This window comes from Nicotiana attenuata, chromosome 11, assembly GCF_001879085.1.
Source record: "Nicotiana attenuata strain UT chromosome 11, NIATTr2, whole genome shotgun sequence".
NCBI classification, from domain to species: Eukaryota; Viridiplantae; Streptophyta; class Magnoliopsida; order Solanales; family Solanaceae; genus Nicotiana; species Nicotiana attenuata.
In genome coordinates, this window is record NC_031999.1 from 15,722,677 (window position 1) to 15,794,765 (window position 72,089).

At 38.8% G+C, this 72,089-nt stretch overlaps 1 long non-coding RNA gene and 1 pseudogene across 1 annotated transcript; one reads left to right on the forward strand and one right to left on the reverse strand.

Moving 5' to 3' along the window:
• LOC109234726 lies at window positions 32,924–46,577 on the reverse strand (annotated as a pseudogene).
• On the forward strand, window positions 55,116–55,553 carry LOC109234980. The gene is made up of 2 exons (XR_002069282.1): window positions 55,116–55,285; window positions 55,488–55,553. It is a non-coding gene; the product is annotated as an uncharacterized LOC109234980 (long non-coding RNA).

The window sequence follows — 72,089 nt, forward strand, 5'->3', positions numbered from 1 at the left end:
CAGTTGAAGCCTCATGAGAAGAACTACCTAATCATGATTTGGAGTTGGCTGCCATTATTCATGCATTGAAGATTTGGAGGTACTACCTCTATGGCATGTCTTGTGAGGTATTTACAGATCATCGGAGTCTCCAGCACTTGTTCAAGAAGAAGGATCTAAATTTGAGGCAGCAGAGAGGATTGGAGCTGCTAAAGGTCTATGATATTACTATTCTGTATCATCTCGGGAAGGCCAATGTTGTGGATGATGCCTTGAGTAGTAAGGCGGTGAGTTTGGGTAGCCTTGCAATCATTCCTATTAGTGAGAGACCGCTTGCAGTTGATGTCCAGGCATTGGCCAACTACTTCGTGAGATTAGATTTTTGGAGCCTAGTCAGGTTCTAGCTTATGTGGTTTCTCGGTCTTCCTTATATGATCACATCAGAGAGCGCTAGTATCATGGCCCCTATTTACTTATCATTATGGACACGGTTTAGCATGATAATGCAAAGGATGTTACTATTGGGGACGATGGGTTGTTGAGGATGCAGGGTTGGATTTGTGTGCCTAATGTAGATGGGATACGTCAGTTGTTTCTTGAGGAGGCCCACAGTTTGCGGTATTCCATTCACCCGGGTGCTGCGAAGATGTACCGGGACTTGAGGCAGCACTATTAGTGGAGGAGAATGAAGAAGGATATAGTGGGGTTCGTAGCTCGGTGCCTAAACTGTTAGCAGGTGAAATATAAGCATCAAAGAACTAGCGAATCGCTTCAGAGGCTTGAGATTCTGGAGTGGAAATGGGAGCGTATCACCATGGATTTCGTAGTTGGACTCCAATGGACTTCGAAGAAGTTCGATGCTATTTGGGTGATTGTGGATCGACTGAACAAGCCTGTGCACTTCATTCCAGTTGGGACTACTTATTCTTCAGAGTGTTTGGCAGAGATTTACCTCTGCCAGATTGTTTGCCTTCACGGTGTGCCAGTGTCCATCATTTCAGATAAGGGCACGCAGTTGACATCACAGTTTTGGAGAGCCGTGCAACGAGAGTTGGCACCCAGGTTGAGTTGAGTACACCATTTCACCCTTAGACGGACGGACAATCCGAGTGCACTATTCATAAATTGGAGGATATGCTACACGCTTGAGACATAGATTTCGGGGGTTTATGGGATCAGTTTCTGCCACTCGCAGAGTTTGCCTACAACAACAGTTCCACTCGAGCATTCAGATGGCTTCGTATGAGGCTTTGTATGGGAGACGGTGTCGATCTCCGGTGGGTTGGTTTGAGCCAGGTGAGGCTAGGCTATTGGGTACTGACTTGGTTCAGGATGCTTTGGACTAGGTTAAATTGATTCAGGATCGGCTTCGCGCGGTGTAGTCTAGACAGAAGAGTTACGCCGATCAGAAGGTTCGTGATGTTGCATACATGGTTGGGGAGAAGGTGCTACTCAAGGTTTCACCCATGAAGTGTGTTATGAGGTTCGGGAAGAAGGGAAAGTTGAGCCCTCGATATATTGGGCCGTTTGAGGTGCTTCAGAGGATTGGAGAAGTGGCTTACAAGCTTGCTTTAGCGTCTAGTCTGTCGAGTGTTCATCTGGTATTTCATGTTTCTATGCTCCGGAAGCATGTCGCGATCCGTCTCATGTTTTGGATTTCAGAACGGTTCAATTGGATGGTGGTTTGACTTATGATGTGGAGCCGGTGGCTATTTTGGGTCGGCAGGTTCGAAGGTTGAGGTCAAAGGATATAGCTTCAGTGAAGGTAAAGTGGAGGGGTCAGCCAGTTGAGGAGGCTACTTGGGAGACCGAGCAGAAGATGCAGAGCACATATCTATTCCTAGTTGAAACTCCAGGTATGTTTCTAGACCTATTCAAGGACGAACGTTTGTTTAAGAGGGGAGGATGTAACGACCTGGCCCTGACGTTTTGAGAGTTGTTGCCTCGTTCCCCCCATTTACTACTCATTTCATGATTTACAATTGTTATGTGACTTGTCGAGGTAGTTGGTTCGGTTCCAGGGAGGTCTCGGAGTGAGTTGAGACACTTAGTCTCAAGGTTAGAAACTTAAGTTGAGAAGGTTGACCGAATGTTGACTTGTTTGTAAACGACTCCGCAATGGGGTTTTTATGGTTCCGTTAGCTCCGTTAGGTGATTTTGGACTGAGGAGTGTGTTTGGATTGTGATTTGGAGATCTGTAGTTGAATTAGCCTTGAAATGGCGAAAGTTAGAAATTTAAAAGTTTGATCGAGATTTAACTTTGTGGTTACTGAGCTCGGATTGCGGTTCCGGGAGTTGGAGTAAGTCTGTTGTGTTATTTGTGACTTATGTGCAAAATTTGAGGTCAATCGGATCTCACGACCCAAATCGATGGGCTGCAATGATACCCGGTGCATTACCCAACCGAGTACCAATGTAACATATCTTTCTTATCATATCATCATAGGTAAATGGGCCAGAAGGGCCGTCATGAGATAACCAGAATAAAACATAAGGGAATACTAGACATATGACGACCCAACATGATATAGAAACTTATACATTTGACATACGGGCCTATAAGGCCGCCATGATCATTTGTACACTCAAAACATAGGCTGACAAGGGCATACAACTATCCATATACATGACATCTATCTATAAGCCTCTAAGAGTACATAAACATAATAAAGGTCGGGACAGGGCCCCGCCATACCAATCAATACATGTCCAAATCATACTGACCAAATAGGCAACTCCGGATCAAGTGGAGTGCACCAACACCTTCTGCTGAGCTGATAGCCTACTAGGACGACTGTCAACCTGTCTATCGGGACCTGCAGGCATGAAACGCAGTGTCCCCAGGCAAAAGGGACATCGATACAAATAAAGTACCGAGTATGTAAGGCATGAAAGCAGTATATAAAAGACATAAAAGAAACATGGAGTAAAGAACTCAACCTGTAAGTCTGAATAGTTCTGTGAATCATGACATTTATAATGTCATTCATATGCGTATAAATGTAATATCATGCATAGGTATATGCGTACATAACACCATCAAGCCTCTAAGGGCATCCCATCATATTATCTCGGCCTCTGTGGGAGAAATCATCAACATATACCAGTTGATCAGTGATAGTGCGTATATAATGCCATAACCTTTCCCCATACCCTATATACATATAATATACGCATATATAATGCCATCCGGTCATGGTTCAATGTACATGTATAAATAAATGCAATGCATAATGAAGTAAGTCAACAAGACCTTTCGGAATGCCATAAGATCATTATGCCTTCGGATAAACTTTATCAACTTATGTATTTTCTGAGACACATGAACAGACGATATAATAATAGGACACATGGGGAATCAAGAACATAGGCACCCCTAGTACTTCCATGAATAGAGTCATTTATGAAAGTTGCGCGTTTGCTCATTACGTTTGTCTCATATGGATCATGCCAAAAGGAAAGAAGGGATAGCCTTAACATACCATAACTCCGTTTGGTCCTTAATACCCTCAAAGCAATTCTTCAAACAACTCAACTCAATCCACCATAGCATAAGGAGATTCAAAATCAGTGCTGAGTAAAGGCTAAGTCCGCAACTTAAACTTGTAGCTCGTTTGTGTAAATTTGGGCAGCATCTTCCCTGTAACAAGGGCCATCTCCAATACCATATACCAACAACAACAACCAGAGAAATCCAGCAACATATAAATATCAATAACAAGACACCATATAGCAAGAACAAGTCACAACTACTTCACGACGAGCGGCAAGCTCCGATTGGAATCCGTATACTCCATATGACCCGTTATAGACTTCTTAATTTAACTTAAAAGTATATTGAACATGATAATGAAGTCATTAATCAATGATTCCAGCCTTATATCATATATTGATAACAAAGAAAATAATCCACAACTCCAACTATCCTCAATTAGCAACTTTATTCACTAGTTCATGACTAGTCCATCCATTTAACTTAATCAGCATCAAGATAACCTTAAGCATATGCAAGAACACAATATACAAACCTCCTAAAGTAGCTTCAATTCAAAATGCAAGTTATATTTAGCTTACAACAGCTGTCAATGGCAATACAACACCATAGACGTGAGTTAAGCTAATCCAAGTATTATCTTATAGTTTATCATCCTAACAACTTAACCAACATACAAGAAAGCTGAAGAACAATTAATAGGCTATTATAATCACCTTAGCCAGTAGCAACAACTTGAAATTTCAGCCAAACACAGCCCACAACTATCCTCAATGACAACACAACCTCAAAGAGGTGTTGTTCTTCGCTAGAGCTAACTTTTGATGTTGAAATATGGTGTAATCACTTTGGAATCACTTCAAACCTTTATGCTATCTATATAGGAGGGCTAGGAGAAGTTTGGAGACGAAGTTGACTGGAAAATGAGTAGAAAATAGGCGTCCAAATCATTTTTAAAGGTCGAGCACCGCCTAAGTGGGTCCCATAGGATCTGCTCGTGCAGTCTCGCAAAAACACAAATTTATCTCTTCTACGATGTCATATCGACAAACAGTTTAATGCGTTGGAAACTAGACTCGTAGAACTTCAAAATGGTATGTAGATAATCCCTTAATTCCAAGTATATTGGGAGAAAGGCTCAGCTACATTTGACCTAATCTTTAGCACATTATGAATGTAACTTGTGATGACCTTTGCCAACTTTTGTTCCAAAACTTGTTTGACTTCAAAACGTAGCACGCGACTAAAATAACTCATCAAATAACCTCCATATCATGTTAAGAACCCTAGTCTCACCCCAAATTACATGTTATAAAATTCCAAACTTGTTGACTTTCAATGAAACTTATTTTCTTCAATTGGTTTAGCTTCGAAGCTTTCCAGCACTCTTGGTACTTGTTATTCATGATCTTAAATATTTGTAACTTCCAAGGTAACATGATTAACTTAATATATATACTTCCAAATATAATCTCATTTTTGAGCTTATATCAATTTACTTACGGCGTACTCTCACATACGAAAACGCGGTGTGTAACATCATTTCCCCCTTCCAACATTCGTCCTCGAATGTTGGCTGATCAGTGTCATGACTTATAGCTCTTATGAATACTTTAATACTGCTCTTTCCATCTAGGAAACTATTATGTTAATAAATCCAAATGCCATTGCATTTCCCCCCTTAGGCCTCTTTCTCATACCACAACTTGTGGTAGGAATTCTCCCTATCTCGTAGCTGTTGCTACCTTCTGTCATGCAACATGTATGACTCTAACCTTGTATGTGCGCCTATGGCGACTCTTATCTCCTATTTCCTTTTGCTTTTAGCCAATTCTATGCCTCACTTTGTGAACTTATACAGTACTATGACAAGCTGTCCCTCCGGGCATCTATAGCCGTACTAAAGTTCTTCACTCGGTACTTGTCGAACTTACGACTATTGATATATCTTGTTTCATAGCCTCAGTTATCTATGCTTATGGCTTTACTATAACTAGGTAGGTCATACTATACCATAACTCTTATTTTGGTTTATTATTACCGAGGTCTGCTAGCCAACTCCAGGTTACTCTCTCGCTACCTAGCCTATATGTATAAATCTAAGTCCTTTAATGCTTCCTTATTACTGTCCATCTAAGGAATAGCATCCTAATTCCTCTCATACTTTGGAACTTTTATCCATCTATTGTTGATTCACCTTAATGTTGACCTATCATTTACCACTGATAACTTGAAACCTCTTACGTAATACATTGTCACTAGGGCTCACGTATCATCAGGGAACATCTGGAGTGATTTGCCTGATCCACCTAGGGACGATACTATACTTCAATAATCGTATTCATAGCATCCCAACATGACCCATCTTATGGGGGTATTCTAATTCTATGCAATTCATGAAATCCCTTTTTTTAATCATTACCCAATCAAGGGCCTAAATGTCATCCTCTTACAAGCTATACCGAGCTTTCTATAACTTACAAAAACCAACAGCTCTCTTGTTTTTATGGGCTTAATCCTGAGACCTTACCTATTATCGTCAGTTTCTTACTCACATTTACCATACTTACCTTTAAATCTCGCATTGTATCTTCTATCGCTTTCATAACCTCCCTTCTATATTGGTGGAATTCACATCCACACCTTAAATCTCTACTACAATACTTGCACCCTGGTCCATACACAATCTAGTGTGAGCTTCATATTGACATCTTATGAGGCTGGTACTTTTCTAACTGGATTTATCGTAGAGCTTTTATGGAATATGGCCGTTGTACTATCTTTCTTGTAATTCTGCTATTAAAAGTGATTCTGCAATGGTTTGAGTCACGATTTCTATAATCATCTAGGTCTAACAATCGCACTCCTGATGTAACTTTTGAGCTTCCTCTTCCCCCTTATCCTTTATGTATGCTTAAGCTGTCTTCCAATCTTCGGCTTAGGGTATTAGCTATTACATTAGCCTTTCATGGACTCTATGTAGCATCCATGATATAATCTTCTAACAATTCAAGCCTTTGTCTGTGACGTGGACTTAATTTTTTACTTTTAACTTATACTGGAGTCTCCTATATCTGTATGAATGTCAACATATATGCGGCATAGATATCACTCCAAAATCTTAAGTGCATTCACAACGTAACTAACTCTGGGTCATTGATTGAATAATTCCTTTCATGCCTTCTCAGCTTTCTTTAAATGTAAGCAATTACTTTTCCTGGTCGTCCTGCCACTTGTTGCATGAATACTTGGCTTATCTTATTGTCCACGAATACTTGAATTTCCTGTAACTCATATGATCTCAAATATCACTTTTTGTTTTTTTCTTCCCGTTCATTAGCCACGATAGGTGCCACTTTCTTATGGAGTGCATACAATGTTGTAGTGAGACTGTTGTTACAAGATCATTTCTTCAATTCAGGTCGATATGCTTAGGTTGAAGCCTTCTTCCATATTTCCACAACTGGTCTTTCGTTATAGTACTTATGGGAGACCCTCTGACTTTTATAAAGTTGCGAGCTTATTACACATATACCCGACTGAATTTTTGATGTTCTTGCTCGCCTATAATTATCCTTACTTACTTACCTCTGTACTGTTGTGCTTGTAGGGTTGCTTCTAAACTGAAATTTAAACTGTCTCCCTAGTGGCACCCTCTTTTATTTCCGTAGCACTTATACGGTACCTTTAACTATCCCAACTCCCATCTGAGTATTTCTCAAGGATCATGATGTCATATCTGTGACACTAAATTCACTACGTTAGGTTTCACTACATTTATCTTGCATGATCTGTTGATTTATCTATATCTTCTTGTCTATCCATAACTAGACTCTTCGTTAATCAACTACTAACTACTCGTTGGTCTAATCTCATATCTATACTCTACGCAATATCTCTTGGATTATGTCCTTTGTCTTAACTTACCCCTCGCACTGGCTCCTTATGTATCAAGTGTTCATTTGCACTGTATCAATAACATCTAGTGCTGGAACCCTTACTGCCTCTCCCCGACGTTGTGGTGTTCGGGAGTCGTATCATATCTGTAGGATTTGAATAAATGCAATCTCATTCCTTTCGCCTTTCTACCACATTCTTCCTTTATTATTCCATAATTACCTGAACCACATAACTCCAACTTAATACCATATCACACCATCTTCCCCCTTTAGGGGAGTACTAACATTTAATACTATGAAGATTTACCTATAAATGCTTTACCTCTTCATCTTTGGCGTTTTTTCATATCTTCACAAACTCTTATTCGCCTTGCGGTAACCCTTCTGTACCAGGGATAACTAAATTTCTTACGCACGAAGGTGACACCTAGTGTAACTGGCACACTTAGTCCCTTAAGCTTAACTCTGCTCACAGTGCTTGCTTTAGGGAAGCGTCTTCCTGAATGAACTTTAAAGGTTATTCTTTTGTCGTCCATTCTATTATTGCAGGAACGCTATCTCTCCAATTCTCATGATGCCGACTATTATCAAATCTTCTGATCCCTAATTCATGTTTAGTTTATCTTTTTTCACTAGCCCATACTGATTTCTATTACTCTGGGTGTCTAACTTTTCCTTCTGGTAATAGTGTTGGAGCCTCTAACTCATTTCTCGAAATGGGGATATGACTTTATGGCTTATATACTTTTATTGTCTCAAGGTCTGTCACCTCTTGTCTTTTTCTTCACTTGACTATATACTCTGTCATCATGTCATATTATATTTACCGTTATCATCCATTTATCACATCTTACTCATAATGCTTAATTTACTCTCTTCTTATTCTCCTGCTAATATTTTCGTCTATTACCTTATTCTGAAAACTTCAACAAAACATTGTTTCACTTTTAACTCCCCTTGCTCTATCCACTAGCTCTTCGGGTCGCCTAACATTCTCTGTTTACTAGGGACGTGAACCATATTATGGTAAATATTCATTCCTTCTAGGATTCCAGTGCCTATCTTCTGAATTTCCGAACATTCTAGTATTTATACCTAACTGTACTATTTTAGAGTGCACCACCAGGTATCTCACAAGGAGAACTATTACCATGTTTTGCACTATCCTTTGGAAATGTTAGCTAATGATAACAATCCATCCACAATTTTGGGGTTACTCTAACCCCAGCTGGATCCCGATATCCCATCTTTCTCTTAAACTATATTTGTTACCTCCCATAGAGCATAACTGTGATGGGTGTGGCCAATTGTACAAAACCATGTTATCGTTGAAGGTAACTTAGAATGCTTATATTTATCTGCCTGAAGAGTAAATAAATACTGATAATCTTCACTAACTGGGTACCACGTACCCTTCTTCACCTTGTTTCTTTTACTTATTGAAACTTGTATCTCTCTTCTGATTCTCTTATTGGTTTTTACCACATGGGTGGATAGATATTCATGCCTTAGGGCTCCTTATCAAGAAGCTTACATGTTTTAGTGCACACTTGATCTGCTGAAGACCTCACATTTACTCATCATAAGTATGATGCAAAATCGAGTTCCTCTGTCACAACTCTTCCACAACCACCTTCAATCTCTTACTCACTATCTTTCTAGATATAGGTATCGTTGTATTACGAATAAAGTAGAATTTAGGAGTTTGAATTCTTACAATCGAGCTCTACCTCACGATGAGTAAGACGAAAGAGTAACCATCCTAACTGCCCTGTAGCCTCCTGCTTATAAGTGTGTGCACAACACATCCATAAAAAAGACTCTACTAGACACGGCTTGTAGACTCCCTAGGACAGAACTGCTCTGATACCACTTTTGTCACGACCCAAAACGATGAGCCGCGACGGGCACTCGGTGCCTTACCCAACCGAGTACCTACATAACATGCATTTCCTATCATACCATCATGGGTAAATGGGCTGGAAGGGCCGTCATGAGATAAACAGAATAAAACATAAGAGAATACTAGAGATAGGACGACCCAACACGATATAGAAACTTATACATGTAACATATGGGCCTATAAGGCCGACGTGATCATTTGTACACTCAAAACATAGGCTGACAAGGCCATACAACTATCCATATACATGAAATCTGTCTACAAGCCTTTATGAGTACATAAACGTCATAAAGGTCGGGATAGGGCCCCGCCGTACCAATCAATACATGTCTAAATCATACAACTAAATAGGTAATTCCAGAGCAAGTGGAGTGCACCAACACCTTCCGTTGAGTTGATCGCCTACTAGGACGACTGTCAACCTGTCTATCGGGACCTGCGGGCATGAAACGTAGCGTCCCCAAGCAAAAGGGACATCAGTACAAATAAAGTACCGATTGTGTAAGCCATGAAAGCAGTATATAAAAGACATGAAAGAAACATGGAGTAAAGAACTCAACCTGTAAGTCTGAATAGCTCTGTGAATCATGACACTTATAATGTCATGCATTTGCGTATAAATGTCATATCATGCATAGGTATATACATACATAATAACATCAAGCCTTCGAGGGCATCCCACCATATTATCTCGGCCTCCGTGGGCGAAATCATCAATATATACACGCTGATCAGGTGGTAGTGCGTATAAAACGTCACAACTTTTCCCCATACCCCATATACATATAATATACGCGTATTTAATGCCATCTGGTCATGGGTTAATATACATTTATAAATAAGTGCAATGTATAATGAAGTAAGTCAATAAGATCTCTCAGAATGTCATAAGATCATTATGCCTTCGAATAAACTTTATCAACTTATGGATTTTCTGAGACCCATGAACTGACGATACAATAACAGGACACATGGGGAATCAATAACATAGGCACCCCTAGTACTTCTATGAATAGAGTCATTTATGAAAGTTTCGCATTTGCTCGTTCGTTTGTATCATATGTATCATGCCAAAAGGAAAGAAGGGATAGCCTTAACATACCTTCACTTCTTTGACTCCTTAATACCTTCCATTCACTTCTTCAAACAACTCAACTCAATCTACCATAGCACAAGGAGATTCAAAATCAGTGTTGAGTAAAGGCTAAGTCCGCAACTTAAAATTTTAGCTCGTTTATGTTAATTTGGGCAGAATCTCCCCTGTAACAAGGGCCTCCTCCAATACCATATACCGAAAAAAAAAACAACCAGGGAAATCTAGCATTATATAAATAACAATAACAAGACACCATATAATAACAACAAGTCACAACTACTTCACAACGAGCGGCAAGCTCCGATTGGAATTCGTATATGTCATATCACCCCTTATAGACTTCTTACTTTAACTTAAATGTATAATTAACATGATAATGAAGTCACTAATCAATGATTCTAGCCTTATACAATATATTTATAGCAAAGAAAAAAATCCACAACTCCAACTATCCTCAATTAGCAACTTTATTCAGTAGTTCATGTCTAGTCCATCCATTTAACTTAATCAACATCAAGATAACCTTAAGTACATAAAAGAACACAATATAAATACCTCCTACAGTAGCTTAAATTCAAAATCCAAGTTATATTTAGCTTACAACAGCCCTCAATGGCAATACAACACCATAGAAGTGACTCAAGCTAATCCAAGTATGATCTTATAGTTTATCATCCTAACAACTTAACTAACATACAAGCAAGCTTAAGCACAATTAGTAGGCTGTTATACTCACCTTCGCTAGTAGCAATAACTTGAAATTTTAGTCAAACATAGCCCACAACTATCCTCAATGACAACACAACCTCAAAGAGGTGTTGTACTTCACTAGAACTAACTTTTGATGTTGAAATATGGTGTAATCACTTTGTAATAACTTAAAACCCTTATGCTATCTTTTTAGGAGTGGTAGGAGAAGTTTGGAGACGAAGTTGACTGGAAAATGAGCAGAAATAGGCGTCCAAATAGTTTTAAAGTAAAGTAGGTCGACCACCGCCTAAGTGGGTCCCGTAGTAGCTGCTTGCGTTGTCTCGCGAAAACGCGAATATCTATATACTCCAACGTCATATCGATAAAAATTTTAATGAGTTGGAAACTAGACTCGTAGAAATTCAATTTGGTATGTAGATCATCCCTTAATTCCAAGTATATTTGGAGAAAAGCTCAGCAACATTTGACCTAATGTTCAGCACATTATGAATGTAACTTGTGATGACCTTTGCCAACTTTTGTTCCACAACTTGCTTGACTTCAAAACGTAGCACATGACTAAAATAACTCATACAATAACCTCCTTATCATGTTAATATCCCTAGTCTCACCCCGAAGTACATGTTATAACATTCAAACTAGTTGACTTTCGGCGAAACTTATTTTCTTCAATTGGTTTAGCTTCTAAGATTTCCAACCCTCTTGGTACTTGTTATTCATGATCTTAAATATTTGTAACCTCCAAGGTAACATGATTAACTTACTTTATACGCTTCCAAATATAATCTAATTTCTGAGTACATATCAATTAAGACGTACTCTCACATACGAAAGCATGAGGTGTAACATCGGACGTGATTGATAGGTTTCGACATCGAATGTAGAAGTTAGAGATTCTAAAGTTCATTAGGCTTGAATCGATGCGCTATTTGTGGTTTTAGCATTTTTTGATGTTATTTGAAGGCTCGACTAAGTTCGTATCATATTTTAGGACTTGTTGGTATATTTGGTTGAGGTCAGTGGGCCCTTGGGTTAGTTTCGGATGGTTAACGGATAGAATTTGGAGTTTGAGAGATTGCTGAAGTACCAGGTCTGGTGCAATTGCACCTACAAAGGTTTTGATCGTAGTTGCGAAGCCTCTTGTGCGCACCATCCATCGCAAAAGCGACTAGAAGCAGAAATTTGAAAGGGAGCTGGCTTCACAGAAGCAGTCGTTTGCTCATAGAAGCGAGTCCGCAGGTGCAGAATTTTGGTTCGCAAGAGCAAAGACAATCACATGAGCATTTGTTTTGGTCGCACTCGTGAAGCCGCTGGTGCGGGTAAGTTGTCGCAAGTGCGAGAAAGCCTGGACAGAATATAAACGTTGGGTTCCAAGGGTTTTTATCATTTCTTGACTATGTAAACTCGGATTTGGGCGATATTAGGGAGGAATTTCGAAGGGAATCTTGAGGTAAGTCACTTATGATTAAATTTATTCAATAATTATGTTTTTCCATTGAATTTTCCATCTAGATTTTGTGGTTTAGATGTGTAATTTAGGGAGTTTAAGGCTAGGGACTTAGAGAGTTTAAATTGGGGATTTGGTGTTGGATTTTTGTAAATTCGGTATGGATGGACTCGTGGTTGAATGGGCTTCCGGATTTTGTGACTTTTATTGGATTCCGAGACGTGGGCCCGGGGGCCGACTTTTGGGTTGACTTTTTGATTTTGATTAAGAACTTAGTATTTTAATATGGGCTTGATTCTTTTTGTTACACCCCATGTTTTCGTACATGGAAGTATGCCACAAGTAAATTGATATAAATTCTGGAATGAGATTTATTTTGGGATTATAAGTACTACGCTATTTCAAATAAGTGATAAGTTAATTCGTGAAGGTAAGAGGGTAAACGAATCGAAGAAAATAAATTTCGTCGAACTTTGTCTTTTTGGGATGAAATACGGCCTGAGCTAAAATACCCGTTATTTATGGACTAGTGCCATACAAGGTACTATATGACCATGATAGTAAGGTGTATAAGGTGTGTTAAAAGTGAGTAGTATTTTAAGTAATCTGGAATAATTCTTAATTATGTGGGTAATTGGTTAAATATTGGATTAGTTGAGAATTAATAAGTGATTAAGGAATGGTGGATGGTTAACTGAGATCTTTGGGATAAAGACTAAGGAAAGCTAACGTGGCAGCAAAAGCTTGTCCAGAATATGACTCTTATCTATGATTGAAAATGTGGCACATTTTAGTAGTATATGGCTTAGTTATACCGTGTAAAGACCATTTTAGTAGTATATGGCTTAGTCATACCATTTAAAATCTTATGAAAAGAATATCAACCAAACTTTCCCTATAGTAGTAACGTGAATTCTAAGAGCTCCAACCAAGCTTTCCATACAATTGTAATGTTATACGTTTCAACTAAAAGCCTTCCATTTCAACATTAACTCTAAACTCTTAAGAAGAGTTTCAGCAAGCTTCCATACATAACGTTAAGCTAATTCTCTTGAGAAAGAGTTTGAACAACGATGATTTTGCAATAGCAACATTATTGTTTTGATGCATTTCATACGGATTTTTCCCTATTTCAATCTCGCCGTCAAGTGTTTTGTCGCAATTAACGTGTGTTAGAGGGATTGTCAAGAGAATCGACTCAAGTACGTTAAGGCTAATCTTTCTTTCTTTTGGCAACATCTATACGACACGAACGGAACGAGCAAATGCACAACTTCCATAAATTACTCTATTCGTAGAAATGCTAGAGATGTGTATATTCTTATTCTCCCATGTGTCATATTATTCTATTATCTGTTCATGGGTCTCAAAAATACATAAGTTGGTAAAGTTTATTTCATGATATAAATCAGAGGCATAATGGTCTTATGACGTACCGAGAGATTTTATTAATGTATTTCATATATATTTCATGCATTTATACATGCACATTGACCCATGACCGGATGGCGTTATATACGCGTATATATATATATATATATATATATATATATATATATATATATATATATGTGTGTGTGTGTGTGTGTGTGTGTGTGTGTGTGTGTGTGTGTGTGTGTGTGTACGGGGGATATGGGAAAGGTTATGGCGTTATATACGCACCACCACCCGATCAGCTGGTATACGTTGATGATTTTGCCCATAATGGCCGAGATGATATGATGGGATGCCCTCAGAGGCCTGATGATGTTATGAAATATGTACCTATGTACGACATTACATTCATATGGATATGCATCACACTATAATTATTTCATGATTTACAGAGTTATCCGGACTTACAGGTTGAGTCATTTACTCTATATTTCTTCCATGTCTTTTATGTACTTATTTATGTGCCTACATACTCAGTACATTATTCGTACTGATGTCTCTTTTGCCTTGGGACGCTGCGTTTCATGCCTGCAGGTTCTGATAGACAGGTCGAGAGTCCTCCAAGTAGGCTATCAGCTCAGCGGAAGATGTTGATGCGCTCCATTGCTCCGGGGTTGCTTATTTGATCAGTATGATTAGTACATGTATTGGTTGGTACGGCGGGGTCAGTCCCGACCTTTATGATAAGTATGTGTTGTTAGAGGCTTGTAGACAGATGTCATGTGTACAGATATTTGTATGGCCTTGTCGGCCTATTTTTAAAGTATATAATGGATCATGTTGGCCTTATAGGCCCGTATGTCATAGGTATAAGTTTCTATATCTGGTTGGGTCGCTCTATGTCGGGTATTTCCTCATGTTTACTATGGTTGTATCATGACATGCCTTCTGGCCCACCTATCTATGATGATGTAATAAGAAAGATACGTTATATTGGTACTCGGTTGAGTAGAGTACCGGGTGCCCGTCGCGGCTCATCGGTTGGGGTCGTGACAAAAGTGGTATCAGAGCAGTTCTGTCCTAGGAATGTCTACAAGCCGTGTGTAGTAGAGTCTTGTTTATGGGTGTGTCGTGCACCACACTTATAAGCAGGAGGCTACAGGGCATTAAGGATTGTCACTCTTTCTTCTTACTCTAGATCGTGTGGTAGAGCTCAGTTGTAAGAACTCAATTTCTAAACTCTATCTTATCCATAATACGACGATGCATACACCTAGAAAGACAGTTGGTAAGAGATTGAATGTGGCTATGGAAGAGTTGAGTCAGAGGAACTCGATTTTTCATAATGCTTATGATGAGTAAATGTAAGGTCTCCAGCAGATCATGTGTGTACTAAGACGTGTAAGCCTCTTGATAAGGAACCTTGAGGCAAGAATACCTATCCACCTTTATGGTGAAAGACAATGAGAGATTCAGAAGATAAATACAAGTTTCAACAAGGAGAAGAAGCAAGATGAAGAAGGATACGAGGCGCACAGTTAATGAAGGTTAACAGTATTCACAATTCAGGTTGAGGAATATTAGCTTTTTGAGTTACATTCAACAGTAACAGAGGCATGTACAATTGGCTACATCGATCTTAGTTATGCCCTATGGGAGCTAACAGATATGGTTCAAGAGAAGGACGGGATATCAGGATCCGACTGGGATTAGAGTGACCCAAAATGGTGGATGGATTGTTTGCATTAGTTGACCTTTCTGAAGGATATTACAAATGTGCTAATAGATCTCTTTGTGAGACACCCAGATGAAGCACTCTAAAATAGTACAACTAGATATGAGTACCACAAAGATGGGATTGGAAGCCTGAAAGGGATAACTATTACCTTAGTATGGCTCCCGTCCCTAGTAGAGAGAGAATATTAGGCAACTCGAAGGGCTAATGGATGGAGCAAGGGGAGCTAAGAGTAAAAGAATATCTTGTTCAAGTTTTCAAAATAAAGTGATAGACATAAATGTTAGCGGGAAATAAGAAGAGAACTAATGAAGCATTATGAGTAAGATGTGATACCTGGATGACAACGTAGGAGAAAAAAATGAAATGACAGTATTACATAGTCTATAGTCAAGGGAAACAAAAGATGAGAGGTGCCAGGCCTGGAGACAACAAAAGAGTATAAGGCATAAAGTTGTATCCTCATTTCGAGAAATAAGTTCGTGTCTCCAACGCAACTACCAAAAGGAAAAGTTAGACCCTAGAATACTAGAAATCAGTAAGGGTCTGGTGAACAAGATAAACTAAACAAGAATTAGGGACCGAGTGAGTTGATAATGGTCGACATCATGAGAATTTCAAATTGTGTTCCGGTAATAATAGAATGGACCACATAAGAAGATTCATGAGAAATTCAGAGAATGGTCATTCGGGAAGACGCTCCCTAAAGCAAGCAATGTGAGCAAAGTTCAGCCTAAGGGACTCCATGTGCCAATTACACTAAGAGTCACCCTCACAAGTAAGGAAATTTGCTATCTTTGGTACAGAAGAATTACCGCAAGGCTAGTAAGGTTCATCGATGATGTGAAAAGGCGCCAAAGATGAAGAGGTAAAACATCTATACATAGATTAATCTTAGCACTAAATCTTAGTACTCTCCTAAAGGGGGGAATATGGAGTGAAGTGGTATTAAGTCAGAGTTAAGCGGTTCTAGTAATTATAGAATAGTAAAAGAAGAATGCGATAAAAATGAGAAAGGGATGAGATTGTAGTGATTCAAAGCCTACATATATGCTACGATTCCAGAACATTATGCAAACACGATGTCAAAGAAAGGAAGTAAGGGTTCCTGCCCTGGATGTTATTGATAATAAGGAGCCAGTGCAAAAGGTAAGTTAAGACAAAGGAAATAAACCAAGAAAGATTACGCGGAACATTGATATGGGAATGGGCCAACGAGTAGTTGGTAGTTGATGCAGGAAGAGCCTAGTTATGGCTAAACAGGAGGTTACAGATCAGTCAGCAGATTGTACAAGATAAACATGGTAAAACCCAATATAGTGAATTTAGCCTCACAGATATGACATCGGAACCCTTGAGAAATATTCGGATAGGGGTTGGAGTAGTTAAAGTATTGTATGAGTATTACCTAAATAAAAGAGAGTGCCACTACGAAGATAGTCAAAATATCATGTTCAGAGGCAACCCTACAAGCACAAAGGCGTGGAGGTAAGTACCACGGATAATTGCAGGCGAGGAGGGACAAAAAAAATTTTGTCGAGTATATGATGTAATAAGCTCGAAGTTTTACAAGAGTCAGAGGGTCCTCCCTAAAGTATGACAAGGAAAGGCTAGCTGAGGAAATAAGGAAGAAGGCTTCAACCTAAGCAGAGCAACCTAAAGAGTAAATGCTCTTGTAACAAGAGTCTCACAAAAACATTGTATGAACTCCATAAGAAAGTGGCACCTATCATGGCTAATGAACGGGAAGTAAAGTCAAAAGTAATATTCGAGATCACATGAGTTGCACGAATATTCCAGCCTGCGTGGGAACTAAGATAATCTAAGTATGCATACAAAAATAGGGCAGAAAGACCAAGAAAAGTAATTGCTTACATTTGAAGAAAGCTAAGATGGAACAAAAAGATTCGATTCATGATCCAGAGTTAGTTACGTGATGAACGCACTTAAGAGTTTGGAGTTTTATACATGCAGCATATACAGCCGTAGAAGATTCTGGTATAGGTTAAAAGAAGGAATTGGGTCCAGGTCATAGACAAAGGATTGAATCATTAGAAGATTGTATCATGGTTTTTTCCCATAGAGTCCATAAAAGGCTAAAGTAATAACTAAATGCCACGAGCCACAGATCGGAAGATAGCTTAAGCCTACATAAAGGCTAGGAAACTAAAGAGTTACATCAACTAAGTAAATTAGGAGTCTGCTTATTGGACCCAAAAGTCATAGACATCATGATTGATAACATTACAGAATCACTCTTAATATCAGAAGAACAAGAGAGATAGTGCAACAACCATAGTCTATAATGGCTCTACGATAAGGCCAGAAAAGTAACAACCTCATAAGAAATCAGTATGAAGCTCCCACCGAATTGTATATACACCAAAAGTGCAAACATTATAATAGAGCTTCAAGTTATGGACGTGGATTATACCTATATGGGAGGGAGGTTATGAAAGAGATAGAAGATGTGAAGCGAGATTTTAAGGTAGTAAGGTAAAGGTGACCAACGTTCGAGATACTAAAATGCAGAAGGTTGTGAATAGTCCATACGTTGGATAGAAGGCTAAAAGCACGGGGATTGAGTATCTAGGAATGATAGCAGCATCGTCAATGGTATATCTTCCAGCCTATGGTCTCTAGGTATTGAGAGACCTAGTCAGGAGAGCAAAGAAGAGTTAGAGACGATGTAATATCTCGCTTGATGTTCCAGAATAACATAAGGCAATCTTTGGTGCAAGCAAGTTGAAGGAAGGTTGCAAGTAATATAAATAGATATGTGTAGGTCGCAAGCTAAAGTATGGTAAGCGACAAGGTTTTAAGAAGACAGGAGTAAGGATAAGAAAAGGTAAGTGAGAAGGTGACGAGAATGAATAAGTTCTCGGGATTAAGACCATGAAAACAAGAGAGCAGAATGAATAAGTTCTCGGGATAAAGACCATGAAAACAAGAGAGCTGATGGGTTCTCTAGAAATCTCAGTATAGCCTGAGTGAACTCAAAGGAGTCTAAGACTAGTAGCATTTAGAAGAGATGGAACGCTGCCCTGGTGGTGCAATGAAGGTATGATTGTGATAGATAAATGATGATGTTTGGGCTTTCGATTGAGTAATGACTTGAAGTAAATTTCATGAATTGTATGGGACTAAAATACCCACGTATGGTGAATCACACTGGGATGCTATAAATACGGTTATTGAAGTACAGTATCGCCCCTAAATAAATCAGGAAAAATCACTTCAAATGTTCCACGATGCAATGTAAGCCCTAGCGGCAATATATTACGTAAGAAATTTCTAGTTATCAATGGATGATTGTAGATCAACATTGAGGTGAATTAACAATGGATGGGTAAAAGTTGCAAAGTACGAGATGAGAGTGGCCCATCAGTCTTAAGATGAACAGTAATGAAGAAGCGTTAAAGGATTTAGCTTTATGCATATAGGATAAGCAATGAGAGTAACCTGGAGTTCGGTAGCAGACCTCAGTAGTGATAAATCAAAGTAAGAATTATGGCATAGTATGGCCTACTTAGATATAGTAAAGCTAATGATTCCCATAGGGACAACTTGACATAATTGTGTATATGTTCACAAAGTGAAGCCTAGAGATTGGCTAACAGTTGGAGGAAAGAGAAGAGAAGGGTCGCATAGCCGCACATACAAAGTTAGAGTCGTAAAGTCTGCATGATAGAAGGTAGAAACAGTCATGAGATTAGAAGGATTCCGACTACAAGTCGTGGTGTGAGAAAGAGGCTTAAGGGGGGGGGGGGGAATGCCCTGACCTTTGGGATTCATTCATTGAACAGTCACCTAGATGGCAAGAGGAGTACTAAAGTATTCGCAAGAGCTATGGGTTATGAGAATGATAAGTGCATCAATCGATATTCGAGGACAAATGTTCCAAAGGGGGGAATGATGTTACACCCCATGTTTTCATACGTGGAAGTACACTACAAGTAAATTGATATAAGTTCGGGTATGAGATTTATTTTCGGATTATAAGTACTACGCTATTTCAAACAAGTGATAAGTTAATTCGTGAAGGTGAGAGGGTAAGCGAATTGAAGAAAATGAATTTTGTCGAAGTTTGTCTTTTTGGGATAAAATACGGCCCGAGCTAAAATACCCGGTATTTATGGACTAGTGCCTTACAAGGTACTATATGACTATGATAGTAAGGTGTATAAGGTGTGTTAAAAGTGAGTAGTATTTTAAGTAATTTGAGATAATTCTTAATTATGTGGGTACTTGGTTAAATATTGAATTAGTTGAGAATTAATAAGTGATTAAGGAATGGTGGATGGTTAATTGAGATCTTTGGGATAAAGACTAAGGAAAGCTAACGTGGCAACAAAAGCTTGTCCAAAATATGACTCTTATCTATGATTGAAAATGTGGCACATTTTAGTAGTATATGGCTTAGTTATACCATGTAATGACCATTTTAGTAGTATATGATTTAGTCATACCATTTAAAATCTTATGAAAAGAATATCAACCAAACTTTCCCTACACTAGTAACGTGAATTCTAAGAGCTCCAACCAAGCTTTCCATACAATTGTAATGTTATACGTTTCAACTAAAAGCCTTCCATTTCAACATTAACTCTAAACTCTTAAGAAGAGTTTCAGCAAGCTTCCATACATAACGTTAAACAAATTCTCTTGAGAAAGAGTTTGAACAAAGATGATTTTGCAATAGCAACATTATTGCTTTGATGCATTTCATACGGATTGTTCCCTATTTCAATCTCGTCGTTACGTATTTTGTCGCAATTAACGTGTGTTAGAGGGATTGTCAAGAGAATTGACTTAGGTATGTTAAGGCTATTCCTTCTTTCTCTTGGCATGATCTATACTGTAAGGCCGGAAAAATTTCGCTAAGTAATTTAGGATTTCATGGTGACGTGTAGGCTAATTATAGTATTTTACGTGCTATTAACATGATGGACATCAATTGGATTTGGTAAATAAGTGCATAAGTCTTATAATAAGTAATGTGGGGTCTAGTGAGAAGGCTAAGTCTAAGCCAAGTTAGAAAATTTGCATAATAGGCTAAAATTCCAAATGAGTTCGCACAAGTTCACACTTTGAACGAGCATATCTATATATATGTAAGGTGTTATGTGATGAAAAACCTATCAAATAAAAGATCTTCGAGTCTAGTTTCTAATGCTTCAAACTGTTCGTCATTTGGACATTCCTACACAAAGTTATGATCAAATTACCAAGGGCTGGATTTGCGTTCAATTTCGCGTTCGCAAAACGACTCTGCGGACCGCATACGCATCGCATAGTGAAGCAGAGTCGGGCAAAAATTATGCTGTCGCATAATTGATTATGCTGTCGATTATGCTGCAAGTTTGCTGCCCACATATCGATTATGCTATAGCATAATTGCACCATATATTTGACTTCGGGGGTCATTTTTGGAAATTTTCATATCCGAACCCACTTTGATAAATAAGCTTTCGGGCTTCATTTGGGGCTATTTTATACTAAGTCTAGAGAAAGGTGAGAGCATTTTAGAGAGAGAAGGAGGAAACCTAACATTATAACCATTCAATCTTTCATCAATTTTCAAGAATCACGGAAACCAATCACAAGATCTTCAACTAAGAGGTAAGGTTCTATACACTAGACTTTAATTTCGAGTTTTGGGTATAAGATGGATTATTGAGGTATGATTCTTGGGTGTAATAATATTATGTATACATGCATGTACAAATTAGATTTGTGGGAAGATTGTTGAACACAAATAAGCAAAGATTGGGTTGGGGATGAGGGAAATCTTGTAAAAGAGCTTTGAAATCAAGATGCACAACTAGTAATTGATAAAATGCTCAAATGAGCTGAAACCATGAATATCTTCCTAATTTGTGTTCGATTTTGTTATGTCTCAAAGTAGATTGGGATTGCTAGAATTTCCGGAATGTTTTAGTAACTTAAGGAAAGCTTAAACAAGGTATGTTGGCTAAACTTTCTCTCTTAGGATCGAATTCCATAAATATTTTCATAAGTTCAAGTATGGTTGGTTCAAAGTTCATAAATCTTATATTCCGGGTTATTACCCATAAACTTGACTATTCTGAAATGAGCTTCATGAATAAATAAATATATATATATATATACATATATATATATTCTAAGTATGAGTTGCGTATTAAAATGTGACGGCGTTGAGTCATGTTTCAAATAAAGGCTAGTATGCCAAATTGTGTGGGAAAACTCAATATGGTTAATAGCCCTAATTGCTCTTATGTGCAACAAACATATTGATTGATTGTGTCTAGTTGTTGGTAATCTATAAAGAAGTTTGAAGTGAATTAAATAAATTTGGGAAATAGAGTGTGGCCAACGTACCGAGAACTTGAGTTGTAATTGTGCCTAATGATGCTTATGAAATGAGGGAAACATATGAATCAGATTACGAAATGAGCCTCGACTCCACTGTCTTAAAATGACTTCTAAAAGTAAAATTTGCTTAAAAGCTCTATTAAGGTACGTATGGCTAACTCTCTTCTTTTTAGAATTGAAGTCTTGGTGTCCGAATAAATGGTGTAAGTTTTGACTTGATCATGCTAGAATTGGTTTCCTTAATGTGTTGGGTTGAAAGATTTATGTTCTGTAATTTTTCTAAATATTTACCATTTAATCTTGCTATTTGAGAACGTGATTATGATTTCCAAGCTCTTTTCCTTATGTGTGTAATGCCTTATGTGGTAGAACTTATTGACATGAATGACACTATTATTCAAACAAATAAAAAGGGAAAGACTTGAATTATAAAATGTGTCCAGGTTCCAAGAACTACTTAATAAATGGGGCTGTTGTGCCATGTAATGAAAAATGGAAAGAAATATGAATTAAATAAATAATTGAAAGAGGTTATGTCCCAAGTGAGATGGCTTAGCCAGTCGGGCCGAGACCGGACTCCGTGTAAGAACACGGTAGCATTGTGGATGAAATTGTGAATATGGTTACTTCTCACTTGAGACGGCTTAGCCGATCGGGCCAATATCGGACGCCATGCTTTACACATGGTGGAATTTATGTTGGATTTATGATTATCATTGTGAATTTGGATATGTCTCACTTGGGATGGCTTAGCCGGTCGGGCCGAGACCGGACTCCGTGCAAAAATACGGTGGCATAGTGGGTTGTGGCACTTGGCACTAAAGATTATTAACCTAAAGAGATGGAAAGATTGAATTAGAAACTATGTGATCCTTACTTGGTGTTTTCTTTTATATTTCTATAAAGCACTTATTGATTATTATGACCGTCTTCTCTTTGTTTCTCTGTTCATTCTACTAAGATTGGTGTTTGCCTTTACATACTAGTACTATTCGATAGTACTAACGTCCCTTTTGCCGGGGGCGCTACATCTTTAAATGGATGTAGGTGGTTCCATAGCATACAGTGTTGGTCGTAGCTAGTGGCGCATCCTCTTTCCAGCTGACTTGGTGAGCCCCACTTCATTTGGGGGTCGTGTATCATTATTTATCATGTACTTTGTATTTTGCGGTATAGCCGGAGCCTTGTTGTCGGCATTTCCATAATACTCTTCAGTTGTATTTAGAGGCTCCGTAGACAGGTTGTGGTGGTGTCGGATTGGAGTTAAAATAGAAATATTGGTGTTTGGAAAACATATTTTTCATCATATCTATAAAATTATAATATTCTGGATATTATGGTTGAAACTGCTAATGAAAACAAAATGGAGGTTAATGAAATATTTATAAAGTATGATTGATAGAATTTATCTCCTATTTATTCATGAATTAGTTTGGGTAGCATAAAACCTAACAGTCTTGCTCAATCGGGTTTACTCGATTGAGTGCCGGTCGCGCTTCTTGGTTTTGGGGCGTGACATATACGACACGAAGAAACGAGCAAATACACAACTTCCATAAATTACTCTATTCGTAGAAATGCTAGAGATGTGTATCTTCTTATTCTCCCATGTATCATATTATTCTATCATCTGTTCATGGGTCTCAAAAATATGTAAGTTGGTAAAGTTTATTTCATGATATAAAGCAGAGGCATAATGGTCTTATGACGTACCGAGAGATTTTATTAACGTATTTCATATACATTTCATGCATTTATACATGCACATTGACTCATGAACGGATGACGTTATATACGCGTATATATATGTGTATATATTTATACGGGATATGGGAAAGGTTATGGTGTTATATGCGCACCACCACCTGATCAAATGGTATACGTTGATGATTTTGCCCACGATGGTCGAGATGATATGATGGGATGCCCTCAGAGGCCTGATGATGTTATGAAACATGTACCTATGCACGACATGACATTCATATGCATATGCATGACACTATAATTATTTCATGATTTACAGAGTTATCCGGACTTACAGGTTGAGTCATTTACTCTATATTTCTTCCATGTCTTTTATGTACTTATTTATGTGCCTTACATACTCAGTACATTATTCGTACTGACGTCCCTTTTGCCTGGGGACGCTGCGTTTCATGCCCGCAGGTCCTGATAAACAGGTCGAGAGTCCTCCAAGTAGGCTATCATCTCAGCGGAAGATGTTGATGCACTCCATTGCTCCGGGGTTGCTTATTTGGTCAGTATGATTAGTACATGTATTGGTTGGTACGGCGGGGTCAGTCCCGACCTTTATGATAAGTATGTGCTATTAGAGGCTTGTAGACAGATGTCATGTGTACAGATATTTGTATGGCCTTGTCGGCCTATGTTTAAATTATAAAATGGATCACGTTGGTCTTATAGGCCCGTATGTCACAGGTATAGGTTTCTATATCAGGTTGGGTCGCTCTATGTCGGGTATTCCCTCATGTTTACTCTGGTTGTATCATGACGCGCCTTCTGATCCACCTATCTACGGTGATGTAATAAGAAAGATATGTTACATTGGTACTCGGTTGAGTAAAGTATCGGGTGCCCGTCGCAGCTCACCGGTTGGGGTCGTGACACCTTTAGCTTGTGTTGATTGTATCGAATTGTTTGTGGCTAGATTCGAGGTATTTGGAGGTCGTTTCGTGAGGTAAAGGCTTGTCGGAGTAGGGATTTGCACAGCTTGAGGTAAGTAACATTTCTAAACTTGGTTCTAAGGGTTTGAAACCCCGAATTTTGTGTCATGTTATTGGTGTTGAGGTGACGCATGTGCTAGGTGATGGACATGTAGGCATGCACCATAAGAATTGTTACTTGGTCGATTCCATGGAACTGAATAATTGTTAAATCTTGTTGTTACCCATATTTTTACCATGTGTTAGAGCTATTGATCTGTCGGTCATATTAGAAACGCTGGTTAGGCTATGTGGTGGTACTATAGGGACCCACAGTGGTCGTTCTTTGTTGTTAAATAATTGCTTAATTTTTCAATTTGTAATTAGTCACAGTTATTACTTGCATATTGTTGTTATTACTTGACACATCATATCATCATTGTTTGGGCTGATTATCCTGATTCTAGTAAGCCCAAGAGACTGGAGAGATTATGGACTGAGTAAGGCTGGGGGTTTATTGTTCGTGGTATTTATGGGATCGGATTGTACACCGCAACATGTTTTATTGATTCATGCTAGGACTTGGCTTATTATAGCACTTGGGATGAATCGGCCCCTCCAGAGTCTGCACATCCACAACGGGCGCATTGCTAGCAGGTATTTACATTTGGGCTGGATCTGCTATTGTTTATTTGCATATGGGCTGGATCTGCCCTAGTTTACTTGCATTCGGGCTGGATCTGTCCTGGGCTGGACGTGTTCTTTTATGTGTTAAGTTTTGTCACAAAATCTAAAAGCATGTCTAAATTCTTGTACCTTCACTTGTAGACAATAAATTGTGAAATATCACCGTCATATTTTCTGTAACTTACCGTGCTATTAAAGATGTTGATAATGGACAATAATAAATGGACTCGTCACTACTTTCAGTCCAAAGGTTAGATTTATTACTTATTGAGTTGGTTGTACTCACGCTACACCTTGCACCTCGTGTGCAGATCCAGGTGCTTCCGGTCACGGCAGTTGCTGATTTGCGGTGTCCAGACCTTTTAGAGATTATCGAGGTAGTTTCATGGCGTCTGCAGACCTTGACTCTCCTCCCTTATCTTTCAGTTATTATTCAGTTTTACTTTTCTAGACAGTTTACCAAACTATGTCTTATTATTGATGCTCATGTACTGAGTGACAACCTCGATTTTGGGAAGAAATTAAGTATCAAGTTATAATTTCCTATTCCGTTTTAAAAGATTTTCTTTTATTAAATTGTTTTATTATATTTCAAAGATTTAGAGTGTTGGAAATGTCTGAGTAGTCGGCTTGCCTAGTACTACGATATGCGCCACCACGACCGATTGGTTTTGGATCGTGACAATCCCAAAGACAGAGTAACTGTTAACAAAGATTCAAACTATGACATCGAATAGCATTTAATGAAGAACCGCTACAAAGAATATCTGCATTTATAGCCAACCGTTATGCACCCACCAATGACGGTTTTATTAACATTCAAGAGGAGCTTGATTTGGAGATCTTGTCTTCCTAAATAAGCTATAAATAAGGGAACTAGCACCATTTGTAGAGACGAAAAATTCTGTACGAAAAAGCTATAATTTGCCCTCATTCAATAGAGCTTCTTTGTTTACTTGAATCTTAATTTTGTTCTTGCCACTGCTATCAGGAAACCTAAACATTTAGCTAGGCTCATATTTCCTTTAATTTTGTTTCATAATCTTATTTTTGTTCTTATTTACTTCATATTTTTGGGTTAAATCAATTCACTTATCTATAAACCATGTTACAAATTCAACTGTATTGTTTTACAGGTAAACGGTTTGGTGCCAACTATATGGCATAGATAATTGTGTAATTGATTTGATCCATTCTTTTGTTACTAACAAATTGTGATTCCTTTCTTACTAAAAGAAAAATCAGGTATGTCGGCTAATGATGTCAATAATGTGTATAATATTGGAGCACACAATAAACAGGAAGATGTGTTCCAGCGTGATGATTCAACCAACGAAATTCGCAATGAAGTAGATGAAGCGACCCCCGTATGCAAAGGGCAGTATCCCCTATATATGAGGGGCCAAACTCTTGATGATGCTAATAATAAACACGTTGAAATGATCAAAATCTTGTGAGAACAACAAAAAGCGATTATGGATCACCTCTAAAGGCAAGATAAGGTGATGATAGATTTGAAGTAGGTTATCTGGTGCTTCAAATAATGCTAATGGAAGGGCTCCGATTTCTCCCAGTGTACTCGCAAATTAAATAGTTCAAAGAACCAATAACGACACTCCAAAGGAGGAGACCGGTTTCGACGAGGCAGGAGGTATTGATAGTGGATCTGGGAACAACAACTTAATGACTCTTTCAAGTATGAGCTCATGAGATTCATGAGAGAAATGAATGAACGAATGAATGAGAATGCAAAGGAATTTCATGCTCGGATGGATCAGATTCCGAGAGCGCTGCCGGTGTTAAAGGGACCAAATTCCAAGAAGTATACGCAGATGTCGTTTAAACCAAGTGTCGCTCCAGAGTTGATCCCAAAAAGGTTTAAGATGCTAGATATACTAAATATGACGGGACTTTAGATCCACAGTAACACATCATGACTTACGAAACAACAGTAAAGGTAAATGACATGGCCCAGCAAGAGATCGAATCTGTTTTGTTGAAGCAGTTTGGCGAAACCTTGACGAAGGGTGCTTTAACTTGGTATTCTCTATAACCTAAGCATTCTATCGATTCTTTTTAAATGCTTGCAAATCCGTTTATGAAAGCTCATGTTGGAGAAAGAAATGTCCAGACAAGGAAGGCGGATATATTCAAAATATCCCAAGGAGAATCTGAACTATTGTGAGAGTTCATGATCCGATTCTAGAAAGAAAAGATGATGTTACAAGTGATTCTGAATGAGTGGGAAGCAGAGGAATTTACAAAGGGTCTCAACCCGATGAGCTCCGATACCTCCTGGAATTTGAAGGAAAGCTTGCTCGAATTTCAGGCAACTATATGGGCAGATATTCACAATCGCTACGAGTCAAAAATAAGAATAGAAGATGATCAACTTGGTTCTTCGGTGTCTTACAAAGGCGGAATCGTGATCGGACTCAAGATATGTTTAAAATGATTTAGATGCTTATCGTAGGTCCTCTAGAAGTCGTTTTCAACCTTACGAGAGGAGCGATGCGCGTGGAAATAAAGGTTTTCAGCCATCGGAAAGGTTCACTTTCGGTAGAAGGTTGGACCGTGGTCAAAATAACAAATCGTTGCAGGAGAAAGAGACGTAGGGATCTCGAGATTCGACATATCCTACATTATTCTACTACAATTTTAACATCTGTCTGGTAGAATTGGTGTCGACAATGAGGAATATTAAAGAAGCTAAGTTCCTAAAACGAATCCGATCGGATCCTAGCCAAAGGGATCCTAAGCTATGATGTGAATTCCATGGTACTCATGGCCATAGGACTGGGGACTGCCGACATCTTCGTGAAGAGGTGGAAACATTATTGAAGAATGGTCACCTCAAAGAGTTTTTAAGCTACCGCGCTAAGAACAACTATGGGTGAAATCGGGATAATACAAAACCACCAAAGCTAGCAGCAGGGTCCCCTTGGATGACAATCAACATGATCTTTGGAGGAGATAAAGTAAATGGGTTGACATTTTTGACAAGAAAGAAAACGAAGATATCGGTGACTCATGGAAGGAGGATCCTAGAGATCTTAGAACGATGCTTTGGTAATTTCTGTTAATGATTTAGATTTTAAAATTAAATGTGTGTCGGAGGATCCAGTTAGCTTAGCCAACATCATATAATGGAGAGTTTTGGAGCAAGCGAAGCTGATTAGAAACATAATTCTGGCAACAAATCTTTTGGTCGGGTTCAACATAACAAGTATCACAAACTGAGTAGAAATTTTGCTGCCCACACATGTCGAAGGAGTAACGAAGACCACCCTGTTCGAAGTGGTAGATGGCGATATGGGCTATAAGTAATCCTTGGAAGGCCATGAATACATGAAATGAAGACTGTGCCCTCAACCTGCCATCAACTGTTAAAATTTCCAACACTAGAAGAGATCAAGCAGATTAGAGGAGACCAACCGGTTGCAAGGGAGATGAATTTAGTAACCGTTTTCAATAGGAAGGACAAAGAAACGAGCAAATAGCAATTATAGGAACCAATGCCTTCTTCTATCTTAATTGAAGATGATAAAGACGAGGAGTCATCAAAATTATATCAGGTACAGAGGTCTTTTTAGGTACTGGAGGAGACAGATGCGACCAAGTCAATCACAGAAGAGCTCGAACAAGTTGCCTTATTTGAAGAATTTTAAGAAAGAAAATTTCATTTAGGAACAGGGTTGAGTCGCGAACTTAGGTTAAAAATTATGGATTTTCTTAAATCTAACGTTGACTGTTTTGCATGGTCGAATTCACGACTCTCTATCACCCACATGCTAGTGTTCAAGTGAAAGTCTCCAAACGGGAGATAAAGAGTATCTTTTCTAAAATGGTGAATGCAAATTGGACGGATTGGTCCAAGAAGCTTGATGATGCACTAAGGGCATATCAGACGACTTACAAAACACCTATCTGAATGTCTACATACCGGTTAGTGTTCGGAAAAGCTTGTCATCTTCTTGTGGAACTAAAGCACAAGGCAATGTGGGAATTGAAGAAATTGAATTTTGATTGGGATGTAGCCGCTAACTTGCGGGCTACACACTTGAATGAATTGGATGAGTTCCGGTATCATGCTTATGAGAGTTCATCCTTGTACAAAGAAAAGATGAAATATCTTCACGACAAATACATTGGAACAAAGAGTTCAAGGCCAGTGATCTAGTGTTGTTGTTTAACTCAAGGTTGAGGATGTTTTCCGGGAAGCTTAAGTCCAATTGGAGTGGTCCGTTTGAAATTGTTGGTGTGACACCCTTCGGTGCATTGGACTTGAAGAACAAGAACAATGTAATATTTAGAATCAATGGTTACCGGGTGATGCACTACCTAGGAAATATTGGAGAGAGCCACGTGGTGACGATATTCTCTTGAGGATGATTTGACATTGCGTCGTGCCGCGACGTTAAATAAGGCGCTTCTTGTGAGGCAACCCAAGTTCGTTTCCTTTTCTCTTTTTAGTTAGATGTTATTTGTTGTTTATTATTTGATTAAAACGTGCTGCAGGGATGAGTGTTAGATGAAAAATGGTAGGGTTGTGTCAACAAAATAAGAAATGCGAACTGCACTATTTCTTTGTGTGGCCACAGAAAAGGATGCCACTGCATGATACTTTGTGCGGCCGCAGATTTCAACTGCGGAGTGCACTTGCTTGAGCAAACTCAAGTGTCAAATGAAAGGTTGTCTGAACTTTTCACCTATCAGTGCGGGATAAATGTGCGGACCTCTGGAGAATTGTGTTTCCGCACTTTTAACTGTGCGGAACGCACAAAAGTGATAGACCTTTGAAGGCCAGGTAGTAGAGTGCGGCCCGCACTTGTAGTTGTGCGGGCGCACTCGTCTTTTACCCGTCCATTTTCTCTGAGTATAAATAGAACTTAAGGCCTCATTTTACACTTTTCACTCTCTTGAAAAATTACTGTTGCTCTGAGGATTTAGAACTTTCAAACACACACCACCATTTGCACCCACTACGATCTTTGCACATTTACACCATTTGGTATGCTTCATTTCATGTTAGGTTTCATTTCAATTTAATTTTTGAATTATTGCTCCTTTTTAGCTTCTTTTTAGGCCATTTGTTATTATATTCCATCACTGTATCCATGTGGGGTAGTTTTGTACTGGGTAAGTTGATAAAGCTTGCCAAATTGGGATGGGTTAACTGATTTCTATGTGTATGCCGTGTTGCCAAGTAGATTTGAACAAGTTTTTGCATAACTTAGGTACAATTGAGACCCGCCATCGCGACATGTTGGGTTTTGGGTTGTGACAAGTTGGTATCAGAGCCTAGGTTACATAGGTCTCACGAGTCTTGAGCAGATTTAGTAGACTCTTGCGGATCGGTACAAAGACATCAGAACTTATCTTCAAGAGGCTATCGAACCCTTAGGAAAACTTCACTTTATTGTATTCTTGTCGCGCGAATTTATTGATTCCGGGAACTAAACTTCTGTTATTCCATTCTTTTACAGATGGTGCAGACACGCGCTACCAGATAGGGCGGACGACCACCACTACCACCAGTTACGACCATGAGAGTCCGGGGCTATGATAGAGGCCGAGGTGCAACTCGTACATTAGCTAGAGCAGCACCTGTAGACCCATCAATTGCTCCAGCTCAGGAGAAGATCCCAGATATTGTTGAGCCGGTAGGACCAGCTCAGGCACCAACTTTGCCCATTGTGATTCCAGGCCTTCAAGAGGCTCTAGCTTAGATATTGACTGTATGCACTAGCCTTGCTTAGGCGGTTTCAATGCCGGCCACGCCAACCACTTTTCAGTGCGGGGGAGGTGCTCAGACTCCCGCCGCCTGTACTTCAGAGCAGCTGGTTCAGGGACTTCAGACACTAGGGGTACTACTAGCCCAGCCCGTTGCAGCGACCAGGCCCCGGTTGGTCCATCGATAAGTGAAGAGTAGAAGAAGAGTCTAGAGCAATTTGGGAGTCTCAATCCTCCAATATTCTATAGGGCTGAGTCGGAGCATGCTCAGGATTTCATAGATCGATGCCAGTGGATCCTTCGCACGGCGGGTATTCTGGAGACTAGTGGAGAGTCTCATTTACTACTTTTCAGCTGTCGGGGACAGCCCTCAGATGGTGGGAGGCTTATGAGTTAAGCAGGCCAATCGGTGCTGCACCACTTACCTGGCACTAGTTCTCCGTTAGCTTCTTGGACAAGTTTGTTCCCCAGACCCATAGGGAGGAGTTGCATAGGCAGTTTGAAGAGCTACGCCAAGAGAGTATGTTCGTGACCCAGTATGAGATGATATTATCAGAGTTGGCTCGTCGTGCGATCTGGTTGATTCCCATAGAGAGGAGATGATTAGGAGGTTCATTAATGGCCTAAACTATAGACTGCGCTTTGTCATGACTCAGGAGATTGCATCAGGTGCTAGGTTCAGCGAGGTGGTCAGTTGTCACGACCCTAAACTCAAACCTGTCGTGATGGTGCCTATTAATAGTACTAGGCTAGCCGAATTCCACAATACTACAATAATTCATTAAAAGCTATGCCAAAAGACATCATATTTAGCAGAATTTCATAAAAGAAAACAAAAGATAAACTCAAAAATAGGAATGCGGAAAGTAAAGCCCCAAACATCGGGGTGACACTGAGTCATGAGCCACTACTACAAACTATCAACAAGACTAACATAGTCTTGGAAAAATCCAAAATACAACTACGGGGAATATAGAGAACAAGAAAGCAGGATTGCAGTCACCGGGCAGCTATATTACAAAAAGAACAACAATTAACGACGAACGAAATCCATCGCTAAAGAGCCTTTTTCCGTCGCTAAGCAGGATTAGCGACGGATTACCATTTTTTGTTGATTTGCTCGTTGCGAAGCTCTTCGTGACGGAAAAATGGAATGCGTCGCAGTATTAGCTACGTTCTAGCGACGAACACTGTCTGCTGCTACAGTTAGCGACAGAATTTCTGTTACTATATTAGAAAATTTTGTCGCTAAATTGACAATGCATTTTATCGTTGGTATACTTTTGCGACAGAAAGTCGGTCGCGAATCTGTCGCCAATATTTTGAGAGTCATTTCAGCTTTGCATTTGGCGACCAAAATCGTCTGTTGCAATCTGTCGCTATGTTATTTTTATATATTTATACAAAAAATAGCCGTCGCAATCTGTCGCAATATTTTTCCCTTTTAGATCTTTTTTATTAACATTTTAAATTTTCTCTGCTCATGCACTTTGTATGTAAATTATTAGATATCCTTAATAATAACTAAAATTCATATAAATTAACATACTTCAACGTAAAAAATGATATCAAAATGCATATAGCTAATACGATTCAGTTAGAATGATCCCTAACACCAACAATAAAGTTCTAACCAAAAAGCTTCCGAATACGAGGCTTAGGGTTTAAGATCATCATCTGAAACCGATGGATGAACCCCATGAACAGTAGCAGTAGTAGGAGTATGAAATGTTGGTACCACATCTGATGGGTGGTCAGTAGAAGTCAGTATGGGTGACGAAATCATTTCACGCACCCGCCCAGTCAATACTAGAAGCATATGATCAGTTAGCAGAGGAACTATGTGCTATGTTAGTGCAGGAATCAAACGCATCACTAACTCATCCAGGTTTGATGCTGATTGATCACTCGAAGGTGATATTGATGATGAAGCATCTGATCTCGAAGAGCCACGAAGATTCGGTCCAGTAGCATTTTGCTTGAGATCCAAAACCATATACTCTTCTCTTCTTTTCCCCTCCAGGCGGCTTCATAATATGCTTTACATTGATCAATATCAGATTGAGTTTGTGTTTGTTCCTGTAATATTTTCTGATACCTTTCCTGTAAAAGAGGTGTAATAAGTAGTGAAATTAAAATAGTCAAGAATGTTGAGCATTTAATTAACCAACAGAGAGGATACTTTTCATACTAGACAAAATTATTGGAGGACAAGTCCCAACAAAATATTATATGATACTATAACACATATGGCTTATCTGGTCTTTACATAATAAAATGTAACTCGGCAATATATCTAACATAAACCAATATATTACATAAGAAAATTGGTTGCAATGACTGTTCAGTTATTCAGATGTGACGATACTGCTGCTATTGTTCATGGGGTTCCTTATAAAATGTTTTTCAGAACATATATAAAAAGAAGCTTCTAGTTGGCGATCTCTCAGACTTGGAATTGGTCATGAAATACAACTGTTTATACTTCATATTTTTAAGATTCTTTTGTGGTGTTGCACGGAAATAATGCATGAAGTTGTATGACTTGATTTTTTTTCCATGGCCTCTTCAGGAGTACAATGACCTTTCCAAAAGGGTTCAGCAGCTATCTATACACTAATTCAGAAAACACAATTCTATTTAATTCTACACTAATTCTGACAACACTAATTCAGAAAACACAAAGCATCATACAGAACAATCAGCATCAGCATTTTCTGAAAACACAATTGTCACGACCCGGATTTCCCACCCTCGGGAGTCGTGATGGCGTCTACTAGTGAAAGCTAGGAAAACCAACCATTTGTATTATTTACCTTTTTCCCATTTTAATCCTTTAACAATTAAGAACCAACATCATATAAATAGCGAAATTTAATAAGCGGAAGACTGAAATGTAATATTTTAATAATGATACCAATACCAATCCATAACATAAACTACCCAAAACTGGTATAACAATTTCACAGACTGCCTATGAATACTACAAATAAGGGTCCGAAAGATAAATACAACGTTGTCTCTGAAATACATAAAAGAAACAGAATGAAAGGATAGAAGGAGACGCCAAGGCCTGCGGACGCCTGCAGGACTACCTCGCGTCTCCAAATGGACTGAAGGCAGCAACCCAAAGCTAAGGTCCGCGTGCTCCAGTACCGGGATCTGCACAAAAGAGTGCAGAGTGTAGTATCAGCACAACCGACCCCATGTGCTGGTAAGTGCATAGCCTAACCTTGGCGAAGTAGTGACGAGGCTAGGACCAGACTACCAAATAAACTTGTGCAGTTAAATCATGTACAGCGAAAAATAAAGGCAAAACTTTACAATTAAAGATGGCAAAGGGGAAACATGCTTCGCGGAACAACAAATAACAACAGAAAGTAACAGTTAAATGTAAAGAACACCATAACTCAATTATCAATAGAAATCAGGAAATCAAAGAACAGTGTACGGCATCACCCTTCGTGCATTTACTCTCGTCCTCACCAAAAATCAATATAATCGGCACGTTATCACCCTTCGTGCTTTTACCTCACATAATCATGGCACGGAATGATCCTTCGTGCATTATCACTCATATAAAGGCACGGAATGGTACATCATGCGGCACGGCATCACCCTTCGTGCTTTGATACTCTCTCACAAATATCATGCACGACATCACCCTTCGTGCTTATCACTCTTCCTCACCCAAACAACAATCACAAAGCAATAAGGGCAAGGGAATCAATAGAATCACAATAAAATCCAGACAAGGGAACAATAGTACAACAATCATATCCCGGCAAGGGAAACAATATCAAAAGCGATAACATCCCGATAAGGGAGATAACATTAAAAACAACAACATTCCGGCAAGGGAGACAATATCATAAACCTCTTATGTTTTCCACATTTATTTCACAACTCAATTCACAACTTGAGCCAATGCTCTATAACGTTCAATTGCCAATAATACTTCCACAAATCATTTTACAACTTGAGCCAACACTCTTCAAGGTTCAATTACCAATATTACTTCCACAAATCATTTTACAACTTGAGCCAACGCTCTTCAAGGTTTAGTTACCAATATTATTTCCGTAAATCATTATACAACTTGAGCCAACGCTCTTCAAGGTTCAATTACCAATATTACTTCCACAAGCCTCGTTCAACAATAGAGATCATCACATAAGGCATGAACAATACAAAACGGAGTCACATTAATCATAGTATAATACTCACGGGCATACTTGACACCAACGTATAGATACTCGTCACCATGCCTATACATCGTACTCAACATCTAACACATAGCAAATAGGACACCACTCCTAATCCCTCAAGCTAAGGTTAGACCAAACACTTACCTCGATGCCAAGAACACAATTCAAGCCTCAACTACCGCTTTACCTCTTGATTCCACCACCAATTCGCTTGTATCTAGCCACAAGTTACTTAATTATATCAATAAATGCTAAATGAATCAATTCTAATGCATGAAAATAGGTTTTCTAAAGTTTTTCCCAAAAAGTCAAAAATCGACTCCGGGCCCACATGGTTAAAACCCGAGGTTCGAACCAAAACACGATTACCCATTCACCCACAAACTCAAATATATAATTTGTTTTTGAAATCGGACCTCGAATCGAGGTTCAAATCCCCAAAACTCAAAAATCCGAAGTTCTACCCAAAACACCCAATTACCCCCATGAAAACCCTTGATTTTGAGTTGAAATCATGTAAAAAGATGGATTAGATTGAAAGAAATGAGTTAGAATTGATTTACAAATGCTTTGGAAGAGTAGTTGTCTTTGAAAATTCGCCTAAAGGTGTTTAAGTTTTGAAAAGGTTGTAAAAATGGTTGAAAATGCATCTAAGTCTCAATTAACTGGTCTTTGATTTCGCAATTGCAAACCCTTCAGAAGTCTGCTTTCTTCTCATTTGCGAAAAAATTATTGCATTTACGACCACTCAACTTTCCTGAGGGCTTCACATTTGCGACTCTAGCCCTCCGAATTTGCGATCAAGACCTGCCCAGGCCATCTTCGCGTTTGCGATCAAATCTTCGCATTTGCGAGCCAGGCTTCGCAATTGCGAAGCCTGCAGACCTGCAACACACCAGCAATTTCCTAAGTCCAAATTTCACTCCGTGGCCTATCCAAAACTCACCCGAGTCCTCGGGGCTCCAAACCAAACATGCACGCAAGTCGAAGAACATCATACGGGCTTTCTCGTGCGATCAAATAATCAAAATAACATCAATAACTATGAATTTAGCATCAAAATCAAAGAAAAATCTCATGAACTCTTAAGTTCAAATTTTAACAACCGAAGGTCCGATTCACGCCATTTCAAGTTCGTTTCTTACCAAATTTTACAGGCTCAACTTAAATACCATAAAAGACCTGTACCCAGCCCCGGAACCAAAATACAGGCCCGGTATCATCGAATTCAATTACATTCAACTTTCCAAAAACTCTACGAATTTCAGTTAAACAATTTTCTTCAAAAATTCATTTCTCGAGCTTGGGACCTCGGAATTCGATTACGGACATATGCCCAAGTGCCATATTTTCTTACGGACCCTCCGGGACCGTCAACTCACGGGTCCGGGTGCGTTTACCTAAGATGTTGACCGAAGTCAACCTAAATTCATTTTAAAAGCAAAATTCATCATTTTTTATAGATTTTCACATAATGGCTTTCCGGATACACGCCCGGACTGTGCACGCAAATCGAGGTAAAACAAAAAGGAGGTTTAAAGGCCTCGGAACACAAAATTTATTTCCAAAACAAGTGATGACCTTCTAGGTCATCACATTCTCCACCTCTAAAACAACCGTTCATCCTCGAACGGACATAAGAAGGAAGTACCTAAGTCGGAGAAAAGATGGGGATATCGGCTCCGCATCTCGGATTCGGACTCCCAGGCCGATGCCTCAGCAGGCTGACCTCTCCACTGAAAACTAACAGAAGGGAAACTCTTCGATCACAACTTACGAACCTGCCGGTCTAGAATAGCTACCGGCTCCTTCTCATAGGACAAGTCCTTGTCCAACTGGACAGTGCTGAAATCTAACACGTGGGATGGATCGCCGTGATACTTCTGAAGCATGGACACATGAAATACTGGGTGCACGATTGATAAACTCGGTGGCAACGCAAGTCTGTAAGTCACCTCTCCTACTCGATCAAGAATCTGAAATGGGCCAATGAACCTAGGGCTAAGCTTACCCCTCTTCCCAAATCTCATCACGCCCTTCATAGGCGACACCCGAAGTAACACCCGCTCGCCGACCATGAATGCCACATCGTGAACCTTATGGTCGGCATAACTCTTTTGCCTGGACTAAGCTGTACGAAGCTTATCCTGAATAATCCTGACCTTGTCCAAGGCATCTTGTACTAGATCCGTACCCAACAACCGAGCCTCTCCCGGCTCAAACCATCCAACCAGTGAGTGACACCGCCTACCATATAAAGCCTCATAGGGAGCCATCTGAATGCTCGACTGGTAACTGTTGTTGTAGGCAAACTCTGCTAAAGGCAAAAACTGATCCCACGAGCCTCCAAAGTCAATAACACAAGCTCGGAGCATATCTTCCAAAATCTGAATAGTACGCTCAGACTGCCCGTCCAACTGAGGATGAAATGTTGTGCTCAACTCGACCCGTGTGCCCAACTCACGCTGAACTACCTGCCAGAAATGCGAGGCAAACTGCGTACTTCGATCAGAAATGATAGACACGGGCACACCATGAAGACGAAAAATCTCCCGGATATAGATCTCAGCTAACCTCTCAGAAGAATAAGAGACTGCCAATGGAATGAAATGCGCTGACTTGGTCAGCATATCAACAATAACCCACACTGCATCAAACTTCCTCTGAGTCCATGGGAGTCCAACAACAAAGTCCATAGTGATACGCTCCCACTTCCATTCGGGAAGCTCAATCCTCTAAAAGAAACCACCAGGTCTCTGGTGCTCGTACTTTACCTGCTGACAATTCAAACACCGAGCCACATACGCAACAATATCCTTCTTCATCCTCCTCCACCAATAATTCTGCCGCAAATCCTGATACATCTTGGCGGCCCGGATGAATAAAGTACCGGGAACTATGGGCCTCTAAAATCAACTCTCGAAGTCCATCCACATTAGGCATACAAACTCGACCCTGCAGCATCAATACTCCATCATCTCCAACTGTAACCTGTTTGGAATCTCCGTGCCGTACTGTGTCCCTAAGAACACACAATGGGGATCATCATACTGCCAATCTTGAATACGCTCCAATAATGAAGAACGAGCGACTGTGCAAGCTAACACACGGCTGGGCTCAGAGACATCCAAACTCACAAAGTGATTGGCCAAAGCCTGAACATCCAAAGCAAGCGGTCTCTCACCGACTGAAATATACGCAAGACTGCCCATACTGGCTGACTTTCTACTCAAAGCATCGGCCACCACATTGGCCTTCCCCGGATGATATAAGATGGTGATATCATAGTCTTTCAACAGCTCCAACCACATCCTCTGCCTCAAATTTAGTTCCTTCTGCTTGAACAAATACTGCAGACTCTTGTGATTCGTGAACACCTCACAGGACACGCCATACAGATAGTGCCTCCAAATCTTCAGCGCGTGAACAATGGCTGCTAACTCCAAATCATGAACTGGGTAATTTTTCTCATGAATCTTCAACTGTCGCGAAGCATAAGCAATGACCTTGGCATCCTGCATTAACACCGCACCAAGTCCAATACGAGATGCATCACAATAAACTGAATACGGCCCTGAACCTGTAGCAAAACCAACACTGGCGTCGTAGTCAAGACAGTCTTGAGCTTCTGAAAGCTCGCCTCACACTCGTCCGACCACCTGAACTGGGCACCCTTCTAGGTCAACTTGGTCATCGGGGCTGCAATAGATGAAAACCCCTCCACAAACCGATGGTAATAGCCTGCCAAACCCAAGATACTCCGAATCTTTGTAGCTGATGTGGGTCGAGGCCTGTTCTTGACTGCCTCTATCTTCTTCGAATCCACTTGAATACCCTCTCCTGAAACAACGTGACCCAAGAATGCAACTGAACTCAACTAGAACTCGCACTTCAAAAACTTAGCATACAACTGACTATCACTCAGAGTCTGAAGAACGACACGGAGATGCTGCTCGTGCTCCTCCCGGCTGCAGGAATAGATCAAAATATCGTCAATGAAGACAATCACGAAGGAATCCAAATAAGGCCTGAACACTCGGTTCATCAAATCCATGAAAGCTGCTGGGGCATTTGTCAACCCGAATGACATCACCAAGAACTCATAGTGCCCGTACCGAGTGCAGAAAGTTGTCTTAGGGACATCGGATGCGCTAATCCTCAACTGATTGTAGCCAGATCTCAAGTCAATCTTCGAAAATACTTTGGCACCCTGAAGCTGATCAAACAAATCATCAATCCTCGGCAGTGGATACTTATTCTTGATTGTAACCTTGTTCAACTGCCGGTAATCTATGCACATCCTCATCGATCCATCCTTCTTCTTAACAAACAACACCGGCGCACCCCAAGGCGAGACACTAGGCCAAATAAAGCCCTTGTCAAGCAAGTCTTGAAACTGCTCCTTCAATTCTTTCAACTTAGGCGGGGCCATACGATACGGCAGAATAGAAATGGGCTGAGTACCCGGAGCCAAATCAATGTAAAAATCAATATCCCTATCGGGTGGCATACCCGGCAGGTCTGAAGGGAAAACCTCAGGAAACTCACGAACAACAGGAACATAATCTATTAAAGGAACCTCGGCACTAGAATCACGAACATATGCCAAATAGGCCAACACCCCTTCTCGACCATACGGCGAGCCTTCATATATGAGATAACACGACGGGTAGAATAACCAGGAGTCCCTCTCCACTCTAAACAAGGCAACCCCGGCAAGGCTAAGGTCACAGTCTTGGCATGACAGTCCAAGATAGCGTGGTAAGGTGATAACGAGTCCATCCCCAATATGACATCAAAATCAACCATATCCAAAAGTAAGAAATCTACTCGGGTCTCAAAACCCCCAATCACAACTATACAGGAACGATGGACACGATCTACCACAATAAAATCACCCACCGGTGTAGACACACATACAGGAGCACTCAAGGAATCACTAGGCATGACCAGATACAGTGCAAAATATCATGACACATAGGAGTATGTAGATCCATGATCAAATAGAACTAAAGCATCTCTACTACAAACCAGAATAGTACCGGTGATAACTGCATCGGATGTCCCAGCCTCAGGCCTGGTTGGAAGAGCATAACATCGGGGCTGGGCCCCACCACTCTCAACTACACCTCTGGGATGGCCTGCTGCTGGCTGGCCTCCACCTCTAGCAGCCTGATCTCTACCTCTAATATCTCTACCTCCACCTCTAGCTGGCTGAGCAGGCTGTGGAACACTCGGTGCCTGAAACATGGCACGGGAACCCTGATGCCGAGAGCTGCTCGATGCTCGAGGGCAAAATCTAGCAATATGCCCCGTATTTCTACAAGTATAACAAGCCCTCGGTTGCTGAAATTGCTGACCCTGACGACCTGAATGACCACCCCGAAAACTCTGGAGCGGCGGTGCACTGACAGGAGCTGGTGGTGCACTATAGGACTGCTGATCAGAATACAGCATATGAGAACCACGACCAGCTGAAGCATCGTGAGAAACCTGAAGTGCTGACTGAAAAGGCCTAGGAGGATGGCCTCTACCAAAAGAATCCCTGCCTCCAGACGAGGCACCACTGAATTTGCCTGAATGCTGAGGCTCTTGTCAGACCCCAGACCACCCCCTGTGATAACCATCTCAACCCTCCTGGCCACATTGGCCGCATCCTGAAAGGAAATCTCGCTTCTGTCTCCTTGGCCATCTGAAGTCGAATAGGTTGAATGAGTCCATCAATGAACCTCCCCTCTCTCTCTCTCTCTCTCTCTCTCTCTCTCTCTCTCTCTCTCTCTCTCTCTCTCTCTCTCTCTCTTTCTCTCTCTCAGTGGGAAGTATAAAAAGAGCATGACGGGCCAAATCAATAAACCTGGTCTCGTACTGAGTAACGGTCATAGAACCCTGCTGGAGACGCTCAAACTGCCTCCGATAGCTCTCTCTTTGAGTGATAGGAAGAAACTTCTCCAAAAATAGCTGGGAAAACTAATCCCAAGTCAAAGCTGGTGACCCAGCTGGTCTATCCAAACAATAATCTCTCCATCAAGTCTTGGCAGATCCAGACAAACGTAAAGCAGCGAAGTCGACCCCATTGGTCTCCACTATCTCCATGTTCCTGAGAACCTCATGACAACTATCTAAATAATCCTGGGGATCCTCATAAGATGCACCGCTATAAGTGGTAGTGAAGAGCTTGGTGAACCTGTCCAATCTCCACAAAGCATTAGCAGACATAGCTGGCCCCTCTCCGATCTGTGCCACAATACCCCTGAACTACCCCAACTCGCTGAGCTGCTGGAGTCTGAAACTGGGGAGCCATCTGCTCCGGAGTGCGAGTAGCAGGAGTCTGGGCTCCTCCTCCAGCTTGAGAGACGGTTGGTGCTACAGGAAGCAAGCCTGCCCGGGTGACACTCTCCATAAGGCCTACTAAACGGACCAGAGCATCCTGGAGTACTGGGGTAGCAATGAACCCCTCTAGGAACTGAGCTGGGTCCACCGGAACTGTCTGGGCCGGAACCTCATCATCAAACTCAACCTGAGGCTCCGTCGCTGGTGCTGCTACTCTGGGCTGAGCTCTGCCCCTGCCTCGGCCTCTAGCACGGCCTCGGCCTCGTCCTCTACCCCTCGTGGGAGCTACTGTTGGGGGCTCGGGCTGCTGATCAGTGGAGGAGGAAGCGCGTGTTCTCGCCATCTGCGAAAGAACATAGTAGAAGTTCAATTAGCATTGAGAGATCAAGTCACACGACAGGAAAAAATAGATGTGAAGTTTTTTCCTAACTCTGTAGCCTCTGGGGGATAAATACAGACATCTCCGTACCGATCTCTCAGACTCTACTAAGCTTGTCCGTGAATTATGAGACCTAAGTAACCTAGAGCTCTGATACCAACTTGTCACGATCCGGATTTCCAACCCTCGGGAGTCGTGATGGCGCATACTAGTGAACGCTAGGAAAGCCAGCCATTTGTATTATTTACCTTTTTCCCATTTTAATCCTTTAACAATTAAGAACCAACATCATATAAACAGAAGAATTTAATAAGCAGAAGACTGAAATGTAATATTTTAATAATGATACCAATACCAATCCATAACATAAACTACCCAGAACTGGTGTCACAATTTCACAGACTGTCTAGGAATACTACAGATAAGGGTCCGAAAGATAAATACAACGTTGTATCTGAAATACATAAAAGAAATAGAATGAAAGGATAGAAGGAGACGCCAAGGCCTGCGGACGCCTGCAGGACTACCTGTGGTCTCCAAATGGACTGAAGGCAGCAACCGTTGACAGACATGGTTCAACGTGCCAGCTACGCTTCCTTCTTTCTCTTTCTGTTTTTGGGTTTTTTTCTCCAAAGCTAAGGTCTGAATGCTCCAGTACCGGGATTTGCACAAATGAGTGTAGAGTGTAGTATCAGCACAACTACCCCATGTGCTGGTAAGTGTCTAGCCTAACCTCGACGAAGTAGTGACGAGGCTAAGACCATACTACCAAATAAACCTGTGCAGTTAAATCATGTACAGCAGAAAATAAAGGCAAAACTTTGCAATTAAAGATAGGAAGGGGGAAACATGTTACGGGGAACAACAAGTAACAACAGAAACTAACAGCTAAATGTAAAGAATACCATAACTCAATTATCAATAGAAATTAGGAAATCAAAGAAAAGTGCACGGCATCACCCTTGGTGCTTTTACTCTCGTCCTCACCAAAAATCAATATAATCGGCACGGCATCACCCTTCGTGCTTTTACTCTCATCCTCACCAAAAATCAATATAATCGGCACGGCATCACCCTTCGTGCTTTTACCTCACATAATCATGGCACGGAATGATCCTTCGTGCATTATCACTCATATAAAGGCACGGAATGGTACATCGTGCGGCACAGCATCACCCTTCGTGCTTTAGCACTCTCTCAAAAATATCATGCACGACATCACCCTTCGTGCTTTAACACTCTTCCTCACCCAAACAACAATCACAAAGCCATAAGGGCAAGGGAATCAATAGAATCACAATAAAATCCCGGCAAGGGAACAATAGTACACCAATCATATCCCGGCAAGGGAAACAATATCAAAAGCAATAACACCCCAGCAAGGGAGATAACATTAAAAGCAACAACATCCCGGCAAGGGAGACAATATCATAAACCTCTTTTCTTTTCCACATTTACTTCACAACTCAATTCACAACTTGAGCCAATGCTCTATAACGTTCAATTGCCAATAATACTTCTACAAATCATTTTACAACTTGAGCCAACGCTCTTCAAGGTTCAATTACCAATATTACTTCCACAAATCATTTTACAACTTGAGCCAACGCTCTTCAAGGTTCAATTACCGATATTACTTCCACAAGCCTCGTTCAGCAATAGAGATCATCACATAAGGCATGAACAATACAAAATGGAGTCACATTAATCATAGTATAATACTCACAGGCATGCTTGACACCAATGAATAGATACTCGTCAGCATGCCTATACGTCGTACTCAACATCTAACACATAGAAAATAGGACACGACTCCTAATCGCTCAAGCTAAGGTTAGACCAAACACTTACCTGATGCCACGAACACAATTCAAGCCACAACTACCGCTTTACCTCTTGATTCCACCACCAATTCGCTTGTATCTAGCCACAAGTTACTTAACTGTATCAATAAATGCTAAATGAATCAATTCTAATGCATGAAAATAGGTTTTCTAAAGTTTTTCCCAAAAAGTCAAAAATCGACCCTCGGTCCACATGGTCAAATCCCGAGGTTCGAACCAAAACCTGATTACACATTCACCCACTAACTCAAATATATAATTTGTTTTGAAATCGGACCTCAAATCGAGGACCAAATCCCAAAAATTCGAAAATCCTAAGTTCTACCCAAAACACCTAATTCCACCATGAAAACCCTTGATTTTGAGTTGAAATCATGTAAAAAGATGGATTAGATTGAAAGAAATGAGTTAGAATTAACTTACAAATAATTTGGAAGAGTAGTTGTCTCTGAAAAATCGCCTAAAGGTGTTTAGGTTTTGAAAAGGTTGTAAAAATGGCTGAAAATGCGCCAATTAACTTGTCTCTGATGTCGCAATTGCGACAAGGGTTCGCAATTGCGAACCTTTCAGAAGTCTGCTTTCTTCGCATTTGGAAGAAATTGTCACATTTGCGACCACTCAACATTCCTGAGGGCTTCGCATTTGCGAGGCATATGTCGCATTTGCGACTCTGGCCCTCCGCATTTGCAATTAAATGGTCGCATTTGCGATCAAGGCCTGCCCAAGCCATCTTCACATTGCGAAGCCTGCAGACCTGCAACACACCAGCAATTTCCTAAGTCCAAATTTCACTCCGTGGCCTATCCAAAACTCACCCGAGCCCTCGGGGCTCCAAACCGAACATGCACGTCCAAAAACATCATACGGACTTGCTCGTGCGATCAAATCATCAAAATAACACCAATAACTATGAATTTAGCATCAAAATCAAAGAAAAATCTCATGAACTCTTAAGTTCAAATTTTAACAACCGAAGGTCCGATTCACGTCATTTCAAGTCCGTTTCTTACCAAATTTTACAGGCTCAACTTAAATACCATATAAGACTTGTACCGGGCTTCGAAACCAAAATAGGGGCCCGATACCATCGAATTCAATTACATTCAAATTTCCAAAAACTCTAAGAATTTCAGTTAAATAATTTTCTTCAAAAATTTATTTCTCGGGCTTGGGAGCTCGGAATTTGATTCCGGGCATACGCCCAAGTCCCATATTTTCCTACGGACCCTCCGGGACTGTCAACTCATGGGTCCGAATCCGTTTACCCAAAATGTTGATCAAAGTCAACCTAAATTCATTTTAAAAGCGAAATTCATCATTTTTCACAAATTTTTACATAATGGCTTTTCGGATACAGGCCCGGACTGCGCACGCAAATTGAGGTGAGACAAAAAAGGAGATTTTAAGGCCTCGGAACACAGAATTTATTTCCAAAATAAGTGATGACCTTTTGGGTCATCACAACAATTTTTGTCCAAGCACGCTCTAAATTACACTAATTCTATCTCTTTTTACATTGTAGTAAATAAGATTATAAAATATTGGACTTACATGCACGATTCGAGCTTTCTCATCAAGAAAAGATTTTCCATCATGCCCATGTTTATGGACGTACAAATGTATCTCACTTGGTGTTAGGTCTCGAGCCTTTCAACAGCCTATACAAAAAATAATTTATTTTTAAAAGGATGAAAATATTACTATAGTAGAAGATGACATGATCCCAGAAGAAATTTAAAGCAAACGAACTTGAACCAAACAATTCACAACGATAATAAAAGAGAAAAGTACGAAAAATTTGCATGAAATAAACAAAGCACACAAGAAACTAGAATTAAACTCAATATGAACTAATATAAAGTTAGTCTAGTTGAGAACTAACAAACAATAAGAGAAAGATTAACAACAGGAAAGAAGAAGAGAACTGGGCAGAAAATTTAGATAGAAAACAGGGCATAAACTTCTAACTTTTTATCTTTCTGAACTTCTAATCTTATGGACTTGTTGCAATCTTCTAGGATTGATACTATGCCCAAAACTTGGTGACAAACAAGAACAAAACTGGAGCAAAACCTTATGATTCTCAAACCTTGGAAATTCAACTTATATTGTGCAGGAATTACAGTCACAACTTCACTAAACTAATGCAGGTACTGGAAGCAACAGTCACAACTGCACAAGTACTGGAAGTAATGAGTGCAGAAAATCCTTTCTAAAACAGTGTGCAGAATGCCCTTAACTAGTGTAGAAAAAACCTGCTCAACAGAGATCAGGATAACAAGTTTCAGCTGAAGGTTTCAAACCAAAGAAACTTATAACAACTGTCCACCTAGATCTTTTAACTAGTGCAGCCTACAGTTCACAATACCCCTAAATTTTGACAAAAGTGATGCAATTCTGCAGCTCAAACTGGGCAGACAAACAAGGCTCTACATTGTTGGAACCACTGATAGAGACTGTTTTACAATATATAATTCTTAACACCAACAAGAAGAAATTTTATGTTCAGAGTTGCAACAAAGCTAAGTTTGCGATATACTTACAAGTCTTCTTGTGATACTCCCCAATGAAGACAGAGCTGCCTGTGTGAGTCCTGGTGGAGACTCCACTCCTACCGCCACGACGATTTTTTGCATTTATTTCTGACTTTTCAACACACTTGAGATCTTTCCAAAGTTGATCCCAACTTTCCCACACTTCTTCTGGAACACCTCTTGGCCTAACTTTTTTAGTTTTCATTTTGCAAATGAAATCTTTGTGCCTAATTCTCCCATTGGCTCCTCACTGCACTATCAATGGAAGTCTTCTAAAATAATTTTATAAAGTAATAACATTAATATCCTATTTATAACAGTTAATACACTTCTTAAATTCATTATATAATGAGAATTATACCTTGAATTCTCCCCAATTAAAGTTTTTTATCTCGACAGAGACACTTTTTCAATTGATTTCATTGGGATCAAGTTCATGCTTGAAAGATTTAAATATTTTCTTCAAGCATAATCCACTAGGTTCTAACCTGGAAAAAATTGAAGACAATAGTTGAAGGGGTATCATAAATCAAAATTTGTATATAAAAAATAATAGTAAAAATATGGACTAACCCTGTAGGAGCAAGAGTAACAAGTGTCCGCTGCCCGCGACTACTGGTGCACTCACCTTCGTCGATTGTGTTGCTTTGAGTAGATATGCCCTCACCTATTGGGTTACTCTGATCAGGTGTATTAGGAGATTATTCAGAATGGATAGTTGGGGTACTACCATGACCTGATGTTTGAACGAGTGTCGTACTGTTACGAGCTAATGTTTGTACTTGGTTTATGTGATTTCACCCACCTAAAGAACTCGTACCACCTTGTTGATGAGTAATTATGGGAATGGGAACAGAAGGCATATTTGCACGAACAGCAGAATTACCCCTACCCCTAACTGAGAACTTGCCTCCACGAGCTATGCTATCTCTGCCTCTCCCTCGAGTCATGTCTACAAAAAAAATTACATGTAAGCAAATTATAGTCATAAATTGGTATAAGTCAAGAATTAAGTCCCTGCAAACAGAAAACATTGGTATAAGTCACGACTTGGGCCAAAATTATTGCTAGATTTTTCAATTTTATAATAACCAATAAATTTAGGGAAATGAGTGAGAAGTTAGACATCAAAGAAAAGCAATAAATATAGATATATTCTTGCATATAGCATTTTGTTTAGATTACAACAATCAAAACACATAGCATTCAGCTTAGGTTACAACAAACAAAACACAGTAAGATACATCAACATATTTTTAGTTAACACACTAGTCACTATCTATTTCTTCTACGAAATCTTCCTCATCATCCTTTGTATCTTCCGTTTCATACTCTTCTTCTTCTTCTTCTTCAGTTTTATGATGATCGAGCAATAATTCATCATCAACATGCTCATCCATTTTAATTAAATCCCCATTTGGATCATGTAAGAGTATATTTTCTTCAACGACAATGTTCATATCTATCACATGATCTTCAACTTCTTCAACTTGGAAGGGGAGATTCGCATCTGAAACTGCCATTACTTCCTCATCGGGTAATTCAACAACATGCCGAGGTTCAACATTCAATACAGCTACCCAATCCTCCTTGTCCTTTCTCTTGTTAGGATAAGGAACATAACACACTTGAGTTGCTTGCATCGCAAGAATAAAAGGTTCATTTTTTTTATATCGACGACGATGGTTAACATCCACAAATTTGTATTGATTATGCTTTTAAGTACCAACATCGTTGGGTCAAACCATTCACACTTGAATAATACAGTTTTCTTTATAGGTTCTTCACGGTATTCTACTTGTATAATCTCTTGTATCCAACCATAGTAGTCACCAACATTTGGATCCGATATACAAACTCCACTATTCATTGTTGATTTTGCGCTACCATGACTTTCTGTGTGAAATTTATATCCATTTACAAAATACACTGAATGACATATCGCGCTTATCAATGGTCCATGAGCAAGGCTACGCAAGAATGCATTCTCAATATGGTTGCTTCGGACCTATTTCAAAAATTGTAGACTTAGTTAAATTTAACAAGTCAATTTATGAATATTATTGTATAAATGTAAATTATTGTTGGAGGCTTACATATTTCTTGAACCATATAGAGAAATAAGTTTCAAGATTCTCATCTATTTGATCCTGAGATAGATTCTGATATTCTTCTTGTAAACGTTCCACGTACATACTTCATCGCAACAAAATAAGTTAAAATTAGTGATTCTGATATATCAATATTTGTTATATTAAGCAAGTATAACTTTCAAATGTTACCTTACAAATGACTCAACCTCTTTACAATTTAATAGAATGTAAGTTTGGGCAGCCTTGATTTCTTCCAAGGATAATCCTCTTTTTTGCTTCTCCCGATAATCGACCTGGAAGTGTAAATATTCATAAATTTCCTTTATGATCTTCCACAACACCACCATCATCATTCCGGTCCACATTATGATTACGTGTAATGACATAAGGTTCAAAATAATTAGAAAATAATTGTGTTGACTCTATCATCAAGTATGCTTCACAAATAGATCCCTCAACACTAGCTTTATTCCCAATCATTTTTTTCAAAGTTCCAAGGTACCTAAATAGATAAATGGATGGACCATTAAATTAAAAAGTCATGAGTAGCATACTTGTCACTATTATGACATAGAAATTTTAAATTTACCTCTCAAAAGAATACATCCATCGATATTGTACAGGTCCAGCAATTCTTGCTTCATATGGTAGGTGCACGGGCAAATGTTCCATTGAGTTAAAGAATCCCGGTGGAAATATACGTTCCAGCTTACACAAGATATGTGGGATGTCTATTTCTAATCTCTCCATGTCAGCCACTCGCAGAGTGGTCGAAGTAAGATCTTTAAAAAATAAGCTCAATTCTGTAAATGTCTGTCACACATTACTAGGAAGTAGTTCACGAAAGGCAATAGGCATTAATCGTTGCATGAACACGTGGTAATAATGACTTTTCATGCCAACTAGCCTAGACTTGTTCGTCTCTAGACATCGACCCAAATTTGAAACATACCCATCTGAAAACTTCAAACTTTTCACCCAATCGAATAAGATATCTTTTGCTTCATTGTCTATTGTATATGCAGCTTTGGGTTATTTTCCACTAGAATCCTTTGCCAAGCAATAGGTTATTATATACATACGTGCTTTCGGATTGTCTTTGGTTTTGTCTTTAACATTAAGAACTGTGTTAAATACATTATCAAAGACATTCTTTTCAATATGCATGATGTCAAGATTATGCCGAATCATATTAGAACTCCAATAAGGCAAATCCCAAAAGATGCTTCGCTTTTTCCATCCACAAGATTTACATATTCTCGAATTAACCACTTGTGCATCTTCCTCTGTTACTTTCCTTAGCCTAACTCACTAATTTGGTTCAAAATTTCCTGTCCCGTTCTAAGTGCTGGTGGTAGCCTTTTGACAGTCTGACCTTTAAGAAAGTTTTCACGATCTTTCCTAAATGAATGATGTTGGTCAAGGAACATTTTATGACTATCAAACCAAGTTGTTTTCCCACCATGACGTAATCTAAAAGATTGTTCTTCCTCCATACAATAAGGACATTCTAACTTGCCAGCAGTACTCCATCCTGATAACATAGAATATGCTGAAAAGTTACTGATTGTCCACATCAAAGCCGTCCTTAATTGAAATTTTTGCTTTTTTGAGTTGTAAAATGCTTCCACACCTTCCTCCCATAACAAGGTCAATTCTTTTATTAGAGGTTGTAGAAAAACATCAATTTTTTGTTTAGGATTGGTTGGCACTGGAACAATGACAGTTAACAACATGTACGCCTCTTTCATACACATCCAAGGAGGTAAGTTGCATGGATTGACAATCACTAACCACGAAGAGTATTTTCTTCCTGATTGACAAAATGGTTGGAAACCATCAGTACATACCCCCAGCCTTACATTCCTTGGTTCAGCAGTGAAAAATGAATGAGTTTCATTGAAGTGCTTTCAAGCCTCAGAGTCTGATGGATGACGCATTACCCCCTCCTCTTGTATATGCTCATGATGCCATCTCATGTCACTGACTGTAGCATGAGATGCATATAATCTTCGCAATCTAGGAATCAAAGGAAAATAATACATCTTTTTATAAGGGACTAATTTCCTCTTACGAGAACCAAAGCAACGTTTAAACCTCTCGTAGCCACAAAACTTGCAAGATGTGAGGTATTCATCATCACCCCAATACAACATACATCCTGAATTACAACAATCAATCTTTTCAACCGGCAAACCCAAGCTATGCACTAGCTTCTTGGTTTGATAATAACTTTCAAGCATTATGTTATCTTCAGGTAAAGCCTCTTTCAGCAATTGCATCATTTAGTCATATACCATTTGCGATAAAGTGTTCTCCATTTTAATGTTTAACATCCTAGAAACTACTGCGAGTTGAGAGAGGGAAGAACCGGGATACAATTCTGTATCAGCGGCCTTTAGCAAATCATAAAACCTTTGAGACTCAGGATTAGGATCCTCCTTAATTGTAGGATTAGCCTCGTCCTCCATTGAAGGTTCAAAATGATGAGACGACTCAAATTCAGTATTACTATAAGATTGCCAACTAGAACCCTGGCCAATGTTGGGTCCAGCTGCATCTAAAATCATTTGTCGGTATGGATTGTCATATCCTAATGCAGGTTGAACACCACCATGTAGATCACTGCTAGAAGACGTCACACCAGTCACATCTTTTTCCCCTTGATACTTCCAAGCAAAATAGTTTTCAACAAATCCAAACTTAAAAAGGTGAAATCTAACTATTTCAACATCCATGTATATAATGTTGCGACAGTTTTTACACGGACATCGAACATTCTCACCACTCATGCGATTTCGCTGAGAACGTGCAAACAGGAGAAAGCTATCCACACCAGTTATAAAATTAGAATTAATACCCCCTCGGCCATCCAACCTCTCGTACATCTAAGCACGCTCTAAATTATCCATATTCCTATTTAATGTAGAAACAAAACAGGATAATCAGACTCCAAATTAAATAGTACAAGTCATTCACATTTTTTATTGAAAGAAATGATAAGGAGGTGAGAAAAGAGAATCTTACTATAAGGATATAAAGAATGTAGCTACTGAAAGGAATATTAACATGTAAATCAGAACAAAAACTTATATATGAAACAATTTAGCAATTTACTAACCATATGCGTCTTTGATTTTTTATTCTATATTTTTAACTTGAATAAACCAACTAGTTGGGCAGAAACACAAATGTATAGAATAACTTTAAGAACTAAGTTATAAAACTTACGGGGTTAAAGAAAAAGCTCAACCCATAGCATTAATTAAAATTGTAATACTTCAAGATTTTAGTATTCTTTTTAACAAGTGCTACTTGAGATAGAGCCGGGACCGACTATCAAACACAATGATAATCTATGAATGCATATTTTTTGTTATACTAGTCTTAGGGTACGCGCGTTGCGCGTGTACCCTATCTCAATATATATATATTTTCTTAAACTATTACATACATATTATATTATAAATAGTGTTTCACAAAAATTTCAAACTTGTAAAAGTAGATGAAAATCAAAAGCTTATACATAGGAAAGAAATATTTTTCCCTATTTGCGCATTAATTTTAATTTTCAAAATTTTCATTCATTTGAGTGTGACTCGGCCACTAAATACCAAACAACATAAAAAAAAAACGAAAAACATAAGCAAGCAAAAATAGAAGAGACAAAAGTATTTAAGAAAAATTAAGTCACATTAGGAAATTATATCTCTTGTTAACAAATAGAAAGGCGCAATCTTAATAGCACCGAAGGATCAAAGAAAATAAGTTTTTGATAACCGTAGGAATACCAAACAAATACTATTGAGTTTATTAAGTATACTACTTGTAGATAAGATACCTTGATACTTGGGGAGAGATCAATGTAGCTTGCACTTTGCGAAATTCCTGAGGTATGCCCATAATACTTTATATCGTGGTATGCGGTAAATTCAAGTATGAAATTATTAAAGGAAGATAAAATTTACAAATATTAAAATAAGAAAATAAATTACTGAAATCAAAACGGCTTCATTCATCGGGATAAAACCTCTAAAGTCGACGTGCTTCTTTGAATATTTCCCATTACCAAGTACTTAGCCAAACATACTTCAAACTGTAATGTCCACAATTGAAGGAGATGCTTGCAAAAGAAGTATAAAGAAGCTTTATAAGTTCTTGTAAAAGTTAATAGAGTAGAAAAATACACGAGCAAAAATTTTGGAATCCTCCTTTTAGAAATTTATTCATTATGAGATTCTCTTTGGAAAAATAATACTTTATATAGTTGCTTTACACAATTTAAATAAGGAAGCAAAATATAATAAAATCTCACTTCATTTAAATTCCTAAATATTAGGAGTTCTTGCAAGATTCAAATAAGTAAAAAATAAACAGCCAAACTTTTAGCTGATTTTAAAGTTCTAAATATTTAAAAATTTACAAAAGAAAAATAAAATTGCTTTGAAAAATAAAATTTACATTTGTCAAAGAAATAAAGTTATAACTAAATTGCTTTAAACTGCGGTAAACCAAGTCCCTAAGCTAAATATTTAATAGTATTGTTCTATAATATATGAATGGTTATTAACTTTGTTTGATGATCTTGGAGGTAATTATAAATGCATAATGCACTTCAAAGCATCTAAGATTTGCATTTTTAAGTTTCTTTATCATATTTATATTTTACGCTAACTACTCTTCAAATATACACAACAGTAAGAGTCTTAGGGGAAAAATATTTTTATGTGGTAAAACCCTTAATTTAAATAAAAATTAATTCACAAATTTATAGTGACAATCATATCTCAAATTAATATTGTACGTCCATACACACAAGGAAAGGAGTTCAAATATAATTGAAGAAAAATAATTCTAGTTAAAATAAGGAAATATTTAATAAGTACTAATATTTTAGTTGATTTCAAAGTACTAAATTTTAGGAAAATAATTAAATGATAACATTAAAAACTCAAAGTGCTAATTATTAGGAAAATAATTAAATGCATATTCCTACATATTAGAAAATTAATTAAATGACTATTTTATCCAGTGTAAATTCTACTTTTAAAGGGTAAAAAAGGCGAACGATATTTCGCTAGCACTCTTTATGCATATGTGAAAAATTAGAATTAACACTACTCACACGGTCCAAAAAATATACAAAATTTAGAATTTGAAAACATGCTTAATAATTCTTAGGTGTTTAGCTCTATAAAATTAAAACTAAGAAAAAAATTGGAAAAATATTTTCATTACACTACCATTCCTAACGTGGAAAAGTCAGACTTAAGGAAACATGAAAATGCCAACAACTTAGACACGTGGAAAAGTCAGATTTAAGGAAAATAGTTATACAATTTAAATAAGAAATTTTTTAAGTAAAATCCTATTCAATTTTAGATTCCTAAATATTAGGAGCTTTTACATAGTTCGAATAAGGAAGTATTTAATAAGTAAAATTTAGTTAATTTTAAAGTCATAGTGTCACGACCCTAGTTCACCAACCGTGAACATGTCATGACGGCACCTGGTCCCCATGACCAGGTAAGCCTAACATTTGCGGAAGTATATTAATTGCGGAAAAATAGAGAAAAGTCAAATCAAATATCTAAAAGAAACTGTATTGATTGACGCTTGGCAAGTACAACTCAATATCACAAGTCTAAAATAATTCCCAAAACCCGAAAACTCACGGGCAACACAGGCTACAGAAGTGTATAGTAAAGGTTCCCAACTCCAGAATTTCTAACAACTGAAAGAAGGAAAAACTAGGTACTAAAGATAGAATAAGAGGGAGACTCGTCGGTCCGCGGACGCAGCAGATCTACCTCGAAGTCTCCGTAGTCCTCCCGCCTCACTGATAGGGCGCCTGAGTAGAGGTACCTNCCGATCTAATATTGTTCCATTGGTTAGACTACCTCTTCGAACGAAACGAAACTGTTTGAAAAAACTATTCGTGAAAAGTTGATTGTTGCATTTCTTGACTATAGTATTATTACGGAACACAATCTCATCGAAGTGCCATGAATTCTATGTTAGCTTTAACTAACAATTTAATTAAATATATGTAGTTTGTTATATGTCATTTAATAAGCCAAGTAGAGCCATAAGATTTATCAAGATGAAACAGAAAGTTAGCTAAAAGAACCAAGTCGAACTTGTTAGCAGAGTAGCACACAGCAACAAACATGAAAGTTCAGTAAAAGCAAGTGTCACCTCTCAGCAGAACTCATAATTTTATGTTTCAGCAATGCCAACACGGAGAACGGCAGGAGGAGGAAAAAATGAATCACCCAGCAGCCGCGAAAAGAAAAATCGACCTGCGAAAAACAGAGTGAGGAAGAGGATGAGCACCTTTCAGAATTTCTTTTAGGGCCTTCTTGGTAAATCAATGTTTACCCTCCCCAACACCTGTCACCATCTTCATCTTCTCTCTGTCTATCCTTGTTCTCTGTATCATCTTTCCTTTACTCCAGTAGAAGAATCGTCTTCAACTTCATCGGTTAATGGTTGGTTTGCCATTAGGTTGTTCTACAATTTTAGTAAATAGACAAAAAATTTGTTGACACATGAAACTGCAAAATCAAACCGTTTGAGTTTCTTCTAATATCTTTTTTAAGTGTGGCAAAACAGCTCAACAGGTTAGCCCTATTTTACTGCTCATGTGACATCTTTTTCTGAGATATTAAAATAGCTTTGAAGGGGATCCTCCAAATTAGGGTACTTCTCTAGAGCCCCCAAGAATCGCAGTAGATAAATCAGTGGAATTTTCATATGAAGAACTTGCTAACAAAACCAACAACTTCAGTCTGTTTACTATGCAGAGTTAAGAGGCGAGGTTCGTTGTTATTCTTTTTGATTGAAATGATTAACAATTACTTATTTGGATGCACAGATTGATCATCAGCTTTGTTGGGACTGCTTTGTTATGTCACTATCTCGTCATTCACATAATCGTCTGGTTCAACAGAATGTCAAATCTACCTACAAGTGCAGGAGACTGATAATATTTTCCTCAGCTTTTTGTTGCTTGAATGCAGAATGGCAAACAAACGATCCAACAAGAAGCATTAGGGGCATTGGCTTCTTTAGCCCAATCTGCTAAGGTATTAAATGGTGCATTTATTCCTGACCCAGTGCTATTTCTACTTAATATAATGAATCATTAAGACTAAATATTATGCATCAGTAGGAGCACTTCGGAAATTTCACCTTTCTCTCACTTAGTGTAAATAACAGTAAAACCAAGGGCCAAGTTAGAGTTGAAAAGGTAGCAGCACCATGGGACCCACAACATTTACGCAAGCAGACACCTGTCATCATTTTTTATAATAATACGAAAACGTAACATAATCCTAGGCTTTCTGTCTTTTCTCTCATCTCCTCCGCCTGAAGCTCTCTTTCTCTGGTGGAAATCTACATGTGAGTTCATTCTTTCCCTCTCACTACAACTCTCTTAATAGGTCTGTGGTCGATTAAGAATGCTTGGGCTGCAAATTTGAGTATTTTAATCTTTCTTTGGGTATCTTTTTGGTTTGTTGATTTCTTTTAGAAAAAGTTTGTGCTTGTTCGATATTTCATTTTTTAGCACCGGGAACAACTATAGTTACCAGGTTTCTCGTCGAGTTAAAGCGTTTATTTTGGATTTCTTCTCGCCATAGGAACTGTGTGGTCACATAAAATTCAATTACTGGCTATGAGCCATTAGAATGAGTGTTACCACTCGCTTTCCACTTAATTGGTGGAGTGTGAAGCCCAAAATTTATTTAATAGCGCCCCATTCAATAAAACTTAACAAAGAGCATGTAAATTTTTAATATCCACTTGGATTAGGAAGTGTCATAAGGGCAAAATCAGTGACATATTTGATGTTTCTATCCATTAATTTTTAGTTGTTACTTGTTTGAAGATTGGTCAAGGAGATGTTTTAGCTGGTCATTAGAGTATTTCGAAGAACAAATAATGCTTCGTAGTCTATTTTTAGTATTTCCAGGGGCTCAGGTCATATCCTCAACTAGAATAGAGGTTTATGTTTCTGACTTGAATGAACAATCTGAAGGCAACTTTCATTATAGTGATTACGTACTTAGGTCTGGCTATGATTTTGAAAGCTGTTGCCAAAAGAACCGACAATAGAGCACAATAGGGACGCATAATGAAGCCTAGCAATATTTTCTTTCATCTAAAGAAACTAACAACACGAATTAGCTAAGTAATGGACTATGCTTCGGAGGAAATATAGAAACATCATGGTACAGTGTAAGCAAAAAGATTCAAATGATGTAAATAATAAAATCAAAATTATAACGAAAAAAGAAAAGCAAATATAAATAAAAATTAGACCTATTCAATCACATGAAATCTAGAACCAGGATGAAGAAATGGATTTTCTCATATCCAGTTGACTTGTAAAAGCAAAGGAAGTTAAGCATTCACGACTCCAATTGATAAAGAGGATAAACGATATTATCTTTGTATTAGCGGCATGTTTAAGAAAATTGAAGACTGGTTCGTCGTATTATTATGTTCTTGGAGATGGATAAAGAAGGAAATTGTGCTCTGCTCCCTCTCATATCCGCGTCAACCGTTTAACTACAAAGTTCTGAATTTCAAAAAATAAGAAATGCACGAAATTTCTGAGAATTTTAATTATGACAACCTCCTATTAGCAACATCAGCACAGCCGCTAATACAAAGATAATATCGTTTATTGCTAATAGGAGGTTGTCATAATTAAAATTCTCAGAAATTTCGTGCATTTCTTATTTTTTGAAATTCAGAACTTTGTAGTTAAACGGTTGACGCGGATATGAGAGGGAGCAGAGCACAATTTCCTTCTTTATCCATCTCCAAGAACATAATAATACGACGAACCAGTCTTCAATTTTCTTAAACATGCATGCTCTTGGTTAATTGCAAGGAAGTTAGATTTGACACGCTATTATGTTGGTAAGATTTGGCTGAGGGTTTCACAAACAATTAGTTTTGTCCATTAACTATGGTCCTAAGTTGCCACTTTATATCTTAGATAGAACGATGGTTATAACATAAATGGCTGCACTTCAAAATGATCAATAATTTCAGCAACTACGCGTATCTACATTCTTACTTAAGCCTACAACGAAGAGCTTTCTGGTTCAGAATTCGATTATAGAAAGGTATATCTAATAATTATAATTCCCTCATTTTCCACGGGATTACCTGGATAAATGTGAGAATTGATTAGTGAACTATCAATTTGTTATCAAAGAAGGGAATGTTGGAGTGATTTCATTCCCAAGCATTCCAATGTCCGAAGGCAGCGCAGTTGCATCTGTCTCAATGATCAAAGGTAACAGATGTTGTTGGACAGCTAATTGAAGGCCCATGAGTAGTGCTAGTGTCTCAGTTTGAAGGCTGGATCCATGTTGCGCATGGCCTGAAAAACCTAAAACCCAATTGCCAAGAAAGTTTTTAAAATAGCCTCCAATGCCACAAATATCTTGTAATATTTAATTTAAATACTTGTCCCTCAGGTGGATACCATTTAATATAAAGAGGCAAACATGATGGCCTGGGGTTTTTTTGCATTTGTAAGATAGTAAAATTCGGCAGCTTGATTGTAGACTAAGTGACTGTTCATCTGAAGGTGTGAATGTTCAAAAAAATTCTTATTTCGAACAGTCCAAATCTGCCATAGTGCAAAGGATACAGTAGTAGATAAGGGGACGCTATTGTTTGAGGAAGATTGTGGATATCTTATAAAATTGTTCCATCTGTAAATATTGTTAGTAGCTGTAGAGTGTGTAAAGGGCCTTATGTCAATCTGGAGTGCTGCCCAAAGTGCAATAGCATTGCTACACTCAAAGAAAATGTGTTCTATAGTTTCAGGAACCAAGTTACATTGCGGACATAATGAAGAAGTAATAATAAGTATTTTATCCAAATACACAGTTGTGGGAAGCCTTTCATGACAAATTAACCATATAAAGAACGAAATTTTTGGAGGTATGTGAAGGTGCCAAATCCAACTATAGTCAACAACTTGGTGAGTCGGAGTAGAATCAGTTTGGGTAAGTGCATGGTAAATAGATTTGACGGAAAACAAACCAGTTGGAGTAAGTCCCCAAACTATTTGATCATATTTAGTACCCACCAATGGTATGTAAATATTACTTATTGTAGCTTCTAGTGAGGATGGTAACGGAAAAGGCAAATCTTCCAAGTGCCATTGTTTATGATAAAAATAATCAGATACAATTTTATTAATGTCTCCTCTTGGTAGAGGTTCGTAGATGTAGGTATGTACCATAGAGTTATGATTTAACCATGGGTCCGTCCAAAATTTCACGTAATTTCCATTTGTTAGATCCCATTTATACCCCAGTCTACAAAAGGACCAACCCTTAATAATATTAGACCAGGTTTGTGACATATTATTGTGTCTTACATTACGAACCCTCAAGTAACTATGGATTAGTACTTGTGCCCATAATTGAGTAGGGTTTTGGAATAATCTCCAAGCAAGGCTGGCGTGTAAGGCATTATTCTTAGTATAAAGATTTTGAATACCTAGGCCGCCTTGTGCTAAAGGTTTCGTAACTCTAGACCATTGCAAAAGGTGTAACTTTCTCTTTTGAGGAGTAGTGCCCCAAAGGAAATTCCTTTGATATTTATTAAGCAGGGTGATAATTGATGCTGGCAAGGTAATATATTGCATTACGTGATTGGGTAGATTATTCAAAGTAGAACGTATAAGGGTTTATCTACCAGCTTTAGTTAAGAAATGAGTTTTCCATCCTGCTAACTTAGATTTAACATTCTCAATTAGGAATTGAGAATCAGCTTTAGTAGGTCTTGAGTCAAAAATAGGGAATCTTAGATACTTACCAAAATGATTACCCTCTCTTATACTGAAAGTATTTTGCAGATCAATCCTCAATTGAGCAGGACAATTCTTGGAGAAAAAAATTCGGGATTTATCAAAATTAATAGTTTGGCCCAAATATTTAGTAAATTGATTCATGGTGAAGTATTAGTATGAGAGAATTTTTTTAGTAACACATGATAATCATTACTATATTCAATTTATTCTATCAATCTTTTCCTTATTCTCGAACAATTTAGAGTCGAAGTTACTTTTCCGTGCTAGTTTAGGAAATAAAAATATGTGACGACCCAAAGGGTCATCACCTGTTTCCTCATTCATTCTGTGCTTCCCAGGCCTTGAAAACCTCATTTTTACTTGCCTTCGATTTGTGTGCGCAGCCCAGGCACATAGCCGGAAAGCTTTTATGTTGAAATATGTGAATTCTGTGAAAAATTTGAAGAACTTTGATATTAATATGTTTAAGGTTGACTTCGGTCAATATTTTTGGTAAACGGACCCGGACTCGAGATTGGACGGTCCCGGAAGGTCCGTATAAAAATATGGGACTCGGGCATGTGCCCGGAGTCGAATTCCAAGGTCTAGAGCNCTAAATATTCGGGCCAAACTATTAATTTTGATAAATCCCGAATTTTTTTCTCCAAGAATTGTCCTGCTCAATTGAGGATTGATCTGCAAAATACTTTCAGTATAAGAGAGGGTAATCATTTTGGTAAGTATCTAGGATTCCCTATTTTTGACTCAAGACCTACTAAAGCTGATTTTCAATTCCTAATTGAGAATGTTAAATCTAAGTTAGCAGAATGGAAAACTCATTTCTTAACTAAAGCTGGTAGACAAACCCTTATACGTTCTACTTTGAATAATCTACCCAAACACGTAATGCAATATATTACCTTGCCAGCATCAATTATCACCCCGCTTAATAAATATCAAAGGAATTTTCTTTGGGGCACTACTCCTCAAAAGAGAAAGTTACACCTTTTGCAATGGTCTAGAGTTACGAAACCTTTAGCGCAAGGCGGCCTAGGTATTCAAAATCTTTATACTAAGAATAATGCCTTACACGCCAGCCTTGCTTGGAGATTATTCCAAAACCCTACTCAATTATGGGCACAAGCACTAATCCATAGTTACTTGAGGGTTCGTAATGTAAGACACAATAATATGTCACGAACCTGGTCTAATATTATTAAGGGTTGGTCCTTTTGTAGACTGGGGTATAAATGAGATCTAACAAATGGAAATTACGTGAAATTTTGGACGGACCCATGGTTAAATCATAACTCTATGGTACGTACCTACATCTACGGACCTCTACCAAAAGGAGACATTAATAAAACTGTATCTGATTATTTTTATCATAAACAATGGCACTTGGAAGATTTGCCTTTTCAGTTACCATCCTCACTAGAAGCTACAATAAGTAATATTTACATGTCATTGGTGGGTACTAAATATGATCAAATAGTTTGGGGACTTACTCCAACTGGTTTGTTTTCCGTCAAATCTATTTACCATGCACTTACCCAAACTGATTCTACTCTGACTCACCAAGTTGTTAACTATAGTTCGATTTGGCACCTTCACATACCTCCAAAAATTTCGTTCTATATGGTTAATTTGTCATGAAAGGCTTCCACAGCTGTGTATTTGGATAAAATACTTATTAGTACTTCTTCATTATGTCCGCAATGTAACTTGGTTCCTGAAACTATAGAACACATTTTCTTTGAGTGTAGCAATGCTATTGCACTTTGGGCAGCACTCCAGATTGACATAAGGCCCTTTACACACTCTACAACTACTAACAATATTGACAGATGGAACAATTTTATAAGATATCCACAATCTTCCTCAAACAATAGCGTCCCCTTATCTACTACTGTATCCTTTGCACTATGGCAGATTTGGACTGTTCGAAATAAGAATTATTTTGAACATTCACACCTTCAGACGAACAGTCACTTAGTCTACAATCAAGCTGCCGAATTTTACTATCTTACAAATGCAAAAAACCCTAGGCCATCATGTTTGCCTCTTTATATTAAATGGCATCCACCTGAGGGACAAGTATTTAAATTAAATATTGATGGCTCTACATCTCCTACACAAGATATTTGTGGCATTGGAGGCTGTTTTAGAAACTTTCTTGGCAATTGAGTTTTAGGTTTTTCAGGCCATGCGCAACATGGATCCAGCCTTCAAACTGAGACACTAGCACTACTCATGGGCCTTCAATTAGCTGTCCAACAACATCTGTTACCTTTGATCATTGAGACAGATGCAACTGCAATATTAAATTTACTTACTGCCCCTACAATTAAATATGCTAACATGATTAATGATTGTAGGTTCTTAATGAGGCAGCTTGATGACCCAAAGGTACAAAGCATCTACCGGGAACAAAACTCTGTGGCGAACGGTTTGGCTAGGCATGGAGCAACTAATTTGGAGGCTCGTTGTGTACTTTTTTCAAGTCCTCCCCCTTTTGTGATCACTTTGTACCAGCAAGATAAGGCTGGAATGCTCCATAAAAGAATGTTAAAATCCCGTACTATGTTAAGTAGTAGTAGTTCTTGTACAAATGTTGTTTCTCCTAGTCTAGTAGCTGATATCCCTAGTACTAGTTGTAATCTGATGCAGTATATGCATCCACTTGACTCTTATGTAAATGTTTAAGTATTTATAATATGTGTATCTTTTTAACCAAAAAAAAAATTTTTTGTGCACTGATTGAAAATTAGAGATTACGATTATTTATGTGATCATTTATGATATAATAGATGTTGCCTTATTCTAAATGTTACTTCCATATATTAACTTGACCAGTGAAAAATATAGCTTGAAATTTTATTCTCAGTAAAAAGTTTTACTATAATTGAATATCGTGACTAAATATAATGCGAAAAATATTGAATATAATACAAAAATAAAAATAACTAACCAATTTAAATATTGAATACTAAACCTACACGAAAGAGACCATAGAAATTGAATCCTAAATAGACACAAAAGGAACAATAGACCAGTACAAAAAGGGACAACGAAAGAAAAATACCATAACTAAAAGAAAAAGAATCTTAAGAATCCTAAAGCTAAAGGAAACAAGAACCAAAGAATCTCAAACAATGTAAACTCTAAGTAAGTACACGACAATTTTATTTTTTCTCCGAAAAAAATAGTTATTATAATTACAATTATATCCAACATATAATGCACTTTCGAAGGGTAAAAAAGGCAAACGATATTTCTATAGAGTCTTCGTGCTTTTAATATAGTATAGATAGATTCTTTAATTCCTTTTTTATTTGAACTTAAGTACTGCTTTAATCTGGAGATGATCCTTTCTCTTGCATCATTTCCGTACCTTCTTGGTACTCACTAATAAAAACCTTTCTCATAAAAAGAAGAGAAAAAACACTTATACAGGGTCAAAATTTTGTGTCACGCATGTTTGACACCAATAAATCGCACACATATGGATTTTCTTCCACAAATTCCCGAAATGTTATGAGTATCTGGACACGACTCAACATGTCAGAATTCATTCTTTCACATATGAAAAACCCTTAACATTACCAAAAACATAACAATGTCAGCATGAGCAATTTCAATGTCTTCCTACTTGTTGCTTGAGTTTTTGCAAAATTGATTGCCTGCAGCTAACAGTCTAATATTACTAAATTCAGGTATAGAAGTTTAGATACATCTGCCCTGACCAAAGTCCGAGTCAGGTGATATTGTTTATTTTTATTCCACTAAGACACTATTCCAGAATACACCTTTAGAGAGTTTGGAAAGAAACATCTCCAAAACTGCTCACTTTTTGTATCCACCTAATTGACAATATTATCAATGACAGATATAATTCATGGTAAACATCAAGCTAAGCTATTGTATACGGTAAAGGTAAAAATTAGAGGGTCCGATTTTGTGATCATTAAGGCACCTCGTAAAGACCGCCCCCAAAAGGCTCGAAGTTCGGCTCGGGATTCGACCCCGAGGGTTCCTCACGTTCGACCTCGAGGCAGTACAAATCGATGATTATCATGAGAAAGCGGGAAGTTCTCAAGGCATATGATCAAAGCTGACAAGACCTGCAAGAGAAGCCCTGGTCTGTACCAAACTAGCACATAATTGTACCAGCTATATTTCTTTGTAATAAATGCATCTGCACGATGTTGAGATTTCCCCTCATATATAAAGGGGATCCTTGTCATTTTGTAAGAGATATATACAACATAACACACAATTTTGAATATAAGAACATTCTCTACTCTCTAAACTTAAATACATTCTCCCTTGATTCTATTATTTATATTTATTGCCTACATTTATTGTGTTCTATTAATCGTGCTTCATGTATTGCTCATTATTGATCATAAAGAGCCTTCATCATAGCTCTCAAAGTTGTTAGTCCTTTACCGGCTGTCCATAACTTAGTATCGAGCTCGACCTCGAGGCCCCGTATAACCAGGCTCGAGGCCTCGATTCTCAACCTCTATTGCCTAACAGCTAGCGTAAAAATAAATCACGTATTTTTAGAACCGTAAAATCAAATCTAATTGTTATTATCATTTTCAAGGTAAACAACTATGAGACCTATTGAGTTGAACCAAAAAAGCCCAAAAATTCATCTGTTCAAATACCCATTTGAAGTTACTAATCAACAATCAATATAAAAAAATTTGCTGTCAAATAGAGCTCTAGATAGAGAAACACATACACACAGAGAAAGAGAGGGAGAGATAGAGAGGGAGAGATAGAGAGAGTAAAGAGAGTTTACCTGAACTTGATTTAGCTATCCGTACAAGCGACAACGATGTTAATTAAGAAGAAACGGAGCTTAACATATCATCAAAAGCGGTAAAAGAACCTTGTGAAACAAAAGATATAAATTAAATTTCTAATACAAAATTTGTCTAAAGCTATGTAAAGAAATTTTTTGTAGATCTGGACAAAAAATTAAGAAGATAAGCAGGAGAAGATTAATTAAACTACCAAAGGAATATACCAAAAAATTCTCCAAACATTTACAATCCAAAGGTGTCAAAATCACTATAGCAATTACAAAATCCTTCTTGAAAACTATGCAAGAATTGTCAGACAAGCAAACAGAAGATGGCGGTCTATTGAGCCATTTCTGTGTCAAAATTAATAAAATCCTGTGGCCAAAGCAAACAGAAGATTGACAAAATCTTGTGTCAATCGAGTCCATTTCTGATGGCTATGAAGATGGCGGCCTCGGACAGCAAACAACTTCGCAACATACATAACAAGATTCAAACAAGTTGGCTCTAACAAATCGGTGGCTTAATTTTTTGGTACCCAAAATTAGTACAAAACATAAGAAACAGAAGAAGAAACAACGCCATCTACAAACCTTAGATTCACGTGGCTACTAATTTTTGCTCTTATTCTTGAAAACCCTCATCATGTGTCTTCTACTGATTTTGCTCCCAACCGCATGATTTTGCTCTCTCGTGTGTTTTTACTGTATCAGATGTTTTACCACATTTGTGCCCTAGATAAAATAATTAAGTGGTCTTCAGCGATGGCTTAGCTACGGATGAAGTTTCGTCGCTAAAAATAACATTATTTTTCATTAAAAATACGTTATCCATGGAAATTTCTGTAGTAAGGAGTTCTAAAATATTTTGATAAAGAAATTAAGGTTCACGACGCATTTTCCGTTGCTAAATCCATCGCTATAGTTAAATAAATTTTGTCGTTCAGCTTTTGTCACTAAATCCGTCGGTAAATTGAGGGCGCCAATATTTAGCGCTAACAATTAGCGACAAATTTCTGATTTTGTTCCTATTCCTTCGCTATAATAGATACTAAATATTTTTGTTTGCAACGAAACTATTATTTCGTAGCCAATCCATCGCTAATCAGCGACAGAACTAATTTGTCGCTAAAATCCGTCGCTAATTGCTGTTTTTATATAGTGCTGCCTTACTATCTCCAGTGATCAGCAACAGAAAATATCAGCAGCTGCTACCGCGGCCAGAGATACCTGGATCTGCACACAAGGTGCAGGGGGTAACGTGAGTACACCAACTTAGTAAGTAACAAGTCCAAACTATAGAGTGATAGGTAGTGACGAACTTAACCTCAACAGGTGAACAGAAGTAAACTGTGCAGAAAAGTAGACATGCTTTCAATTCAAGTATTCAGCTCAAGCAGTAAAGTAAATACAGATCTGAGAAATGTGAGATATAGAGCTCAGCTAATCTCTATGTGCCAATGCACAGAATGTATGAAAATGCACCATGTACCTCCACTCTCAAGTTCTCAACCACTCGGTACTGTATATGGCCATCCAACCTAGGGAAGATCCATCCCAGAATATATACACATCACTGACAACGGTCACTCAGTATCGAGGAAGGCCATTCCAGCCCTGTGGAGAAGATCCATCTCCAGGTATCAATGATTCGGACAAGATCCATGTCCAGGGAAGATCCATCCCTCAATAATATCAACTGCGCTCACTGGGGGTGTGTATAGACTCCGAAGGGGCTCCTGCAGCCCAAGCGCTATCATAATCATCAATATAACTGCTGCGGCGTGCAGCCCGATCCTATAGCCGTCACTCATAACTAGGCTCACGGTCTCACTCAGTCATTAACCCCTGTAGTCTCACCACGGGCTCACAATATCATGAAAACAACCCGGAACAATGATATGATAAATCAATAATTAACTAAGACTGAGATATGATATGAAAAATGCACGATCATGACTGAGTATGGAATATAAAACGAAAACTAGTGAGATAACAGCAAGAAACAACCGCCAAGGGTCTAAGCAATACCAGCATAAAGCCTAAACATGATATCTAGCATGATTTACAGCTCAACTACGTTATCACATGAAGAAAACATGGATATCAACATGATAGAGTCACTAAACGGTGCTATGGAATCACCCAGGCCACAATTCTCACGGTGCACGCCCGAACGCCCATCACTTGGCATGTGCGTCACCTCAATACTAATCACATAACACATAGTTCGGGGTTTCGAACCCTCAGAACCAAGTTTGGAAGCGTTACTTACCTCAAACCAAGCAAACTCCTACTCCATAATGCCCTTTCCTCTCGACTCAGCCTCCGAACGTCTCGAATCTGGCCACAAGCAATACTATACGATCAATATAGGCTAAAGGGACCAATTCCACAAGAAAAATACCAAATTATAAGCTAAATCCTGAAATTCATTCAAACCCGACCCCCGTGCCCACGACTCAAAATCCAACAAAAATCACAAAACTAGAAAGCCCATTCGCTCACGAGTCTAACCATGCCAAATTTATCAAAATCCGACCACATTTGGTCACTCAAATCCTCAAAATCTACTCTTCAATTTTCAAGCCCTAGATTCCCAAATTTCTATCTCAAATTCCCAATTAGATGATGAACAAAGCCATGGATTCATGAAATTTATACCGTTATAGGTTAGAATCACTTACCCCAACATTGCTTCTTAAAATCCTTCGAAAAATTGCCTCTCTTTCAAGTTCCTCAAACCCAAAATCGAAAATGGAGAAAGAAACCTCGAGCTGGGGTTTTTTGCCCAGCAAAACCGCACATGCAGTCCTATTTCTGCTTCTGCGACACCGCACCTGCAGCATTTCAATCGCAGGTGCGGAACTCACTTAATGCATCAGGTTTCGCATCTGCGGCCAACCCATCGCACCTGCGATGCGCACCTGCGACCTCACCTTCCGCTTCTGTGGAAAAGACCAAACTCCTCTATGTCCGCATATGTAGTTCCCCAAGCACACATACGACCTCGCACCTGCGGTCCCCACTCCGCAAGTGTGGAAACACCAGCAGCAGCAGCTTCAGTTGCAATTTCCTATTTCCAAACTCCCCGTTAACCATCCGGAATCACCCCGAGACCCTCGAGACCTCAACTAAACATACCAACAAGTCATATATCAACATACAAACTTCGTCGAACCTTTTAATCACTCAAAACAACATCAAAACACCAAATTACACTTGAATTCGAGCTTAAGAACTTCTAAACTTCCGAATTCCACAACCGATGCCCAAACTCGCTAAACCACGTCTGAATAACCTAAAATTTTGCACACAAGTCAAAAATGACACCACAAACCTATTCCAACTTCCGGAAATCCAATCCGACCCCGATATCATAATTTTCACTACCGACCAAAATCGCCAAAATTCTAACTTTTGCAGCACCTTTGACCAGGTTGACCCAGAAGGGTGATCCATTCAAGTGGTCGAATGAGTGTGAGGAGAGCTTTCAGAAGCTCAAGACTGCCTTGACCACAACACCAGTTCAAATTTTGCCTTCAGCATCGAGTTCTTATACAGTGTATTATGATACTTCTCGAATTGGTATTGGGTGTGTCTTGATGCAGGAGGGTAGAGTGATTGCTTATGTTTCACACTAGTTGAAGACTCATGAGAAAAACTACCATGTTCGTGATTTAGAGTTGGCATCCATCGTTCATGCACTGAAGATTTGGAGGCATTATCTATACTGTGTGTCTTGTGAGGTATTTACCGATCATCAAAGTCGTTTGCACTTGTTCAAACAAAAAGATCTAAATTTGAGGCAGCAGAGATGGTTGGAGCTGCTAAAGGACTATGATATTATCATTTTGTACCATCCCGAGAAGGTCAATGTGGTGGACGATACCTTGAGTAGGAAAGGGTGAATATGGGTAGCCTTGCATTTATTCCTATTAATGAGAGACCGCTAGCATAAGATGTTCAGGCCGTGGCCAGTCAGTTCTTGAAGTTAGATGTTTCAGAGCCTAGTCAGGTTCTAGCTTGTGTGGTTTCTCGGGCTTCCTTATATGGTCGCATCAGAGAGCGTCAATATGACGACCCCCATTTGCTTGCCCTTAAGAACACGGTTCTGCATGGTGATGCCAAGGAGGTTTATGTTGGGGATGATGGGGTGTTGTGGATGCAAGGTCGGATTTGTGTGCCTAATGTATATGTGTTACGTGAGTTGATTCTTGAGGAGGCCCACAGTTTGCGGTATTCCATTCATCCGGGTGCCACAAAGATGTACAAAGACTTGATGCAGCACTATTAGTGGAGGAGGATGAAGAAAGACATAGTGGAGTTTGTAGCTTGGTGCTTGAATTGTAAGCAGGTGAAGTACGAGCACTAGAGGCCGGGTGGTTTGCTTCAGAGGCTTGAGATTCCTGAGTGGAAATGGGAGCGTATCACCATGGATTTCGTAGTTAGGCTCCCACGAACTTTGAGGAAGTTTGAGACTATTTTGGTGATTGTGGATCAGTTGACCAAGTCTGTGCATTTCATTCCAGTTGGGACTACCTATTCTTCGGAGCGGTTGGCTGAGATCTATATCCGCTAGATAATTTGCCTTCATGGTATGCCGGTGTCCGTTATCTCAGATCGGGGCACGCAGTTTACATTGCAGTTTTGGAGAGCAGTGCAGCGAGAGTTAGGCATACGGGTTGATTTCAGTACAACATTCCACCCTCAGACAGACGGACAGTTTAAGCACACTATTTAGATATTGGAGGATATGCTACACGCTTGCGTCATAGATTTCAGGGGTTCTTGGGATCAATTTCTACCGCTTGCAGATTTTGCCTACAATAATAGCTACAAATAGAGTATTCAGATGGCTCCGTATGAGGCCTTGTATGGGAGGCGGTGTGGGTCTCCAGTTGGTTGGTTTGAGCCGGGTGAGGCTAGGCTATTGGATGCTGACCTGGTTCAGGATACTTTGTAAAAGTTTAAGTTGATTCAGGATCGACTTCGTACGACGTAGTCTAACCAGAAGAGCTACGCCGATCGAAAGACTCATGATGTTGCTTAAATGGTGGGGGAGAAATTATTGCTCATAGTTTCACCCATGAAGGGTGTTACGAGATTCGGGAAGAAGGGCTCTTTTGAGGTGCTTGAGAGGATTGGAGAGGTGGCTTACAAGCTTTCCTTGACGCCTAGTCCATCGAGTGTTCATCTGGTGTTTCATGTTTCCATGCTCCGGAAGTATTTTGGCAATCTATCTCATGTTTTAGACTTCACCATGGTTCAGTTAGATAGTGATTTGACTTATGATGTGGAGCCGGTGGCCATTTTGGATCGGCAGATTCGAAAGTTGATATCAAAGAATATAGCTTCAGTAAAGGTGCAGTGGAGAGGTCAGCTAGTTGAGGAGGCTACTTGGGAGACCGAGCGGGAGATGCGGAGTAGATATCCACACCTATTTGAGACCCCATGTATGACTCTAGACCTGTTCGAGGATGAACGTTGCTTTAGAGTGAGAGAATGTAATGACCCGGCCGTTCGTTTTGAGTATTATATCCCCATTCACCCATTTATGGCTTATTATGTGCTCATTTGTTGTTATGTGACTTTCCAGGGTGGTTGGTTTAGTTTTGGGGATATTTCGGAATGAATTGGAACACTTAGTCCCAAGGTTGAAAACCTAAGTTGAAAGAGTTGACCAGACATTGACTTATGTTTAGATGACTCCGGAATGGAGTTTTGATTCTTCCAATAGCTCCATATGGTAATTTTGAACTTTGTAGTGTGTCTGAATATTGATTTGGAGCTCCGTAGAATAATTTTGGCTTGAATTGACTATAAATGGAAAAGTTGAAGTTCTGAGCGTTGAAACGTTTGACCGAGAGTTGATTTTGTTGTTACGAGGCTCAAATTTTTGTTTCGAAAGTTGGAATAGGCATGTTGTGTCATTTATGACTTGTGTGCAAACATTGATGTCAATCGGAGTTGGTTTGGTTTGTTTCGGCATTAGTTTTGGAATTTAGAAGTTCATAAGTTACTTAAGCTTGAATCGATGTGTGGTTAGTGGTTTTAGTGTTTTATGATGTGATTTGAGGCTTCGAGCGAGTTCGTATGATGTTTTAGGACTTGTTGGTACGTTTGGTTGAGGTCTCGGGGGCCTCAGGTGGATTTCGATGGTTAACAAAATGAAATCGGACTTAGAAGATTTGTTGAAGTTGCTGATGCCTGTGCTTCTGGTTTCCTTATACGCGATCTTATGTGAAAGTCCACGATTGCAAAGAGTTGTTTGGGAGACTAATGAAAACGAATCTACGTGATCGCATGAATTGGTATGCAATCGCGGAGCTATGGTTAGTAGTGCTACGCGAATGCGAGGGTTGTACCGTGTTTACAAAGAAGGAAGGAGGGGTGGCCTGAAGCCACGCATTTGTTCATCTCGATCGCGTGAAGAGGCGTGCGATCGCGTAAATTTGATTTTTTTGTGCATCGCAGTCGCAGTTGTTTGTTAATGTTCACGAAGAGTAATTTGGAGGGCTGATATTTTTATTCTTCGCGATCGCGAGGGACTTTCTGCGATCGCGAAGAGGAGCATCTACGCAGAATATAAATTTCAAAAATAAGGGTTAGAGTATTATTTCACATTTAGACTTTGGGAGCTCGGATTAAGGCAATTCTTGGGGGATCTTTAAGAAATTGATTAGGGTAAGTGATTCTAACTCAAATTTGATTAATATACATGAATCTATCATTGTTCCTACCATTTAATTAGTGTTTTGGGTTAGAAAAATTTGTAGAAACTTCATAAATTATAAATTGAGGATTTGAAGGTCGAGTTGAGATCGGAATTGAGTAATTTTTCTATAGTTGGACTCGTTGTTGAATGGGTGTTCTGATTTTGTTAATTTTGTCGGATTCCGAGATATGGGCTAGGGGTTGACTTTCTGACTTTTGTTAAAGAACATAACTTTATCATATGGAATTGATTCCTATAGCTTGTATTGATTGTATTAATTCCGGATGCCGATTCGCGAGGCAGGGGCTTGTTGGAGTAGAGATTTGCGCGGTTTGAGGTAAGTAACACTTCTAAACTTGGTTCTGAGGGTATGAATCACTTAAATACGTGTTATGTGGTTGGTGTTGAGGTGACACACATGCTAGCATGCATCGTGGCAATTGTGACCCGGTCGATTCCGTGGTACTGTGTAGTTATCAAGCCTTGTTGATATTCAAGTGATCACTATGTGTTGGTGCAATTGAGCTACAATTCATGTTAGGAATCATGTTTAGCCTATATGCTTCTTCTGTAGGGGCCCACTAGGGTCATTTCTGTTGTTGATTTATTTACTTAAATAGTAATTATGTAATCAGTCACATCCATCATTATCATATCATATTTCAGTCTCAGTTTCTATTTATTGTTGCATTATTTATCATTGTTTTGGGTTGTTTGGCATGAGATTGGTGAGCTCGAGAGACTAGAGAGATTGAAGACTGAGTTGGGACCTGAGATCCGGGTTGAGAGTGGGGTGTGGATCGGGCTGCACACAGTAGCAGGCCTTCTTGGCTTTATATATAGTATTATGGATTGAGCTGCACGTCGCAACAGGTCTTATATGCTTTATATATTATTATTATGGGATCGGGTTGCATGCCGCAGCAGGCCATATGAGATTTATATTAGAGCTTGGGTAGGATCCGCCCCTCCGGAGTCTGGCATACCAGCAGTGAGTGCTGGTACCGTACAATGCTGAGTGATTGAGTGTGATGAGTTAGAGTTGAGACAGTCAGTTAAGTACTCTGAAAGTGTGAGTACGTGAGGTTATCATTGTGATGCATTACGTGTGATAGGCATATTTGACATGTAGATATAGAGATGTAACATTCCTCATATCAGTCACACTTGGCATATTTTATCCATGTTGAATTTGAATTGTTAAAGTTGAAAGCATGTCTATATTTCTATACTGTGTACAAATTGATTATAAGATTTCTCTGAGT